Consider the following 72089-nt stretch of genomic DNA (forward strand, 5'->3'; position numbering starts at 1 on the left):
CTTGAAAATTGAAGAGGCCTATGCAAATTTTCTGTAGCATAGCTTTTATATAGGCTCTTGATAGCAAATATTTTTGTAATTCAGACAGGCTAGTTTAAAACTACAGAACTGTAGCATACCTTATTTACTGGAGGAATCTTACATTCCTACATTTTGTAACGTTCAGCTGAGTTCATAATCTGTATGATTCATGCAGGAAGTTATTCAAGTATGGAGGAAAACCAAAAGAATTACAGAGCAAAGTTGAGACTGTAAAACAAAGGAAAAAAAAAGCAAACCACAGGGATGAAAAGAAGGATGTACCTGAGCTTTCTGTAAAAATGGGAATGGATTAAAAAAACATTAAGGGAAGAAAGTAGCCTGAAGAGGACTGTGGGACAGTCAGAGTGACAGAGTGACAAAAATAAGTTACTTGCCAAGAAAACATATTAATTATGTAATTATTTGCCTTAGTATTTCCAAACAGGGCAAAGAACAGATGCCAAAAGCCATTATTAACTCCCAGACAAAGAAGTAGTAAGGAAAATGTAAATACTTTGCCAAGACCTGGGAGGACAGACAGAAATATCCAATGATGAACAAAACTTCCCCAAAACCACCTGAATATTCAAGAAATAGAACACATTTTAAAATAGTTCTAATAAATTTTCCAAACATATCTCCCTGTTCACATACCTTGAAAAGTGGTGTGAAGGCAAACCCATCAGTCCTCTGACATCAGTAGAAGGAGATGCTGTTCTCTGCTTCTGCCTCCCTGCCCCAGCTGAAAAGGGGTAACTACACGGGGTATCGCTGTAACCCTCCCTGCTGTGCTGCTGGTGTGAGAGTCCAGAGGTAACACCCACACTGTACTTTGTGGCATGAGTAAGAGGGAGCAGCAAAGCAAACAGGATGCCTGGGAGCTGAGGTCTGGGCAGAAGTGATGGGAGAAAGGTCTGGAAGGCAGCAAGTGGTGATCATGCAAAAGGTCTGACAAGCAGAGACAGGTTGCTTCCAGCCAGATCTTGCTGGAGACTCCTTGGCTGTATCTCTACAACCTTTGGTGAGCAAGGCCTACTTCAGGTGGGGCCCAAATCCCTGGACTTTAGAGGTGTGAGCTGGTGGTGCCATTCTGCATGTCCTCTTCATTGTGTTTCTATCTTCTTGCTGAAGTTTCCCATCCCAAAGAGCCAGCAGGTTTGTGCCAAACTTGAGCCAGAGCATATGTAGCCAGGTGGACGATTAGGGAATTTAAGCCTGCGTATGAAGTCAGATTCACATGATACTACAGATATACTAATTGTCCCACAGTGTTGTGCCCAGTGTGTTAGTAGCAGAGAAGCAAAGTCAATTGTGCTATTATTGTAAACAGAAGGTTTTGTTCTTCTTTAACAAAAAACTCTATCATCTTTCATTGCCTTAGCCTTCATTTTTGGGACTATTTTGTAGGAAAAGGAATAGAAAAAATACTAGACAAATAATTGGGAAATAATATACTAAACTATCAATTTAAAAAAAATATTTATCATAAAACCTGTGCACTTAATATGTTTTCATGTGATCTCTTTGGTTTAACTATTTTTTTCCTTTATCAGCTCCTCTGACTAACTCTGTTTCTAAAACCTCCTGCCCCTCTGCCCAGCATTTGCGGTCTCCAGAAATTTGTAGGTACTGGGAGACTCTTAGCTTTATATTTGATCAGAAAAACTAAAGAAGGAGTTGTTTAATGTGTTCTCCTGTCTCTTGTTGACCTTTTCTCAAGAACTGAAACCTGAAAGAGGCGCAGCTTTCTCTGAACTGATGAAGGCAGATGTTGACCTGGGGGGGGAAGAAAAAGAAAAAGACCAGACTGCAGAGTTAAAAGAAAAAAGAAAACCCCAGTGAGTTATGCTTTGCTCCTGCTGCAGAAGCCCATGTATTTCAACTTTAATTGCACGCAGCAGCCTAAAGCACCTTTTCATCTCTTCTCTTCCCATTTACCTTTCCCAGTTCTCTTTATTTACATACTGCTGTTGTTGTGCTTCATCAGGCCCAAGTGTCTTTAAAGGCAAGCACCACTAAAAGCACAAGAAGTTTTGTTAAGCTCACTAATGAGTTCAGAATTGAGCCTTGGATAGGTGAGACCAAGTCTTATATGTGTAAAAAGCAACAACATTGGGTTTGAAGAACACAAAAATATTCACCAGCCAAACATTGTTCTGAGAATTACATGAGCTGCTTTTCCCAACTTACTCGGGTCACCAAGTTTTTCTCTTTAACCTGTATTTTGTCCATGCACTAGGAGGACAAAATTACCATTCTATAAGGTGCTTGTAAAGCATCTGTGATTAATAAAGCTCTTGCCTTTTTTCCTTGTCCAGAGGGCAAGAAGTGTTACTTTAATTGGAACCTCTGCATAATTCTGATACTTTGCAGTAATCATAATAAGTATTTTGTAAGACTTAATTAATAGTTGTCCTGATTAGAATCTGTGTTATGCCACAGGAACATAGTAAACTCTTAAAAGAATAGCAAATTCATTCCCCAAATAAATAGCATATTTATTATTTGCATTGGTCCATGTGTTACAGTAGAAGAGGGCTGTGGAAAAATTATTTGATGTCTCTGTCTTTTCTCCAAGAGTCCCAGTCAAAATCTGCCATCTGCTTAAGAAGCAGTCATGTCTTAAGAGTCCACAGGTCAGACACTTGGCATCTACCTGAAGATATCCTCTGGTTCCTAGTGCTATCTCTAGGCTGAAAGTTATTTCACATTGTGCTCTGGAATTGAGTCCCTTATTGTGGGAGATGGAGTTAATTGAAAAGGGATTTAATTAAATCCTAAAGGCATTTGTTAGAGATGACAGCTCACTTCAGGATCTAACCCTTGCTCTATATAAAATATCAGTGATTTGGCTGTGTAAACATCACAGCTCTGTAAACAAAAAATAGTAAGAAAGCCGACTGTGTTGAAGCAGAGTATTGAGTTCAACATTGTTGCTCCAGAGTCCTACAGGAAGTTTTGAGGTTATCAAATAGAAGGTATCTCAGTGTCCATCTGTTCTGTAGATTTCAGAGCAGTTTCTGTGACAGTCTTTCAGTTTTGGGGACATCTCACACTTTTCTAGGACATTGCCATAAGAGCAGGAATCCTTTAAACCCTAGAAGAAGAGAGTGCATTTGGGTTTTAACGGCCATTGTGGGCCCACTGCAGTCAGCAAGGTCCTGTATATATGACTTCTGCTTAGAAATATGAAATACAAAGACACTTTTTTTCACAGTCATAGATTTTAGCTCAGAAGAGGTCCTAATGTTTTCCTCTGTGACTTGAGGTCTATTACACTGATCTTTACTTCTTTTTTCCCATTCTTAGCTTGTATTTTTTATTAGTTTCATAGAGACAATCTGGTGACAGACAGACAACAGCTTTGTTGATTTTAACTTACATTTTTATAAAAGAATTAATTGGTTCATTAATCAATATTAATTGTTCATTAGACCCCCAAGGAAAATGAACCATTAATTATTAATCATTCATTGAATCTTTTAGTGGCTTTGTAATAGTGCATGACTGCATAACATTATTAATTGCTCTATGTTGTTCTCCTGCCCTTTATTACTGATATGCAAAAAGCCCTCAACATATTTAGAAATTCCTACATGGGTACATAGAGGAGTTGAGAAAAATACAGCCAACACTATACTTGCTCCAAAGCTGCTAGAAGTGCTCGCCTGGCTTGAGTTTCAGCAGATGTTATAAATAATGCCTGGTCCATTTTTCATTTCTGGAAAATAAACAGATTCTTTGTTCTTTTTACAAAAATGAAAAATGGACCAGGTATTATTTCTTAACAAAGTACTTGGCTAAAGAGCATGTAGTTCTATATCAGAAATAAAAGCAATTTCACTCTGCTTTAGCATGTGTTTGGCAAGTAAATACAGGGTCATATAAAGGTCAGAAACTTGCAAAAAACTTGTGATTTGCTTTTCATTTAGGAAAAAAAAAGGTGGAAGGGGAGTGAGACCAGGGTTGTTATACACAAATAAACTGTCACTCATACATTGTGGAATCGTCTTCAGTTTAATAGATGTTGACAGGAAAATAAAATTGAAACTGCTTTTTTAATGAGAAATAACTAACCTCATTGTTGCGTATGTCATTGTGTTGGTTTTGGCTGGGGTAGAGTTAATTTTCTTCATAGTAGCTAGTATGGGGCTATGTTTTGGATTTGTGCTGAAAACAGTCTTGATAATAGAGGGATGTTTTCATTATTGCTGAGCAGTGCTTACACAGAGTCAAGGCCTTTTCTGTTTCTCACCCCACCCCACCAGCAAGGAGGCTGGGGGTGCACAAGAAGTTGGGAGGGGACACAGCTGGGACAGCTGACCCCAACTGACCAAAGGGATATTCCATACCATGTGATATCATGCTCAGCATATAAAGCTGGGGGAAGAAGAAGGAAGGGGGGGATGTTCGGAGTGATGGCGTTTTGTCTTTCTAAGTAACTGTTACACGTGATGAAGCCCTGCTTTCCTGGACATGGCTGAACACCTGCCTGCTGATGGGAAGCAGTGAATTAATTCCTTGGTTTGCTTTGCTTGCGTGCACAGCTTTTGCTTTACCTATTAAACTGTCTTTATCTCAACCCACGAGTTTTCTCACTTTTACCCTTCCGATTCTCTCCCCCATCCCACTGTGGGGGGAGTGAGCAAGTGGCTGTGTGGGGCTTAATTGCTGGCTGGGGTTAAACCATGACAGTCTATTTAATCTGCACCACCTAGTCATTTTTATGTTTTCAAGCCTTAGCTAACCCTGTATCTGTTCATAGATTTAAGTGGGTCTCTGTCACTATTCAAACATAATGAATGTACCCCAAATGAGACAGGGGCATATTATACCCCTTGTTAACTCAGCTTTCCAAGAGCAGCAGAGGCATGAGTCAGGCATGTGCCCTTGTGGTGGCCAAGGCTAATTGCCTACTGGGCTGCACCAGCAGAAGCGCGGTCAGCAGGTCAAGGGACATCACTACTCATAGGGACATAGGATAATTCAGGATGGGAGCAGAAGGTGGGCTGTGAGGTCAGATCAGGTTGTTCAGAGGTTTACCCAATCTGGGCTTGTAAACCTCCAAGGATGGAGACTGCGCAGGATCCCTGTGCTCAGATGTTGTGAGGGCTGGACTATAGCCCAATAGCCAGGACATAGTGCCCAGTATTACCCTCTATCTGTAACAAAAGTGACATCAACAAACTGGTGAGAGGCCAGTGGAGGGTCACTAAGATGGTGAAGGGCCTGGAACCTATGACCTATGACCTAACCAGGAGAAGAGAGGGCTTGGAGGATGTTGAATTACAGTTGTCCACTACTAAGAGAAGTTTTAGGGAAGATGAACCTAGACACCTCTCTGAGGAGCACAGTGAAATGACAGAGGCAGCGGACACAGGTTGCTACAAGGGAAATTCCAGTTAGAAACAAGGAAAAAATTATTTACCATTAGAGCAGGGGGTGGTGAAATCTCCATCCTGGAGACTTTCAAACTGCAGCTGGACATGGCGCTGAACAACCTCATCTAGCTGAAGTTAGCCTTGCTTTGAGCAGGGGGGTTGGATTAGGGACTTGCAGAGGTCCCTTCCTACCTAAATTATTATACAATTTTATAATTCAGAGGTTTACTTGAATGAATAGGAAATGCAAGGCAGACTTGATAATTGAACCCAAATTGTTTCATCCCACAAATATTGCTTTCTTCTAAAATAGGTGCTTGGTAAACAATTCCCATCATATTTGACAGACATAGGAAAAAATCTGTGGTCTTTTTTGGATATACTGTAAAGATTCCTTTTTCTGGTTTTGGAAAATTAAATGGTAGATAAAATAACTGTGATGTTTATGTTTTTTGAATTCAGATGATATTTCAATTTCTAGAAGTCCCGAATCAGGTAGTTTAACAGGAATAAAGCTCACAATGACCCCCTTTGGCTGTCACGATCTAAGAAGACAGGATTCAAAAGCTTCTCATTCCTGACTGTTACTTTAGTGAATGTTGGAATTTTAAAAAATAATCATTCATTGTTTGATTTTTAAATAGTTTTGTTAATTAGTCCTTTGAGCTGCTAGTCACATAAGTCACTCACATGAATAAGAAACTACTGTAAATAAAAGTTACCCCAAAACTCAAAATTACTCAGCTTTGTGTTGGTGTACAGCAATCACTCCTACTGAGGCCTTGTTCTATGCTGTGTCAAATCTTTCAGGCCCTCATGGGAAATTATTTTCTTTAAACAACATTTAGACAGGGCAAGCTATTTATTTGAAAAAAAAAAAAAAAAGACTGTGGGTAGATACCAGATCTTTGGGACAGATGAAATTGAGAAACACCTCTTCCCATAGAACTTTTAGGCCAGAGAGGGGACATTGTTGTTTTCTTTCCCAAACTGTTTGAAATGTAATGAAATAAATTATTCATGTATTTGTGACAATTGTTACACAGAAGACTTCCAGGAAACCTTTCAAACTACACAAGACCACAGAAACTGCTCTTACTTTCTTGCGGTATGCCCTTGCCTGGCAGAAATAGGACATGCATAAGGGCTTGTTCTGGTGAAGGTTTTAAGGTAACTTTTGAGGGCAAGGTTGATTTGATTAAACCTTTTAAACAAACTACATGTGGATGTCCAAACAATGGACAATGCTTATCAGTTGGTACTGATAAACTCGGTATCAATGCCCCTGAACAGTGAGGTTTTGGTCCTGCTCTGCCTCTGGTCTGCTGAGTGACATTGTATTTTTATTTTTTATCAGTTCCCCTTCCATGTTTCAACCTCTCCTTGCATGAACAGGAGTTCACTGCTCATGACCTGCCTACAGTCTGAAGCTTGTCCACTGCTCACCATAGCAGGAACTGACAAAGGCGACAAGGGCAGAGCAGATCAGAGCAACAACCCAAGACAATCACAAATCTCATACCGCATGTAGTCTCATACCAGCCCCACATGCTCTGCATCTGTCACTTGCAGGACTGTTTCTTGTAAAAAAAGAAACTCACAGTACTTTAAGCAGTGATTTTATATTTTCTTGCTGACAAAGAAGTAGAGAGCTTGAGCATTGCTATGCTGCCACCATAACATTATTTAAAAGGACAATGACAAGGTAAAAATAACTTCTACTAAAATATGTACCTTTTTTCTGTGATGCAACAGGTCCAATTGTTATAAATGAAGGGATTTTTGAAGCCAAATTATCTCTCACTATTAATGGTGATTTGTTTCTCTTCTATTTCTCTCATCAAGGACAAATAAAACAGATGGGTCGGTGTCACTCATGGGTTATCTGCAAGAGGGTGGCACAAGGCTCTCCACCCACAGTGGCACAACACTGCAATAGTTAGGCTCCAAACACGGCAGGAATATATTTAAATCCTAGACCAGAAGTATTTTAATTGGAAGTAAACAAAAATTTTAGAAACACTTATTAGTGACCTTATCCCTGGTAAATGCATGTCTTCTTACAAAACTAAAACCACAACCTGACAGCATCCCTCTATGCATGGGGATGAGGATTTACATAAAATTTGAACAAGACAGAGCTATAGGTGACAAAAGCGACATTATAGGATTCCATTAATCTAGACCCCAGCACAACACTGACAGATAATTATACTTGTTTAGATAAGAAAGACAATTTTATTGGCTAAACTGTGTTGCCCCAGCAGCCTGGTACACTGCAGCTCCTTTTGTCTCTCTGGTAGTGTCATAGCCTTTAACCCCTGATTCTCTGATGCTTAGCGCTCAACCTCAGCCCAGCCACTATAATATTTCACGTTGCAAAGTGGATCAGACAGTCTAGCTTCAGAGGTGCACTTTCTCACTGTCAGTCAGTGATGAGTGAAATTATTAATGACTTAGAAATGATGAAATCTAGCTTTATAAAATTACCTGTCATCTTTCCGTATTCTGTCTGAAGTCACACAATTCATAGAATTAAGCAGACTGAAACTGGTGAACAGTCTCAAATCCTTTATAATGTAGTCAAACACACTTCTCATTTAAAGCAATGTCACATACAATCTGTCAGTGTATACCTGACACAGTGCATCTTCTGCACAGAAAAGTTCCCAGTGTCCTTCTATGTATGCATGTGCTGTAGTACTTATGAAAGTATTACACATACAGATTTTCTTGATACGAGGACCACATATGTAAGAAACAATGTTCATTCCATGAATGAACACATATGTTCATCCCTTGCTTTGCATATATTTGCTTTATACACAGGATGGATATTCCATTAATTTCATTTCTAATTCTGATCACTATTGTCCACCTCACCTGTATACCATAGCCATTTACTTTTTTTTTGTCAAAAGCGGAAGCGAGTCGAAAAAATGTAGAGATTAAATCTCTCCTCACAGTGACTTTGCTCTCTTTCAGTGTTGTATTCAGACTACTTATTGTTCACAAGTCAACTGATTTCCTGAGGCTAGAAATAAACAGAAGGAGGGGTGTCAGACACTTCCAGTCTTTTTTGCTCAGAAAGTTCCTGCCACAGGCATTTTTTTCAGTGAACAGCTAAAAATTACATGTGAACACTAAGAGGTTCTTGACTGAGTAGACAAATAAGGGAGTTCTTCAGACATGCTTTAAAACTTGAGCAGAAATCATAAAAGCACTAAGTACATGTAGGAGTAAACAAATACATCACTAATACTGCCTCAGGAGAAATGGAGCCCTGTGGAGCAAGGACCTCAGTTCTTCTGAAGTATTTGGTGATAAATCCAGACCTAAAAACTAGACTAAGAGTTTCATAACACTTTGGGTAGGACTCCATAACCTAAATGTGGGCATCTAGCACTATTTTAGATTCCCTAAGGGATCCAAGCCATTGCACATGGTTGGTCGATATAGCATAAAATCTGCGCTGTCCTGTAATGGCAGATAGAGGCCATTACCTACCTTGAGGCAATTCCCTTCTGTGCATTTTGTGTTTGGTTCCTTAAATGCTTTACTTCTGTAATTGTTTCTTCAAACATTTGTAACCAAGGTCTAACTCTTTCTGTTTTAATAGAACATAGGTTGTTGCATTTATTTTAGGCCCATCAAATGTTTAATGCACTTCCACACAACAGTGATGAGCCGTGTGAATTCCCCTTTTTCTAATGAACCCAAGTACATGTAGGTTGCAGACCAGCCCCAAGGCCTTCTTTAACCCAGCACAGCAGTAAAGATCTGAAAGGTCAAGTGCATTTTCAAAGGAGGTTTCAAGATCCTTCTGGGACTCATATCCTCATGTGTTGGGTAAACAGGGAGGCTGCTGCATCTGATGCCTTTCTGGTAGAAGGCAGGCTGTGTAAGGCAGGAATAAATCCTGCAGTGTCACAGGGGTCTCTGGCAAGTAGTGTCTCTAGATTAGGCACTACAGCTCCTCTCTCTGTGTGGCTTTAGGGGATCAGTGGGAGGAAGCCACAGAAAGATGGATAGTAAGAAGTCTGAGCTCTTCCTAGTGACTTCCGATGTAGCACTATTGCAGCTGCAATGGCTAAGAAAGGGCCTGCTGTAAGCAGTTTGAAAACAGCTTTTTGTACTCACTTAGCTTCTGATTGCCCATCTCTGCCCTGCACCAGTTTATACCTTTTTACAGTTTCTATGTGTTATTTACAGCAGTTTACATTTAAGTACGACAAACATAAAGTGCAAAGAACTTTCAATGTAGAGCAGTTTGGGGCACTCCTCTGTATTCAGTCCTGCTGCTTTTGCCTGTCTGCTACCTCTGTTCCTTAACTGCTCTTTGAAATAACAGTGAGTGAGATACTCCCAAAAGATGGGTGATAAGCCAACAAAGCCTCAGCATTTTCAGACTAGCTCCTCAGTTTGGAAGTGCAAGAAATGAGACTTAGTCATCCTGTACAGGGTGGTGGCCCTCAGTCACATAAAGCATTTTAAGACCTCTCCAATGCCTCTCATCAGCTTTAAGTTGAGGTTGAGTTAGCCAGTGGAGTGGGCTAAAATTTCTCAGGTAGCTCTAAATCTCTTAGTCAGCAATTCCTAGCATTATATCTTTTCCTCTAGCCTTATGAAGGATATTTTTTAATGCACATATAAATATATATACAATATAATAATTTATGTACTATAATAACGCACAACACATACAATAGAACAGAGAATATAGAATATTATATATGAGATACATAATACATAATATAAAATACATAATACATTATATATAATCATATATCATTCTATAGAACACGATTTTATAGGTTATTTCACACTATTATACTTCATGTATGTGATACGTTACATGTTCTATATACCATATGTTGTGTGTATGATCTATATAATATAGCAATTAATATATTTTTATGCATATAACATGTATACATTGCATACCTATACCCAGTCTTACATTCTTATAACCACACACATATATAACATATATAAACATATATATAAACATTACACATATTTATGTTTAGCAGTCTTGTACTACAAAACCTTTATGCCTTGTGCTAATTAGCGCATTCCAAATAGCACAGTACTTTCTCACATAAAACTGGAAAAAAGACAGGACCTAGTTTGGGAACTGTTGAACCAAGAACTGGAAAGTATTGACAGCTCCCTTCTGCCAGCCTAAAAGGAATCAGTTACTTATCAAGAAAGACTCAGAATGTGTTCACAACGTACTATTGTTGTGGTTTAACCTGGCAGGCAGCTAAACACCGCACAGCCGTTCGCTCACTCCCCCCGCCCCCAGTGGGATGGGGGAGAGAATCGGAGGGGGGGGGGGGGGAGGAAGTAAAATTCATGGCTTGAGATAAAGGCAGTTTAATAGGACAGAAAAGGAAGGGAAAATAATAATAATACTAATGATAATAATAATAAAAGAATATACAAAATAAGTGATGCACAATGCATTTGCTCACCACCCACCGACTGACACCCAGCTAGTTCCTGAGCAGTGGTCGCCGCCCCCCGGCCAAGTCCCCCCAGTTTATTTACTGAGCATGAGGTCCCATGGTATGGAATATCCCTTTGGCCAGTTTGGGTCAGCTGTCCTGGCTGTGCCCCCTCCCAGCTTCTCGCTGGCAGGGCATGAGAAGCTGAAAAGTCCTTGACTAGTGTAAGCACTACTTAGCAACAACTAAAACCTCGGTGTGTTATCAACATTATTCTCATCCTAAATCCAAAACACAGCACTGTACCAGCTACTAGGAAGAAAATTAACTCTATCCCAGCCGAAACCAGGACAACTATGAACTCAGAAATTCAGAATTTCTGAAGTGAATGCATATCTCCTTAATGGGATTGGACCACATCTCTACCAATAAATTGTATCTCTGTGTCTTTTCTGGGAAGTAAAAAGATAGACGGTGTGAAGTATGACTGCAGCTTATATCCTTTATTTAGGTTTTGCCAGGAGCATAGCAACAAAGACAGACAAGGTTTATACCATGCCCTGAGCTCTGTACTTGCTACCAGGTTCACAACTGCTTATACTCATGGATTGCAATGAAAAAATACTCCCAACAGTTTTCACCTGCTTCTTTAAAACTTAATCCAGAATAAACATTTATGTAAAACAGTTTGGTTTTTTTTTACCCTGAAGCGATATCCATTCCTATGTTAAATGATGCTTTTTAAATATTATTTTCCTAGCAGTCAATATAATTTTTCAAATGTGGTGATTTAAAGGGATATTTTTGGTTTTATTTGATTAGAACTAGTTTAAACACAATTAAAAGCAGTCTTGGTTTTGCTAGCACTGACTACATCCCCAACACAATAGTATCTTTTTTACTATTTTACAAGGTATACAGGAATATATAATTTACATTATGATGTACACTATGCTTATTTCATATTATATGCAATGGTTTTGACACTAACAGAGTCACTAGCTATGATATACTACCAAATAATGTTAGTAGGGAAAGATGGAATGCTTCTTCAATAAAAAAGCTAAACCCACGGAAAAACAGACTGTAAAAAGCCGCAGGTCAGTCCCATAAACAACTCTAATTTTGATTGTTCTCAGGGAAGGGAAATATCACCTTTACAGCTAAGACGTATGATATCAGGCAAGATCCATGTCATTGTGAAGGAACAAATGAGAAACAGCCTTATATAAGAAGGAAGCATGAAGTGTAAGATGATTTATGTATAACTGCACTTGAGGAAGTGGTTTGGAATTTTGGGAGGTCATTGAATTCTCTGCTGTACACATTTTGCAAAAATGAGATAGACAATATGCCCAACTTGTTAATTTGCCAATGATATGCAATTTCTGCCATCTTGAACTTGGGGCACATTACAAAGAAAATGAAAAAAAAAAAAAATTAAGTATGATTTGGAACTCTGAACACTCAAAATTAGAGTTATGTTAATAAATGGAAGTCATTGCTAATCTTTCTAATGCACAGAAGTCATTTACGGAAAGATGATCCTGTTATAGCAGGCACATAGACAACACTTTGAAATAGTATCATCACCAGTACCCAATTGTTTGTAACTCAGCATGGAGTGCAAGCCACCAATGCTGGGAGGCAGCAGAACAAAACAACAATGTGACAGTAGCTGATTAGGCGCCTGTGCCTTATTTTATCTGCACTGCATTGTCTGAGTGATTTTACAGAGATTTAGAGGATGACTACCTGAATATGCCTCACAACTGTGGTCTAGAGCAAAATCCATGATACCCTTTTCCACAAGTGGAGTTGCTGTGTTCAGACTGAATTAGTCTGTAAGATAGTTTGGGTAAGATATACCAAACCTCATAATGGAGAAGTCCAGTGTCTAGCTCCATTGTGGTCACGTACAATAATCAGGTTTAAACTCCAGATCCTCAGGCACATTCACGCTTTGCAAATAAGCAGTCCTTTGAATTCAATTCCACCTGCTGATTGAGCCTTAGAATAAGATAATACACTTATATGAATATTATTTCAGAGAATCAAGCAATGACCAGTAATGTTAGACAGGTTGTTTACAGCTCTGATATGATATTTTTGAAAGTTTTGGCATTTGCCATAATCAGTGGTGGGAATACAGAAAGAAGGACTCTCTGTTTGCATCGATTTATACCACCACTGCTGCATTAGTTTATGTGCCTGTCAATTCAATATTTAACATGTTTTCAGTAGAGTCAAACCTTTCAGAAGTTGAAATATTTTTTTTTTAAAAGAAAAACTAGTACTTTCCTATCCTTTCTCTATCTATTAGGGAAAACTAAGGATGAAAAAGGTGGATGAGTATGTTTGTGAAATAAAACCATTTTTTTACCTACATTCTAAATGAAGCTGACCTCTGCTAGAAAACAAACCCCTGAGGAAGAAGCGTAAAGCAGAAAGGCTGGCTATACTGACCTCTTTTGGAAATTAAGGCCTGAAATGTTGGCTGTTCTGCAGTTAGAAGGTATGATGTGCAACAGACCTTGAAGCCCATTGTCTTCAAAGCTTGGTAGTTGTCAGAGGTGCTATCATAGTGATGTATGTTTTGAAGCAAGTACTCCTTCTGACTGTCTTTGTACAAAAAAGGATTTCTGTGTTTGTTGATAATTATATTTAAGGGTCAGAGGAAAGGTTATTATTGGATTATTTAACACATTTTCACAAAATTAGTAATTTTTTAATAACCCAAGGACAGAATAATATTAATGTATATGACTAAGGGAAATAGTATTTTAAACAAGGTGGAGGTTAGCACGTTGATAGTAGAGGTCAGTGGCATTTTTCTGTGGTAATCTTTCTGCAAAACATAGGTCATCTAATGTAGTTAAGGTCCTTCTGCTTTTTTGGCATGATCCGCCTGATATATATCATCTTCCTTTAAAAGTAATTTTTCTTATGGACAATCAGAGGTAATGGGCACAACCTGAAACACAGGAGGATCCCTCTGAACATCAGGAAATACTTTTTCACTGTGAGGGTGACTGAGTACTCACACAGGTTGCTCAGAGATGTTGCTTAGTCTCCATTCTTGGAGATATTCAAAAGCCATCTGGATACGGTCCTGGGCAACTGGCTGTAGGTGGCCCTCCTTGAGCGTAGGGTTTGAACCAGATGACCTCCAGAGGTCCCTGTCAACCTCAGCCATCCTGAAAATACTTATGCCATCAAATTTGTGTGCAAATCTAATGTTAATCTCTCTCATCTTTTGCAAGTTAACAGTGACTGTGGATTTGTTAATACTAGGTATTAGGAATTTAAGATTCATCTTAGACTTTGTAATATAATTTGACACAATTTTATTTTTCATTTAGAGAACTGTAACCTTACAGTAACTTCTAGAATTGATTAGCTCCATTCTCTGAAACCCTGAAGTAAAAAATGAAATTGCATCAGATGAAAAAGATTACATTTTAGATAGTAGCTGCTGAACTAATATCTGAGCATCATGGGGTTTTTTTCTAAGATGTACCAGCATTGCTGCTGCTGTCACACTGTGCAAGCCATTCCATTCCCAAAATATATGCCAATTGTAGCTTTTTCTTTAATCAATAAGTTTTGGAAATTGAAGTCAAACTGAATTCTGTTGTTTGCCCAAGCTGCAGGTTCAGCATTTTTAACATGTTTATGATTAAGCTTTGTTAAAGACTAGCAGACCTATTCTCTTTCAAACTCTCTTCTCATTTTATGGGAGTAAATATTATATAGTAACTGCAGTTACTACTACTGCAGTTTGACCAGTTTTATTGCAGCAGTATTAACATCAGATTTGAAGTTCACTTTGATTTTTTTCACATAAGATGAAGAGGTTCTAGATAAATAGCAATGTCAGAACATATTTAAATCATGGCCACTACTACTTTGGGGTCCCTTCCAATGAGAAAAAAATGATCTACACTAATCTGGTAACAGATGTACACTGGTGAGAACCATGTCTTAATTTGAAGCATATGCACAGCTATGATATAACATAGCTTTTCTAAATACTTAGTGATCTAGAATCTTTTGCTTAGGCAACTATTTTGACAAATGTCTTTATTGAAAATATATAACTCATTAAAAAATGCTCAAACAAAAACTTCCCCTTCTTCCACCAAAAAGGAAAAGCTGTGAAAGGCAAGGAAAAAAATCAGGTAAGTCCTGCATGCATTCTTTCTGTGGGACAAATGACACTGGAGACTTTGGCTTTAATTTGATCTACCTGTCATGGCTGCCTTTTTATTACTAGATTTCATGGGAATAATAATGCCTCATATGTGTCACTTAAATACTAAATAACTAGTATTTGTTATTCTTTGGGCACTCTCAAGTGCTGCAAAGGGAGGACATTTCATATAAATGGTGTGTTAATTATAATGAAAGTGCCTTCCTTCCAGTTTAGAAACAATGACCAGAGTTGTGAAGGATGGGTAACTCACTTATGAATTATGGCCACAGGTATGGCATGGACACGTTAGACCACTGAGATGGGTCCTTGATGCATTTGTTAGTTTGATTCAGTAACAGAGCTGCTAAGGAAATGAAAGGAAGGTAACCCAGTGGTGCCTCTAAGTAAACAGGAAAGAGTTCATTAAGAGATAATGGCCTGACCTGCCTGCTGGGAGACTGCCATTTTCAAATATTGACTAAATTACAATAATTATTTAGCTAGGGATAGGAATCAGAGGATCACTCATGAGCATGCTAAACAAATGTATTTTTCAGAGAGCTATTTGCAGAAAAGCAGCTGTCAGAGGCTGCATCTATAATGCCAAAGAGAGCAGGATGGGGGCACAGCCCATGATCTGTTAACTGTTAATCACGCTCCAGTCTCCAGTTGTGCCAGCCAGTGCCAGACCACAAAAAGGCACAGCTTGAGGAGAGCACACCACAGGTCAACTTACCACTAGGCAGTTTGGATGCAACCACCAGTTTGGGGGGAGAAGAGAATTTAGCCATAGGAGAATTTAGATTGTGGGTGAAAGGGTGATGAACAGTCCAAAGAAGAAAGATGGAAAGAAAGTCTATAAATAGTATGGGCAGAGTATTGGGAACTCATTCAGAAGGTTCATCAGGCAGTCACCCAGCTCTTAGTGCTCTTATACAAAGCTATAACAACAGGTATTTTTCTGAAAACTTATTTCTCTTCTCTACCATTTCACAAGGGTCACTTGTCCTGAAGCAAGTACTCAATTTATACTCATTGTTTTTAATATTTTGCTGTATCTTTTATATGGTGTTTTCACAGGAGCTGTTATAACATAGATAATGGAAGAAAAAAATAACAAGAACTCCTACACTTTTTCTCAAACTGGTGAAGCTAGGACAGACTGTATTTTATTCTTATGAAATACCTGCCCATGTTAGAAGTCAAAGTACACTGTTAGTCTAGAGCACCTGCATGTAGATTAGGAGTTTTTCAAGCATTCAGAGCCCCGTATATTAGGTTTTTTGTAGGACGTTCCAGAAATAAAGTGCTTTTGAATTGGAAAATGTTCACATGAGGAAGTCTGTTCAGCAAGGAAGCCTACTTAAGCTCAAGAAATGTACACACATACACATAAATCTGGAGGGATCCTAATTAAAAGTGAAGGGATCTGACAATAAAAATATGTTGAAACAAAAAGTAAAATTTGGCATTAACCAATTTTCTTCCTTTATCTTCCTTTACATTATTTATATGATACTCAGATTTCAGTTCAGATGTTGATCAATGTCAGATGTTATTTCAAGTCTAAAACATGACAGGCAATGAAGGAAAAATATCCCAGGAAAAGATATTCCAGCACTTTAAATGAAAAGTCATATCATGATTACATGATTAAATGTAATTCCTATCTACTTCTGCATTTTCTTTGTGAGGAGGAGCTTTCTTCAGTGAGCTTTGCTGGAGTGAGAAATCAAATTTTTCATTGAAGTAATTTCCAGGTATTGGGATAAATAATTTTCTGAGAAAACTAAACAGAAGAGCTTGAGGAAAGAAATCAACCTGCCAATCTGAAAGAAAAGTATAAAAGATATATGCAAGACCAATCATACTTATATTGATAATCTCTTTTCAGTACTGGACATTTACATAAGGACAATGTTACTCGTCATACATCCTTACGTAATGCAAATGGATGTACACATTCCACAGAATTTATTTGCTAGTTTTGATGAACTCTGCATTTCATCCCTTGTGTTTTTTCCCACCAGGGTAGCCATGGGGTTTATGATCCTTTTTGGGGAATTTTAATTCATTAATTCATTCGAGGCCACACCTCGAATACTGTTCAGTTTTGGGCCCCTCACTACAAGAAGGACGTTGAGGTGCTGGAGCATGTCCAGAGAAGGGCAACGAGGCTGGTGAGGGGTCTGGAGAACAAGTCTTGTGAGGAGCGGCTGAGGGAACTGGGGTTGTTTAGCCTGGAGAAAAGGAGGCTGAGGGGAGACCTCATCGCTCTCTGCAACTACCTGAAAGGAGGTTGTAGCGAGGTGGGTGTCGGTCTCTTCTCCCAAGTAACTAGCGATAGGACGAGAGGAAATGGCCTCAATTTGCGCCAGGGGAGGCTTAGATTGGACGTGAGGAAAAATGTCTTTACTGAAAGCGTGGTTAAACATTGGAAGAGGCTGCCCAGGGAAGTGGTTGAGTCCCCATCCCTGGAGGTATTTAAAAGACGTGTAGATGCGGCGCTTAGGGACATGGTTTAGTGGGCATGGTGGTGTTGGGTTGACGGTTGGACTCGATGATCTTAGAGGTCTTTTCCAACCTTAATGCTTCTATTGTTCTATGGTTCTATGATTCTATGATTACAGTCAGTGAGGTCAAGGTTGCACAACTAACCAAATGTTTAAAGACTACACACCACTGTTGTGCGGTGCTTTAGTTTATCTTTCTTTGCACTCAGAAATTGTGGTGTAAGATGTCCAGAGTGCCCCAATAATTTCTGACTCAGAAAACAAACTGTCATTTAAATGTCTCAGAACTTGTGTTGGCAGGGAAGTTTCTCTCTGTCTCTGAAGTAAGTCAAGAAGTGCATTACAGCAGGCAGAGTAACCTCCCAGGTAAATATTCAGCCTGCTATAATATGTGGATGGGATAAATGTGTAATACCAGCATGCAGTAAATTTGTAGCCTCAGTTATTGTGTGCAGTGTATGGATCTGGAATGTTGTCTGTTTGAAAGTGTCATATTAGAAATTAATAAAATGAGCATGACTGATGTACATGCTTCATAGAGTGCTTAGTGAAAGTGATATTGATTATGATGATGTCAGATATCATATCATGTTTGAAATTGCAATGGAAACACATATTGTAATGACACTGACATCAATAAGTTCCTGGGGAACTTGCTTGGTGATCATAAGCAACAAAATGCAGATAGAAGAGTTCACTTCAACTTAGAAGTATAGAAAGTAATGAAACTCAGTAAAAGAACAGGTCATATTCTTCTCCCGTGTTCAAAACACAGGGCTAATTCACAGTAGAGAAATACTTTCCCTAAAACTAGGAGTTTCTCTTTCCTGTTTCCTGGAGACTTATTTTTCATATACCCACATATACACACAAATAAGAGACAAATAAATAAGCAGGGAACAGTAGAGATAAAAACACATAGAAAGACTGATCCTTCATAGCATATCAATGATCTGTTCTATATCAGGGAACTAATGGGTTGTGGTAAACTCAAGTTCACGCTCATAAACCGATGGAAATATGGTGCATAATTGTTACCTTGAATAATATCTGATATGAATCAGGGTCTTATACCTTCAATATAAATGCCCTGAATCATGAAAGTACTAGCTAAGGTCTCTTCTAAATCAGAGAATCTCTGCTGGACTTTCTCATAGATCCTTTGAAATTCTGTTTTTCATTAATTGGTGTTCTCGCATGCAAACCAATTTTCAATAGCACTTAGAAAGATACCTAGTGATTGTCATATGGATTTTTTTATGATAGCCATATGAGGAGAAAAATGGGCAAGGGGTGGGGGGAATAGCTTGTTTACATTTACTGCAGATTTGCTTACTGTAGAATATGTGTAAATCTGAGGGACATTTTTTATAATCTAGGCACCAATATATGATAAACCATAATGATAAACACTCAAATCAGATTTCTGTCACAGTCTCCACAGATAATTCATTGTTCTTTGTCTTCCAACTCTTGCAGTATAGTAGATTTTCTATTAAAAGAAAAGAAAAAAGTCAGTGAACCGAAGTCTTTTGGCTTCCTGGCATTTTATCTGTTTTCATGAAGTATTAGTCATATACTAACAGAGTGTTAGAGAGAATGACCTTCTGAAGGAAGGGAAAAGATGACTATACATACATACTCTACACGGAAGAAGGGGCCTATATTCCTTCAACATGTTCCATGAATTAGAGCATGAAAAAATGATTGGCCTTGATCTATTCCTTTCCCCTGTTGAAATGGATATTTCTTTCAATACATAGCTAAAGCTAATGGGACAACGATATTCCCTCTTATATCTATCATGGGTAGTCAAGTAGTACAGACTTACTTTCAGAATGGGCTGAAGTCAAGTCATATTAGGTTATTTACCACTGATTTGGAAAGGCAGCCAGCAGACAGGTATCTAGATATTCCTCCTATACTGGCTTTTTTTTCAGGAAGTTATTTCCAGCTACACTGGACTTGACCATGGACCCAGACTGTGACAGTCACAGTGGGAATAGATACCAAATCCAGGAGCAGACAATGTGAAGAAGATTTTAGTACACTTCCCACAAGCTTTAGAGAGTGTTCAGAAATTCCTGGATTGTTTCATTGATGCCTTATCAGTTTTCAGTTCACTCTTAAGCAAACTGTCTTGATTGCTAATAGTAGTAACAATAAAAATCAGAAAACCAATTCACCTCTAACTTTAGTTTAAAGACTAGGAAACTGATATAGAAATAATTCCTTTCAAAACACAGAAATTTATTTCTCCCACTCTTTTATTAATTTTCTCATTGCCAGAATTGTCCATAGGCTATTTTACATACATACTTTGGAAACACTGAGAGAAAAAAAGACCTGGTAAGGAAAGGGTTCTATAAATAATTCTAGAACTGTAGAGTGATCCAGAGAAATTTGCTATAAGTAACTATTTAAAAGTAAGTGGTCTTGATTATGCACAATGGTCTACATGGATCATTTGTTTCTCCTTTCTGTCAGCTAACTGGATGACCATATGATTTAGTAAATTGAATTTTCAGACTTGTGAGATAAGGTTAGATTTCTGTGAATATTTCTTAAAACATGTTTGAAATTAACATTTTGCTAACAGTCCTGCCAGGAAACTTATTTTCTAGAATACTGAAAGAAAGTAAAAAATAATAATAAAAAGAATCATGAATATGCCCGAAGCAGAAATCTTATTTTGCAGGAGCAATTGATTAATTCAGTTGGGTTTAGGCACATGCATTGATTTGGCCAGTGTTCTACATTATTGGTGCTTGATGGTGTGCTGCTGATGGTTTATTAGTAGCAAGCCATATTTTTATATCTATTTGCATAAGCTTTGCATCCATTTTAACTATATAAAGACCCCCTGATGAAACAGTTAAGGAAGTCCAGAGACCTTTTTTTTTAGAGAAAATTTCAGGATAAAGAATTAAAGAAAATTCAGTTTTCTACATGGTTCTGTACATCTGCATGTGGCAGTGTTGTGGTTTAACCTCAGTCAGCAACTAAGCACCACACAGCTGCTCACTCACTCCTCCCCCCCACCCCCGGTGGGACAGAGGAGAGCATTGGAAGAGTAGAAGTGAGAAAAACTCATGGGTTGAGATAAAAACAGTTTAATAATTAAAAGAAAATAATAATAGCAATAATAATAATAATAATAATAATAATAATAATAATAATAATAATACACAAAGCAAGTGATGCACAGTGCAATTGCTCACCACCCGCCGACCGATGCCCAGCCAGTCCCCGAGCAGCGCCCCCCCCCCAGCCAGCTTTCCCCAGTTTATGTACTGAGCATGACATCACTTGGTATAGAATGTCTCTTTGGCCAGTTTGGCTGTGCCCCCTCCCAGCTTCTTGTGCACCTCCAGCCTTCTCAGTTGGTAGAGCATGGGAAGCTGAAAAGTCCTGGACTAGTGTAAGCATTACCTAGCAACAACTGAAACATCGGTGTGTTATCATCAACTTTGTTTTCCTCCTAAATCCAAAACACAGCATTGTACCAGCTACTAGGAAGGAAATTAACTCTATCCCTGCTGAAACCAGGACAAGTAGTCAACAATCACAGCATGCTAAACAATAACAAGAATGGATTCCCTGGCAACCCAACTGCTATCAGGTATGCAGTCATCTCCAGTACTATTTATTTGTTTTAAAGTAATACCTAGTTCCTCAATTCAGATAAGGATCCCCCTAAAAGAGTAACAGCAATAAAGTAGTCTGATTTTAAACTTAGAGAGAGATCCATTTCATTTCCAGATAGGGGACAATTTTTTGGTTTTTTTTTTTCTGTACTTTTTTCCCAGAAAATGTCTGGAAGAAAATGTGTTTCCTTTTCTATCTTAATTATTAGAAGGCTTGTACAGAATCAATTCTTTCAGCTGGTTTGAGGGATTCAGATTTATAAACCCCTACTTCCCCAAACTGCCATCTATCAATTATCACGCTGTACTATTTCCTATGAGTAATTCCCATTTTTGTTTTTCTTGTCAGCCTTTTTTTTAGGTAAGCTTAACATTCACTGTTCAAACTCTCCCAAGTCACATACTTGCAAAGGCTTGCTTTATGTACCAGACTCAGTGAAACCACAGGGCACTGAAATTTTGAACATCCTGAACTTTCATTAGGAATACTGTTTTCTAAGAAGAACAAAGAACTACAGCTTGTTTCTGGGGTTGAGAATAGTCTCTGGTATCGCCATGCAGATCTGATGCACATTTGCTAGTGTGCAAAATATTCTTGTTTGTACATAAGCCTCTCAGGAATAAGCATCTACATTTATGTGTTGCATTTGCAAATACTCATTTAACTACAGAACTGATGGCCTTTACATCTTAAAAACTATGCTTTTGAATGCCATCAGGCCTCATTACACTTTGTACTCATTTGAGCCTTGTACATCAAACTGAAGAACTGCTGACATAATCAGCTACCATAGGACTAAGACTATGAAGGAATATGAGAAGTGGACATGAACGTACAGATAAAGGGGTAAAGGAAACTAAATAAATAGTAAAGAAGGGAGAGACTAAAAAAATCCATCTGATTATAACTCAGGAGTTGTATTCATTGAAAAAACAGTATTTTGGCCTTAGAGGTAATGCAGACCTTGGTAAAATTACTGCACGTTCTATATCTTATCCTTGTGACCCTTCTTTTGCTCTCAGAATATGAAGCTGTTAATTAAATAGCCAGAGACTGTACAGCGTAAGTTGATTTACAACATTAGGAGGTACATGAATTCCTTACTTAGCTCAGCTCAGCCAATTTCAAAGTGGTTTCCTTTAATCTTCATTTACTGGAATTTCACTCTAGCTCTTGCTAATATTTATGGCAAGCTGCCTACTGCAGTGATGGGTTGCCGCACCTTTTGAAAGATGTAATATGGACTTGGCGTTCTTGATTTCTAGAGCAGAGATGTCAGCTCAGGGAATTTAGACAATATACATGGCCATGAAATGAATAGCTGTCCTATATTAAAATACAGATATGATATTAGTTAGAAATTATGTAGCGTATTAGTATTTTATTCATCATTCAACAGTTTATATAAACTATTAATATTTTATTTTAAAAATTATGTATGTAAAAAGATACGACATCCACATACACTAGAAAAAACAGTACAGTTCATTCTTTTGTTTTCAGCCTATTAGGTGTTTATTGAAATAATTTATTAAAACTTTTAATGGCTCTCCTATTGCTACAGATTACTTAGAACTATGCGTCTCCAAAGTCCATGCTTAGTTTTTCAGTGAAAAGTCCTTATCTTCTGTACTGCACATATTTTAACAGATTATTTCCCCCTTAAAATAATAATAAAAAAGCTGTCTTGCTATTTGCCAATGATGTTGAAGTAAATCTATCTACTTCTATAAAAATACTTGTGTGTAGGCAAATTTGATTAATTACATTATGTTTCTTATTCGAATTGTTTGAATGCCTCAACAGAGGTACTCTGAGTCAGCATATTTAGGAGAATCAGCTTTACATAATTAGTCAAACACTTCTGTACTTGGAAGCAAAAAAGATGTTTCCTTTCCCGATTAGAGTGTCTGATAAGTCCTCCACTAAACTCCTGTATTACATTCACATTGAATTCTTTTTCCAACGAATTTCCAACAGGTGTGTAACTACCTATTCATTATAAATATTCAAGACTATTTAAAAGTACATGAAGCAATACATTTCAACATTCTTTTGTTTCTTAAAGAGTTGCAATAGTCAGAATCTCTCTCTCTCTGTGTGCTTTGGTTTATAACCACAGCAAGGTCATTTAGTTACTTTAGTGTTTATTGCACCTGTATTTAATACTGAAATTGTCTCTGAATGGCCAAACAACACAATAGTTTGTGAAGGTTAACTGTGAAAACCGATAGAATTTGCTACAGTGATTTTTTAACACCAAAGCTTAGAATAAAGAAACAACAGTCCCAGCTCATTACTTACAATTGTGCATTCATTCCATTTCCTCCCATATTTATTGTGATGAGACATAGAAATAAAAAGGAGGAAAAGAAAGCTTAATGGCTTGGGATGGAGGAAAGGAGCTACTGTATTTGATACTAGACTAAATTCAGTGAGCTGATGCAGTGCCACATTGCTGTGTTATATAACTGACCAAGGTCACCTCGCCAATAGCAGTTCACAAATGGAAATGTTAATGGGCATGCACATTTATAAAAGAAACTAGACGTGACTAGACTTTACACTGAATGTCGGCTGATATCTACTACACAGACACCTAAAGTATAGATGCTTCGTATGTGTTTAAATGGGTAGCATAGTTAGGCTATTATTTCAATATTTTGAAATAAATATATGTATTTATTTAGAATCATTTTTAATTTAGGCAGCATCTCCAAAACGTTTCAAACTGATATGTACCATTAACGTTAAATTACATTATGGAGAACACCAAGCTTGCACTGATCACGCAAGCTCCAGAACTGAAAGCAACATAGCCATGTCAATACAACTAAGTAGCACAGGCATGGATGCACAGTGTCCTGGGTATGTCACTTAGAAGCCCTGAGCTCCTACCTGTGCACAAGGATTCACTGGACTATGGTAATGCACCAGCTACTTTAGGCTTTCTGCCCTGTGCTACATGGAAAAAGGGACTTGGGCCCTTAAGCTTCAAAATTAATGCAGCTGTACAGAGGCCGGTGAGATTGTGGAGCAGTGGAGACATGGGTTATTGTCAGGAAACACGATTACCTCATGTTTTGTTTCAGTGGGAAACAATAGCTAAGGCCATGGTCCCTTTGGATTCTTTCAGCCGTGCGTCTGTGCTTCTCTAAATCATCTGGGTGTTTCTAGGTGTTGACGGCAATTTGCCAGAATTTCTAAAACCATATCAGCCTTGGTAAAATCCAAATCAAATTAAAACAAAAAATTCACAATATATCAGCATATTTAGCACATTTGCAAAGAAAGCCAAGCTCTTTCCTAAGCCACCACATCAGAAATAAACCTGGTTGTTAGTTTCTCAAAATAATCCCCTCATCTTTTATTCAAAAGTTTTTCGTAGGCTTAAGATGTTAGCATTAACATAATTTCCTATGAGGCTAATAAGACTTCAAAGCTCAGTCTTTCATGATCAAATTTTGCAAAGCTCTATGTTTGTAACTGGGACCAGATTGTCAAAAGAGCTGGGCATCTTGATCTCAACCAAGGGCAATGAGTTATTTCAAAAAAGATAACTGTGGATACCCTATAAGTTTTAGATTTTAAAATATTTATAATTTTATTATAACATATTTATTTTAAACTAAATCATATAGGACCATATGAGCCATCTGATACAGGAGCTAGGAAAGCCGGACATTGACCTCACTGGTCTGAGCTGACCTTGACATTTGTTAATTTCTTTGGATTGCCTGCTTCCTTCCTTTCTTTTCTTCCTTTCTTTTCTTCCTTCCATTTGTACCTTCTTTCCTTCCACATTGTGGGAATCAGGAAGAAGACAGAATATTTGTGAGAGTGACCTGCTTGCTTATCTTTGTCAACTATAGTTTTGGGCTGGAAGGTCATGGAGTGGTGAGTGGAGGGTGATTGTAAAGTAAGCCGTGTTATAGAATAGGAATTCTTCAGTCCAACAGCTAAGTTAAAAAAAATCATTTCCATTTTACAAAAAAAAAGCAGTATGTGAGATATCAAATCTCAAAATAATGCTTAACATAGCCCAATAACAAAGCAAATTTCTAGTATTTTAATAAGATTTCATCAGAACAGGAATGAATTATTTTGCCAAAACATGGGAAGCTGGAAAAAAAGGGATACTTGCCAAACACAAGGATCAATGATACAGAAAGTCACTTTCAAAACAGATATTTTAGAGTTGAAACTCTCTGCTAAATTTAAAGGAGCTGTGCTGGAATGACACATTAGAAAAAAACCTTGTAAGGTATTTTAGGTATGACATTGAAGAGAATTCACAGTATCCAGGAAATCACTCAAAATCACCAGGAAAGATCAATATCTGATGCTTCATTATGTTTACTTTAGAATGAATAGAAATAGAAATATTGCCATGTTAACTGTTTTTGAAGAGCTATAATTCAATATAGAATTTTCTGATGGTTATGTATTCATAGTTGTTATTGTTTTCATAGTAAATTTGTACTTCTAGTTCCACCGTCATGCTGAATGTGTGAATGGATAATAAAAACTGACAACTAAAAATAATGGAAAATATGTTTCAAAGCTGTGTGTGATGTATCTTTCCAAATAATTAAAAATAAAATGTAAAAATATGTACAAAAAATAGATTGAAAGGAAAAATACACCAATTCTGAGTAGTCCAAAGGATGTGTCTGTTATCCTTATTCCCCTTTCATATAGTTCTTCTCTGGCAAACTATAAGCAAAGTCTAAAAAGCTTAGTCCTACAAGAATTCCTAAATTTCTATGATAAAAGTACTTTAGCTGTCACTTAACAAAATCAGTCATATAAATTGTTCATTCCAATGAGTATAATATTTGTTATATACCTATTTCATATATACTCATTTTTGACCAGCAGCAAGTAATCATTTCAGACACACATAACGTGGCTTTGTTCTGGCAAAGATACTACATAAAGCATTCACAATGAAAACATTTTGGTTTTCCATTAATAAGCTCAATTTTTTATTTTTGCAAACCTTAATTCTGTGAGGTGCTGACTACACTCAGCTCGCACGTAAGGGTCTGATCCTAAGTCCACTGCAGGCAACTAAAAGACTCTCATTTATTTGAATCAGTTTTTTGATGCAGACCTGAATCAGTAGGAATTGACAGATCTCAGTGTTACAGATTCATAATCATAGGATATCTTCAGTGACTTGGATTATTTTCTTATGCTAAAAAAGAGGGCTCAGATTAATACAGTGTTAAGTGGAGGGGAGCATGACAGAAAACGTACTCTGGCTCTAATTTTTAATATTCAAAAAAATGTAATCTGCCTTTACAATATAGCCCATGATCACACCTTGAGTGTGATCAAAACCATAAAAACGTGCTAACGTTTATCTGAATATTAAAGCAATGAATTATAATCCTAGTTGCTGGTATGTCAGAAATGGAGTCTTCCTTGCAAAGTTTGGCATATAATAGGAGACACATGCAAATTAGGCTTCTAAAATTGTTGTTTTTATAAGAATATCAATTCAGTGAAGTTTTCTTCATTAAGGTCTTGGTTATATTTTTAAAAAAGCTGATTTTTTTCTAATGCCTATGCAGGAAAAGATCTGGTTTAGGGATCCAGGAAATTAAAGCTTTTGCTGAATTGTGTCCTGTGAGAAAACAAATCTGTTACAGTGACTGATCCAATCAGTTTCTCAGAACAAAGTGTATCACTGAGGACACAATAGCAGTATTTTCATTTCAGAACTTTATGGTCATTAATTTTGAAATGTCTATTGAATTTAACTGGGGGAATTATTTTGCCTTATTTTGACGTTGGAAAAGTGTCAGTGAATCAAAAATTAGACTTCAGCAGAACAGCCCTAGTTGTTCTGGAGGGGGTCACTGGTACCTCTGTGGCTCATTTCATTTTCATCAGTTCTAGACTCCAGGACTCCAGAAAGATTCCTGTTTCCCTTTTTCCCCAGATTTGATGACTGGTGTTATCTCTTTTCCTAAAGTACTTTGAGCTCAGGTTAGACACATCTGGTATCAGCTATTTGTGGCTATAGTAATATTATGCTTTCAGTGGAAATGGTCAGTATATGTATATGTATGTAGTGAATACATACTCCCAACTTTCAAGCAGATATGCAAAGGTAAAGCAGGCCTGCAACAGATTCAGTATATTTCTTAAATGTATAAGATGTGTCCTATGCTTTAGCTGATTGCTTGCTTTGAGACAAGTTGACTGTATTTTAGGTGCATTTTATTTGCGGTATGAAAGCTAAATCAACTGTACGTAAATGGAATATCAGACAGAATAATTTACCAGTCTCAATAAACATAATCTTTTCTTACAGATAATCTAGTTCTGGTGCGTCATAGGTACAGCACCTTGGACTGCACATGCAAACTTTGAGGTACTATATTATCAGAGGCTAATCTGATAATTAGAACACAGAGTCCTGTCCTACTTGCAGTAAAGGCTGCACGTAAGAAATAATACAGTTGACTTCAATACTGCACAAAGGTAGAGAGTATACAGGAAAAGAAAAAAAATCTACTTCTCAGCATTATTACTTCTGGGATAGAGAAAAAACTATTAGATTTCCATGCTCAATTTCCTTTGTGATTCTTTCAAGAGGGGGACTTTTGGTTTGTGGCAAGCCTAAAGAGCATGCTAGCACAGTACGATTATGTTACAAGACAGACTGAAAAAGAGTTCTGCAAAGTAATTACAGCCGGCACGTATGAGGTAGCAAAACAAAGTCGGCTTTATTAATCAAAAAATAGAGATTGCTGAAGACCTTTGTGTGTCCTCTCAGCAAAGTTTGTTACCCAGCTGTCTCCAACCACAATTTTGGTTTGGCCTCTTTCAGGTTAACTACTCTAGCAATGAGTCATTTTCATTTTCTTCTAGAGAACAAGAAGAAAGCGAGACAGTTAATTAGCCAAATCACCCTTCTTTTGATGCAGCAGTAAGCCTCGAAGCCAATTAAAAAGGTATCATAGGACTATTGTTTGGCAGAGAGTGGGTGCTGAGAGAGGAGCCTGGGGTGGACAGCCCACACTTTCTCTCCAACAAGTCAATCTGATAGCACAAACCACTCTCCTCTGTGAAAAAGCGTGATAATGTTCAGGATAGTGAAGTGCCTGCTGTTCTACTACCCTGAGTGTAAGTTAGCCGGTGGCTCACTTTTCAAGGGATCAAGTTTTCTTCTGAGGGGAAAGTTTCATTTAAGTCACCCAAGAAAGCAACCTGTGCAGATCACCTCTGCAAGAGGAGACCGCCTGATATGGAAAGCAGTTCATGAAAGGACTGTTGCAAGGTGTCATTTTATAACCGTAACTCTGAAAAATAAATATATATGGTAGCGTGAGTGAAGCCTTAACAAGTCAGATATGCCCATGTCTCTGATAGGACATCTCTAGACTTTCCAATCAACAATTCTGAGAAAAAAACACTGAATAACGTAAGAGATGGCTTTCATTACCATCATATAAGTGAACCTGAAGAATTCCTGCAGAAACCTGAAGCTCAGAGAATTTTAGGTCTGGAATTGTGCATCCCAACCTGAACTACCTAGTGATAATACGTAACATGGGAAGTATCACTGAAGCCTGATTTTATTTCTTAAATAAAATCTTATAATGCCACGTGAAGGCCAAAATACCGAGTGCTAAGAAAACGATGATGGGGGGGTGTGTGTTAAATTGTGTGTATTTGGACTTGTCAGTCAAAAATTGATTTCTGATTCTGCATATCCAAATGAAGTTAACATATTTAAGGTTGAATATCCATAGACAGATAGCTCATATCAGAGACTCCTTTTTTGAACTTCTGGACTAGGTTTCATGTTGTTTTCTGACTTTCATCCAAACTCTCTAGTTGAATGTTTATTTACCCAGTATATCTGAGAACTGGATTTTCACACTCTTTGTGTGAAGTGGCACCTACAATTGACAATTCCTATATCATATGCACAATGTGATGCTAAATTCCTTGTGAATATTCTTTAAGGCTTATATCATCTGTTACTTCATTTTCTGAAGTCCCTTCCAATCATCTTTTGCCTTGTATTTTGATTCCTGCACAGTCAATTCTGGTTTCTGTTTTACGTTTTTCTTTTTGTGACTGATTGTTTCAACAATTACAGTTCAACAGTTTAATTTAAATATGAAGCATCTTTGCCTCTGATCCTCAAATCTAATTCTAATTCAAGATGTGGTTGAAAATGAAAGCTATAATACCCCAAGTGTAAAGCAGATAAAGAAATATGAACACTGAAGTAATTTGGGTTAAACAATCTTTATATAAGCACTTTGCTGTGGCTTGAGTTGTGCCATTGTGCATATCCTTTGTGATGCTCTAAGGACTGTGCTGTGAGACCATAATGGATTTACCCAATAACTAAAATATCACATGCCAAAGAAAAGGCATAAGAAGACTTTAAAAAGAGAAAAGGTACTTTTTAAGCCATTGTGAGAAACAGCAGTGCTGTCAATGCATTAAGGGTCCTGCAGTAGAGGTAAATTATTTTGAAGTACTGCATGTATTTCTGTGCCAACTTCATTTACAAAGTGTGCCTGATGAAAGGAAGAAGATCATTAGATTTCTGCTCCATGGCCCATGGAAATTCTGCAGTGTTTCCTGAATATGCAGCCTATTCTATACACACTCATCCCACACATTAATGTCCTAGTGGTATATTTACTCAAGATTTGTAATGCTAGCTGAGATACAGCAAACCATTAATCAAAGATGTCTTTCACGCTTAGAGTAATGCAGATCTGTCTGGAGCTTTAATCTGTTAAATTTCACCCAGACTTCACATTTTTCCCTCTAAACTTTGTGAAAGAGAAAAAGTTTAGTAGGTTTTTAAAAGCACAATAGGAAATTATCATAGCTGTAGGTGTACATGCAGCTAAAATGGAGTAAATTTGTGTGAGTTATCCTTCTGTTCTACAATGCTATAAACAGTCAGACACTCTAGGAGGTAAACTCCCAGTGTGAATTTATTCTTGCATAACTTTTTTTTGCCATAAGAGAAACAATTTATCTCTCTCATTCCATCTCTCTTCCATACTCTCAATACAGTGTGATAGATAGATAGATAGATAGATAGATAGATAGATAGATAAAAAGAAAAAAACATATGGTTTTCTGTTACACATGAACATATACTGACTTTGATATGATTTCTGTCAAGGATATCCATAGAGGGGGAAAAAAGAAAAAGAAAAGAAAAAGAAAGTCAGAACTGATCAGATGGATTTGAAATTAAGCAACTAATGAGCATTTTAATTTTACATGCAAATGCAGCTGGAATGCTTGGAGCTCTGCCTGGGAACGGACAATGAACCATTTGAGAGTTTATGGGTCAGAATTATCAGGCAGACCACCATGGGTGATGTTGTGATGTCTCTTACAGACTGCCTGATCAAGAAAATGAAGTTCATGAGGTCTTCAGTTAACTTGAAGAAACCTTATATTTGCAGGCCCTGGTTATTAGGGGTGTCTTTTACCACCCTGGTATGTCTGGAGGGACAACACAGCAGGGCACAAGTGATCCAGAAGATTTCTGGAGTACATTGATGACAACACAACACAGGTGACCAAGGAGCTGACAAGGGCAGATGCTCTGCTTGACCTCACACTTACAAAACAAGGAAGAACTGATTTTAGGATGCATGAGGCTGAGGGAGCTGGCTGTTGTCATTGCAAGGCCACTCTCAGTTAACTCTGAAAGGTCATGGCAATCTGGGAAGGTTCCCGAGGTCCAGAAGAAAACAAACGTCACTTCTATTTTCAAGAAGGTCAAAAACAAGGTTCTGGAGAACTATAAACTGGTCACCCTCACCTCAATCCCTTCAAAAGTGGTGGAGCAAGTAATCCTGAAAACCATTTCCGAACATATGAAGGACAAGAAGGTGATTGGGAAGAGTTATCATGGATTTATGAAGGGGAAATTATGTTTAACAAACCGGATTGCTCTCTGTGATGAGATGACTGGCTTAATGAATGATGGAAGAGCAGCTGATATTATTTATCTCAACTTTAGAAGGATTTTGTTGCAGTGTCTCATAAAATCTTCATAGAAAAACTGCTAGATAAGTGGACAGACAGTGAGATTGACTGAAAACTGGACTGAACTGGTTGTGACTCGTAGCATGAAGTCCAGCTGCTGGAAGTTACTAGTTACCACTAGTAACTGGAAGGCAGTTAGTAGTGCTGTACCCAAGGTGTCAGTACTGGGTCCTATACTGTTTAACATCTTCATTAATGACCTGGATGATAGGACAGAGTCCACCCTCATCAAGTTTGCTGGTAATAGAAAACTGGGAGGAGTGGCTGATGTGTCAGAGGGTTATGCTGCCATTCAGACGATTCTCTCAACAGGCTGGACAAATGGACCAACAGGAATCTCATGAAGTTCAATGAAGAGAAATGTGCAGTCCTGCACCTGAGGAGGAAAAACCCTATACACCAGTGCAAGCTGGGGGCCAGCTGGCTGGAAAGCAGCCTTGCACAAAATGACCTGAGGGTCCTGGTGGACAAGTTGAACACGAGCCAGTGTTATGTCCTCACAGAAAAAAAGCGAGCAGCACCCTGGGCTGCATTAGGAAGAGAGTTGCCTGCAGATTGAGGAAGGTGATTCTTCCTCTCTGCTCGGCACTGGTGAGACACACCTGGAGTGCTGTGCCCAGCCCTGGGCTCCCCAGTACAAGAGAGAGATGAACATACTGGAGCAAGTCCAGCAAAGGGCCATGAAGATGATTAAGGGCTTGGAGCATCTGACATAACAAGGAGAGACTGAGAGATCTGGGAATGTTTAGCCCAGAGAAGGCCCAGGGGGGATCTTAAAAATGCTTTAAATAGCTGTAATTAATTTCTGTTATATCCTTCAACAGAAACAACTAATATGTAACATCTCAGACTCCTGTATAGGCTGATATTTCAAACATAAAGAAGATGAGGTATAGGTTCAAATCATACCACAGTGCACATGGATTTGAACCTGTGTTTTCTACAAATTAAGAGTATGAAGAGCCCAGGAGTAGAAAGGAGGAGATAGCTAGATGTTTTCTGTGAAATGAATGCTGGCTGGTTCTGTTGCCAGGGCTGGTGAAGGTGAGTGTGGAGAGTTGTCTGAGAATGCCTGCTTTTACGTGGCTGTAAACTTTGTGGTCCAAGCCTGGGTGGGTGTACGGTGGTAGAATTACTCACCAAGTTCAAGACAGGTGGCTTGCTCCTGAGACTCAACAGTAGGAGGGAGCTCAGTGGAATCAGGTTTCTTACAGCTGTTTTTGGACCTGTTTGCACATTTCATAGAATCACAGAATCATTAAGGTTGGAAAAGACCTTTAAGATCATCGAGTCCAACCATCAACCCAACACCACCATGCTCACTAAACCATGTCCCTAAGTGCCGCATCTACATGTCTTTTAAATACCTCCAGGGATGGGGACTCAACCACTTCCCTGGGCAGCCTCGTCCAATGTTTAACCACTCTTTCAGTAAAGAAATTTTTCCTCACGTCCAATCTAAACCTCCCCTGGCACAAATTGAGGCCATTTCCTCTCGTCCTATCGCTAGTTACTTGGGAGAAGAGACCGACACCCACCTCGCTACAACCTCCTTTCAGGTAGTTGTAGAGAGCGATGAGGTCTCCCCTCAGCCTCCTTTTCTCCAGGCTAAACAACCCCAGTTCCCTCAGCCGCTCCTCATAAGACTTGTTCTCCAGACCCCTCACCAGCCTCGTTGCCCTCCTCTGGACATGCTCCAGCACCTCAACGTCCTTCTTGTAGTGAGGGGCCCAAAACTGAACACAGTATTCGAGGTGCGGCCTCACCAGGGCCGAGTACAGGGGCACGATCACTTCCCTACTCCTGCTGGCCACACTAGTTCTGATACAGGCCAGGATGCCATTGGCCTTCTTGGCCGCCTGGGCACACTGCCGGCTCACGTTCAGCCGGCTGTCAACCAACACCCCCAGGTCCTTTTCCAACAGGCAGCTTTCCAGCCACTCTTCCCCAAGCCTGTAGCGCTGCATGGGGTTGTTGTGGCCGAAGTGCAGGACCCGGCACTTGGCCTTGTTGAACCTCATACAGTTGGCCTGGGCCCATCGATCCAGCCTGTCCAGGTCCCTCTGCAGAGCCTTCCTACCCTCGAGCAGATCAACACTTCCGCCCAACTTGGTGTCGCCTGCAAACTTACTGAGGGTGCACTCGATCCCCTCCTCCAGATCATTGATAAAGATATTGAACAAGACCGGCCCCAACACTGAGCCCTGGGGAACACCGCTCGTGACCGGCCGCCAACTGGATGTAACTCCATTCACCACAACTCTCTGGGCCCGGCCGTCCAGCCAGTTTTTGACCCAGCGCAGAGTACACCTGTCTAAGCCGTGAGCCGCCAGCTTCTCTATGAGAATGCTGTGGGAGACGGTGTCAAAGGCCTTACTGAAGTCCAGGTAGACCACATCCACAGCCTTTCCCTCATCCACTAGGCGGGTCACCTGGTCATAGAAGGAGATCAGGTTGGTCAAGCAGGACCTGCCTGTCATGAACCCATGCTGGCTGGGCCTGATCCCCTGGTTGTCCCGCACGTGCCTTGTGAGCACCCTGAAGATGAACCACTCCATAATCTTTCCCGGCCCCGAGGTCAGGTTGACAGGACAGGCCTGTAGTTCCCCGGATCCTCCTTCTGGCCCTTCCTGTAGATGGGCATCACATTGGCAAGCCTGTAGCATATCTGACTGAGACTGAAATAGTTCAACACAACTCCAAAACTGTGTTTGTGGATCCTGACAGGTCCATAGGTTTTGACTTGGTGCTAAATTGCTTAGCCCTGTTAGAAATGCTAATGCTTCTAGACAGGGGCAGAAGACCTGTGGGTACTTCAGCAATGTTAGTGCTGCAAAGTGAGTGTCTGTCATTTAAATATCACTACTTAGCACATACTGAGGCTGGACTTATGTGCCTTAGTGATAGCTGGACATCTACATCCTTTCTATGTCTTTTTGAAGCTATAACCTATGATGTCTCAGGTATATGAGTGGTTAAATATACGCACTCATTTTAATGTTTATTTGTACTTGGTTCTATGGCACTATTTTTCTCTTCCACCTGAACCAGTATAAAGTTCTGCTTCTAATGTTCATGCCTCTTCAGTTATTTTCATCATAGCCTTCACGCTCAGCAATGTCTTGATCAAATAAATCCCTCTGGAAAAAATATTATTTCTCCTTGTGACACTGCTGCAGTGTGTTCCTCATTTGGTGATTGTGAGGAGCTACCATCTAAATCTCCTTCCCTCTCCTCACTGGAAAGCAACCCTCCCCTGCTGTTTGGGAATGTGTATTCCGTGTAATCAGACCCTCCATCACTAACAGGCCTGCCAAACAGTTTGTGTGTGATCTCCCCGCAGGCTGGCAGCAAGGAAAATAACAAGGAGAACTTCATATTGTAAGATGTAATTTTATTAAATGTGTTATTTTCAAGTAGCATGTATTAGTTATATTGAAAAAAAAAAAACAAGAAGAAATGTATTTACAATTTTTAGTGATAACACTCTGTTTTGTAAGATTACTATCCCATTCTTAATTAGCCTGAGCCCTGAATATAACAGCTAATTTCTATGTTGCTGATAAATTTATTTCCAGTCAATTTTCCCTGGTAGCCTTGAAGAGATACTGCTTTCTTTGGTTTGACCACCACATTCTTTCTTTTATAATCTCTCTGTACAGTCCTCTCTAAAAATCTCCTTTTTGCTCACTAAAATCCTTCAGTCTTTTGTTTTTGTCACTAAACTCTTGACCATTAGAGCTCTTTCCACCTGACCAGGTTGCACAGCCTTCCCTCTCCTGCACTGAAATGCCTAATGCATCTTGATTTTCCAGGTCAACACTCATTCTTTTGCTGCTATAGTCTAAATCCTCTTCCAAAGACAATTATTCAACTGTTTGCTGAGCTTTACTGCCAAACCTTTTGCTGTTTTTTTCCAAAACTGTCACATACTTTGATTTTATTCTTCTTTCACTTGTCCTGGGAGAAAAAAAAAAAAAGAAATAAAAAAGAGAAAAAAAAGAGAGGACCTTTATGGTTTAAGCTTTTAAGAGTTTCTCAGTGGGGCAGAGAAAAGGAGCAAGGAGTGAGAGATGAAAAAGCCTGAAAGAGTCAGCTACTCAGTACTGCCCCATGAAACAGAAATGGTATCACTCCATGCCGCAGTGATGGGGCTTGAATCAGGACCACCTCCAAACCTGTGGTTCTTCACTTAGGAAGCCACCTGGCACATGGCAGTGTGTCAGTACATAAGCAGGGTGGAGGACTGAAGAAACAGGGCTCAGATTTGAATCTGAGAGGGAGCCGAAATGACAGATTAACGCTATTTATACAAATTTAACTATCATTGAAAGTGTGCGCAAGTTCAGAGTACCCCCCCAACATTAGTTTCTTTTAAATCTACTTATTTTCTTTCACTAATGATCCTAGTGAATTTTTCTCCTTTTTTTAAAGCATAATTTCAATAAATATTTAATGTTCCAGCTATTTCCTATACAGCATGTGTGCAAATGCAGAAACAAAATATGCTTTATTTACCATCTCTACATTTCAGTGTTTTTCTCCCTTTCCCTCTCTCTCATACATATCTACTTTTTTAACTTGCTCAGTGTTTTTCTTCAAGGCATTTTCTAGGTTACTAGCTAGGTCTATCATGGGTTTTGTATTGAGATAAACATCTCACAGTACATTTTGCATTACTTTGCTCCTACTTAAGTTGAACAGCACCAGAAATTACTTTGCTCAGAGAGGGATTGGACCTTTTAGTTATCAGACAAGTCTTCACCAGTTCCTGACTAGGCATATATTCATTTTCTAAAGCCAATTTTCAGTCACAGAGCTCACTCATTTCCATAGATATAGCAGTTCTCAGTCATTAAGACAGGGTGAAATTTTCTCCTGTGTATGCTCCAGGACAATTACAGCATCTTAGGAGTTTCCTGAACCGCAGATACTTTTCTGCCTGAATCATCAGGCACTCCTGGTGTGAAGCTTCTCTTCGGTCTCAAGACTGACCTGTCTTTTCTCCTTGCCCTTTCCATGTGTCAGCGACTGTTGGCTGTACTGCATTTTCTAAATTGCTCAGTGCTGCAGGCTTTCTTCCTTTAAACTTTTTTTTACTCTTTTGTTTCAGCTTACTTTCTGCAGCATTACATATTGTCCTGTGCTTGAACTTCGGAACTCTGTTGACTGTTGCTGTTGTTATAATTTGGCACTGCAGCATACAAACAGCATTTTACACACTTTGGTCATGTTCATTGACCTAAAGAGTTCACAGCTTAATTAAAACAAGGCAGAAGGAAGAGGATATTTAATAAGACTTGAGGAGAAACTCCTTTGAGAAAGAGACTTAAGGAGAGATGCAAATGAAGACAGGATTTTTTGACAAGAAAAAATGGACAACATGAAAAAATAATGAAATCAGCAATAGAATGAGGAGGAGAAGGGAATAAGGAAGATCAGCTGAGGACATGAGAATGCAGCTATAGACAGACAGTGTAATGGAGTGAGAGCATTGTGGTTGCATGTTGCAGGTCTGTCAGCAATGATGGGCATTTTGGACAAATGAGCAAAAGGTGTGAAAATCAGAATAGCCAGGGTGCAGTCAGATGTTGATAGGGCTGTCGATAGATATGTGGATAATGTAAGCATGGAGATAATGTAGGTGGCTCATCATCAGCCACTCTCTTGTCCCTTCTGCTTCCCTGAAGGTTACCACCCCACTTAGATTTGCTGGTATAACTACACATGTAGCTGTCCCCAGCCTGATTCTGTCAAAAGAATTTGGTTTTTAAAACCTACTAAAACACTTCTCTATGAGGGTTTTACAAATCAAATCATTCTGACAGAACTAGGTTAAGGAGCAGTTGTGCTTGTATGTCTGGGAGAGCAGTTATCTTGTGGAAGGGAGACAGGGCAAAATTTAGTGCCTGTGCACTAAATAGGATAATATCTGTTAATAGGATAACAATATGATAATATCTGATTAATGGAGGAGGTAAATATAAACTCCCACAAATTTCTTAGTAAAAAAGAAAAGAAAATAGAAGAGGAACTTTGTGAGGAACAAGTCATAGATGCAGAGGATTTAATAAGAAGAGAGCAGAGCACTAACAATGGCATAAAATCTGGGAGATTTGAAGGAGGAGAAGGGAGATATAGAGCACAGCTTTTGGGGATTTATGCATAGCATATCTCTTCCTTTGTGAGACAATCAATGTGATTGTATATAACGAAAGGCCTCCTTGCAGCAAATATGTACAAGTGGCTACTGTTAAGGTTAGACAGGCAACCTTAACCGTGCCATACCTGACATGTTGGGTTTCCATTTCTGCCATGCTGTTGCTTTCTCAGTTGGTTTCAAAGGCTTGCTTTAGAAAGTCTTTATGAAAGAAAAATGGATGAAGCAATGTGTCCTGTTTCATCTACTGGCTGGATAACAGCCCTGCACTACATATCATGCAATATGTGCAATCAATCAGGCATGACCCTGTCTTGTTTATCCACCTCCCACAGTGTTCACCTTTGCAATCTTCATCTATTCCATACAGAAAACAAGGCATCTTATAAAATGCTGATTCTGAAGATCTCTCAAGTGTCCTTTGGGAAACTGCATATCTTCCTTACAACATGTTAAGCTCTCACATGTACTCTCACTGAAGATGAAGAAGGAAATTACAACTTCATCCTAGTTTACATTATGCTAGGAAAGCACTTCTGAGACCTCCATCCTCCTTAATGTGCCCTCTTCTTTCTTGTGCATCAAGACACATCAGTCTCAGTTTGTATATCCACTGGTGCCATCACTAATGGAACAACAGAAGAAGCCAATTTTATTGTCTAATGTACTCCACGGCCCATGTACAAAGTGCTTTATATATTGTATAACTCAGTTAAATCACATCCAATTCTTCTGGGGCTAATAAAAACACAAATCTGACCTGGAGTTTTACTCCTTGCCAAGCTTATGCTTCTCTTTTCTTCCCTGAGGTGCTGTAGCTGCTTAATAAAAAGGTCACAAACAATATTTCCTAGCAACAATGAATATTTTCCTTAAAACGGCTAAATAATTTTCAGTGAAACTGTTACAAAGAAGAACAGCTCCCCTGACTCTGATCAAGCATTTCAGAAAGTCAGCCAAGAAACGAAAATACTAGGAACTTGCTTTAGCAATCAACTTCAACATGAGACTTAAAGTTAGGTACTTACTTAAATACCTTGCTGAATTGGGATCTAAGAAAATCATAAGCTACAGAAAAAGGTCCTTTTTGATATCTACTTAAGATAGAAATTTCATAATCACTTTAAGCCAACCTAAATGGAATGACACAAGCAATCCTACCCTCTGTCCCATCTCCAGCCATGTACTTCTGTTGGACTTAAGAAGTAAGTGACCCGGTTCAGGGAGATAATCCATATGAAAAGAAATTGTCTATTTGTGCCTCACAGCCTCCCTCCATCCCCCAGGCTGGCTTTCAGCCTGATTAGTTTCTTGGTCCGGCCTAGCATGCAGTGTGGATGCAAAATGGTGGCAGCAATGTGTGGTTCAGATTTGCGGAGAGAGGAAGCTCGTCCATGTAAAGGGCAAATCTCACTTATGCTGGAGTAAAGCAATTGTGAAATTCCAGCTACAGAGATCTAAACCTGGATGTCCATATCTGACTAGTAAAATTTTTTGTTTATTTTAAATCAAGACCATCAACACAGTTATCATATCCTCAAGAGAAAAGAAAATGTTCAGGATTTTTGGTATAAACATTGCACAAAACTTTAAGCAGAGAAGAAATATATATCAATTACTGCAACAAATAGGAGTCTACTGGGAATTTATTATGTACTTTCTGAAGCTGCTTTGTACGTATCCAGTAGACTATAATAGCTTCTTCTAAGAAGCTAATTAGCTGCCTCTCAAGAGGTGGTAATGTCCACGTGGAAGGTTGTCTCTATAAGGCACTGATTATGTCACATCTGGATAAAAGACTGGCTAACCCTTCCACTTCACGGTATGAGAGGTGTAAGAAAAAGCCAATTACACAGATAGTAGTTAAACATTTACTTTTCCAATTGCAGAAGCTTACAAGATAGCTAGGAGTCAGCCATACATATGCAATATTGAAACAGGAGGTTGTTGCATTTAAATTAAGATTACTTTGATAAGATTTCAAGAGAATTCAAGATGCTTACTTTTTTCTCACTGGGTTGGTAGGTGCAGGAGGCATGAACAATGTATTTTCAGACAAAGACTGAATAACTGAGGTGATTGACTTAATTTTTTCAGACTTCAAAGCATAAGTAACCATTAAAGTGAATGTCAATATAAAGACAACTGTAGTAGCTGACATGCTTAGCTCAGCTACAATAGCTGACATCTAAGCATTCATATTAAAGATATGGCTGAAGAAGTTTTTATTTGTTAGTGTCTGAGCATGCCCATGAGTAAGAGAGAAAACATGGATTATGTAGATAAGAAATCTCTAGTGATCTTGGGGAAGAAAAGGTAAGCAAGTGCCATGTGAAGACATCAGCCCTGACCTACAGTAACTGCACTTTTCTAACTCTCATTGTCTTTTGCCTCCCAGCTGTGCCAAGCTTGCAGCCAACAGAATTATGTGGGTAAGCATTCATCAGGGATCAGACCGAGCCTATCACTTTCATTGTCCACTGCTGCTGCAAGAAGCCAGTAGAAATGAAGATAGCACATTAAGCCATCGAACATTTTAACCCTCTGATCTGTAGTTACTCTAGCCAGGAAATAAATGACTGTGCAAATGTACAACCTGTGTGTGTGTGTGTAAATAAAAAAAGTAAGCCATGATTTAAAATCTGCCTCAGTGTCAGAAAAGATTGATTCCTTCAGGCACCTTCTAAGGGTCTGTATGTGCTCACTAGGGCTTTGGTCCAGCAAAGCACTTGCACTGAAGTACAGACATTAAATTAAATAAGTACCTAAAAGTCTGCTGAATCAAGGCTGGAAGTGGTGCTATGCATGGTATTTGTATTCTGTGTTTTGTAAAGTCTAGTGAAAATTCAACTTTTTCATCCCTGTATTTCAAACCAAGTAACTCTGTTCAATTGACTGAACCACCTGATTTTTCAAAAGGCAATTTGAAATACAGTGTCAGCAATGTCTTTGGTCCCGGACACTGATCATACTGGATCTTCTCTGTTCCAAGCAGCATATCAGCTTCCTAGCATTGCCAGAATCATTAAGGAGTTAACTAAATCTGAGAAAAATCATACTTTTCCTGGGATGGAGATCTGCCAGACTGTGATGCTCTGTCGCAGCTGGGCTTGGTTTCCTGGCAGGTGGTAATCACAAGGGAAGCTGGAGTTTTCCCTGGACTGCTTGGGTTGTTTGAATTTGTTCCAAATGGACATCAGACACCACCACTCAGGGTGAATCCCAGCTCTCTATTAGATCTCACAGTGTCATGAATAATGTCAACAGAGAAAACACACACATGAAATAAAAACCAAACAAACAGGATCAAGAGTTCAAAACAAATGGCTTCGCTCTTACTGTAAGGAGGTGAAGTCATGTACTATTTAATATTCATGGTGTATTTTAATAAAACAATGGCAGGTTAAGACTCCAAATGCTAAAGAATAAGATTTTATCTTAATTAAGTCAATGTGTACTTTTTACCAGCTAAAAAACAAGGGAGGCAGTGGGTCACACATTCATTTTTTATTATCACCTTCAGGCTTCTCTTTGTTCTTTCTCTCCCTTTTATCCTATCCCATGTTCTAACCCCCATGTAAACTCTGATAGATTATGTCAGCGCATAATAGAGGGCTGCTGACAGGTTGCTATCTGCATTCATCCTATGTTGCTCTGCTTCTTTCATTATCAGAATAGAGCTTAAGGGCCAATGAACATGAAGGAATGCACATTCGCAAAGCTTGGCAGTGTTAAGGATTCAGGTACAGCTAAAATTTGATATTATCAGACCAGAGCATAAATCCGGGGAAAAAAAGAACGAAAAGAAAAGAAAACAAAAAAGAAAACAAACCCCCCCAAACCAAAAACAAGCCAGGGATATAAGCAAGCTAAGTCTGTATATGGCATGTTTGTAAAATATCTCTCTCTCTTTTTTTCATTTATGTCACCAATAATATTGTGTGATTAATGGCATACATCAGGAGTTCAACTCTGCTTATTGGCTGGGATAAGCATGCTGCTTCTGCTGTGGAGAACCTTATGGTTTAGGTTCCTTTTATTATTACGGATGGCAAAATAAAGATCTCCATGACCATCTCAAGGGTTTTACCTGCAAGCCTGAACCATACATCATTTTTCTTTCTCAGTTTTCTGCAGTTAACAAACTGAACACACTCTTACTCTCAGGGTACACCTAAAATATTTCTAGGTATTGGCATCTTACCACCAACTCCCACCTGATGTTCTTCTGTAAGAAAAAGAACATTTTACAGCTGTGGGAGAGACGTGGTATGATTCCTGAGAGTGCTGGTTTGGCCAAAGTAAAGGAAACTTAATCCAGTGTTTGCATATCAAATAAAAGATGGCAAAGGGGCTCTTGCATGCTGGCCAAGACTTATGGTTTCATTGTGTTACGTGCATTCCATCTGAATTAAATAGTCAAACATTTTTCTGTGCTGCACAATACTTAGTGCGTGTAACATTTTCATTTCCAAAGTGTGCCTTATAAACATTAACCAAGTAAGCCATGTAATATGCTTGTGGGATAGTTAATTGCATATTATTATCTTATTTTGCTAATACCTAAATTGAAGGCTAGCTACCGAGGCAACTTGCCCCAGACTGTGCATTAGCAATATTAGAAACCATTCTCACAATCAATCACATGTGGGCTGAATACACTCTCTGGGATATTCAAATACTGAATGCAACTCACAGAGCTGTGATGAAGCACCAAAAGCACAGAAAGTGTGCTGAAAAGGAACATAGTTAGGAGCAGGCAGTTCTGACACAGCTTGGTTCATAACTAAACCCACTCAGGATTAAAAAAAACAATGAATTCTCTGTGCATTCTCCAAAGAGATTCAATCCTAGTTGCATACTTTGAAACATTAATCATATACCCACTGCAGTAGACGCCACAAAAAATGAGTTGGCAGTGGCTTTTTCCTGCTGTTGCTTCCCTTTCTATACAACACTCCAATGACTCATATACTTAGGAAGGTTGTGCAAAGCCAGGTGTCAAGTGAGAGTCCCAGATACGATGCCCTCCTTCACCTAACATGATTGAAACCTACATTTTCTGGGAGACTGTCTCAGCCAAAGGTAACTGGCAGTCCTGGGAGAGGAAGGACTACATGTCTTTCTGGATCTTCAGTAAAATTAAAGAAGAAATACTGTCTTTGTGTATGAACCAATAAAAGACAATCTTTCTTCAGCAGTGGAAGATCCTATGAAAAATTAACTTAAAGGTGACCAAAGCTGATGTTTAGATCAATGCTGTTGCTTCTAAAAGGCATATTTCTCCTCTACCATGGTGGTGGAAAGAAAAGGTAAAAATCTTTCTAAAATGGAATGTTAGTTCTCATCACTGCCCTGTCTGCTGATACAATATTTCTACTCAGTCACACAGCTTGGAGACAAAGAAGACCTCCTGCACAGCATCACCCAGTGCTGTCTTCCAGTCCAGCATTGCTGCTGAAATAGGATATCAGCCAGACATCCTCATCACTGCTAGTTTAGTGTTTGCAAAAGTGTTGTCAAGGGATTAACTTTAAATTGCTTTTGTAATAATTTTCCATAGGATATTGAAATCCTGTTGACATTAAGGATTGTAACAACTTATTCTGCTAGCCTGTTTTTAAATAAGTACTTTTGGAGAGCAGGCATTCTGGGAGAAGAGAGAAGAATAATGGGTCTGGGTGTAAGATGATTAATGTTCATTATTAAACCTGTTACAATACCACCTTTGTAATTGAACTGGTGCACATTTGGCTGTGTAGAATGCCTGACTTCTGAATAGGTTCTTTCTAAGAAACTAAGTTAAAAATTCCTTCCTCTAATCAGACCTTATTTAAGATTACTTATTTATTAGTTGTTAAGTTATTCATGATAAACCAGAGTTCCTCAATTCCTAAATGAATTGTCTTTTCCACAGCTGTAATCTGTTTTAGTTATCTGTGACATACTGAGGCAGGACTCACTGCTGCATTGGCAATGAAGTGCTGTATCAAATCCTCCCAGGAAATTCATTTCAGAGGTGCCAGATCTTGCTGCTGTCTGTACACAGAGCCGAAGTGCTTCAGCAGAGTCTCAGTCTCCCACTCTGCACATGCAACTAGCCTGAACACCTCCTCCTACTCAGGATTCACAGCACAGAGCCCTCATCTGAAGAGGGGTTGTGGAAGAACAGCTTTTTGCACTGTTAGCTTGGAGCCCAAGGGAGCGGCAGTTCAGGGTTTTATGTGGGTACTCATAAGAAGACATATGTCTGCTGGTGCCTGCTTCCTCTTACTTGGATATGGCATGGCAGTAGGTCTGTCTCTGAGCGAGCGCAGAGCTTCTTCACCAAGGCAGACAGATTATCCAGCCATGTAGGAAGAATTCACTATCTGAGCAGCTACACTTCGTATCTGTCAATGAAAAAGCAGAGCACAAGAGTGCCATAGGCCAGATCCAGCCAATGGGCCATGAATTGGATTATGCATGCCCTGATAAGCAAAACTCTAAGCAAGAAATTGGGGGATATGTATTCTCAGCTTGAGGAGCAGAGCACCTTAGCTGCAAGGTTATTCTGTAACCCATAGGGAAGCCAGTCTCCACCTTTCCTTCTCCCCCTTGAACCCAAGTTCTGCACAGAATTTATGGAGCCTGAGAAACAGAAAGAGGGACCCTAATTCTGCAGCTTGTTAATGGAACATTCCTGGCACTGAAGGTGAGCAAATTCATTCCCTGCTCCAGGAACTACATATACATTTTGCCTTGGATCAGGTACATGAAGAGCAGAGGGAGGAGAGATTACCCAATCCATTAGCTGTTGAGCTACTTAGCAGAACACTAAAATTTCTATTCTGAGATTACTACTTTCAGGTGTATCAGAGATGCAAGTTTGGCAGTTTTCTCTCACTTTCAGCTTTATTATGCTGACTTCATCACACCGAAATAACTATCCCCAGAATTACTGTATATTCATGTCTTATCTGTAGAAAATGTAGGACTGAGCAGCAGTACATGGTATATGTGTATGCAAATGCAAGGGTAAATGTACTGGAGAGGCTTTTTAAAATAACTGCAACCACTGTAAGAGAGAGAATTATCCCTCCTTCCCACACTCTGAGAGAGCTGCAGCTGTGGGAGCAGGAGGCTGAGGACAACTTAGAATCACAGAATCATAGAATAGAATAGTTTGGGTTGGAAGGGATCTTTAAAGGTCATCTAGTCCAAACCCCCTGCCGTGGGCAGGGACATCTTCAACTAGGTCAGCTTGCTCAGAGCCCTGTCCAACCTGTCCTTGAATGTTTCCAGGGATGGGGCATCCACCACCTCTCCAGGCAACCTGTGCCAGTGTTTCACCACCCTCAGCGTAAAAAATTTCTTCCTTATATCTAAGGTAGATATATACCTTCCTTATATATAAGGTAGTCTATATCTACCCCCTTTAGTTTAAAGCCATTCCCCCTTGTCCTGTCACAACAGGCCCTGCTAAAAAAGTTTGCCCCCATCTTTTTTATAAGCGCCCTTGAAGTACTGATAGGCTGCAATAAGGTCTCCCCGAAGCCTTCTCTTCTCTAGGCTGAACAACCCCAACTCTCTCAGCCTTTCTTCATAGGAGAGGTGTTCCATCCTCCTGATCATTTTCGTGGCCCTCTTCTGTACCCGCTCCAACAGGTCTGTGTCTTTCTTATGCTGTGGGCTCCAGAGCTAGATGCAGTACTTATGTGTATGTGTGTGTGAGTGTGAACATAACACTGTTGTCCAAAGCTTGATTTTTATGAACTTTCTGTCTTCTCCATGTCCTGGGAGAGGGACTCCAGCCCTTCATTTTTTCTAGCCTCCTTTAACCACCCCTTTGCTTTCTCAGCAGCCACGCTTAGTAGTTTCCATTTCCTTTGTGCTGCTTCTTTCTCCCCTCCTCTTGTCCTTGGATCTCTGTCCATGCCTCTACTTCCATGGCAATGGGACTGAAAGGAGCAAAGATGTAAAGAAAGGGGCAAGAAGAGTGACTTCTAGGGAAGGGCCTGTCTTCATAGTCTCCCCAGCTCATACATCATTTGCTGCTCTAAGCTCTCATACTAACTCAGATTTTATTTAAGGATGCAGGTTATCTGTTTACTTGTTTGTAGATTATAATATTTTTATTAAGTAAGTTATGTGAGATGCACCTCTGCATATGTGATTGTGATAGTTTTCTTATGGGGCTGAAAAAGTTAAAGCCTATAAAATGATGAGAGATATAGTTAGGTGGCTATATGGTGAAAGTCGAGGAATAGCTTATAAAATTCTCTGAGTTCTCATCTTGGCTCCAGCACAGATATTCTTTGTGCTCCAGAAAATGACCTATTTTCTCTCTGCTATCTTTACAATGACAGTAATATTTCCTTACTTTACAAAGCGACCATTGAGGGTCAAATCATTAACATTTAGTGGCCCTTGTATATGCACTGTCAAGCCATAATGAACCGTTGTGACATGGTCCTTATGCATTTAGTATTATTGGAATCTTTATTATTATCATTAAATGAATTACTGTCAAAAGAGTTTCTTATTACATGTTCCATTAATGATAATGTAATAACAAATAAAAACAGTAATGGAAATGAATGATTTGGGAATCAATACTTCATTGTTCTGCACATCTGGTATTTGATGTCTGATTCTGATGTTGACAATGTTTTGTTTCTGCACATCTAAGTCTAGAAAGTCTAGAGTCTCACTTATATGTATTTTTTCCCTTGGGCAAGAAGAGATGAATTGTAACATGATAAAGCAAATTAGGATGCATTATACAGTACATTTAAGAAGCTAATTTGAATAATCACATCGCTTGATCAAAAGTTTATTAAAATCAGTGGGAGTCTTAAATGGATTAACTTATATGGGTTTTTAAATCAGGTCCTTAGTATCTTTTCTACTAGATATTTGAACTGCACTTCCTGTGTGCAGTCAAGAGGTAGCAGGCACTTAAGAACTGTGAGTCAAAAAGAAGGAGAAATTCAAAGGAAAAAGACTTGTTGACTGAAGACTCAGAAGCAACTCAAGAGGGGACTAAATTATTTTCTGCACCTGAGGAGAGGAAATGCTAAGATGATTTAGTGTTTCACCTCCATCCTCAAAGATTGCTCAGATGTGTGAGGTGAAATATGGTTTACAGAGCAATAAAAGAATGATTTACAATTGAGCTATGAGAGGTGCTTGGTGCTGACCACTCCCCAAAGACCTAAATGGACTGGATTGCCACACTTGAAGTTAAATTATCACAGGTATGAGCCTTCCATGGACTGATTATGGCTTTCATTCTAGAAGATGAAGGAAGCTGAACATTTGAGCTTTCCTGCTTTCAGTTCTTTTTTCATATACTCCCCCTTTTCTCTTAGGACCATGATGCATATTCTGCATTATTTCAGAATCATTCCCCTCTTTTGCAGCTCTGGAATAGAATAAAAAATCTGGAGTAGAAAAATGTGTTGTCAGCAACTAGAGTCTTTTCTCAGAATTAATTCCATGATCTTTTAACCAAGCAGGATTCAGGTCACAGTGTGCTGCTGTGTACATGAGATTCCTTTCATCTTGAAACAACAGGCTGAGGAACCCAACAAACAGGAGCTGGCTACACAAAAGTAAGAAAAGAAATTTGAAAAGGATGTTCTATGAATGCCTGAGGAACAAATCTACACCACATAAAACTTCCTTTCTGCATTTTGCTTCATTAGCATATTACTGAGTTCAGCCTACACCTGCTTTTCCCCCCTCCTTGATTTCAGTTATAATGTGCTCCTTTGTGTTGCACCATTTATTACTAAATGAATCTAGTTCTAAGGATGTGCATGCCGCCAATTTATTCATTAGATCTATTGTAGTGGAACTGAATAAAAGGTTTTATTATCAATCTCCTTAATTTCCAGATAGGATTTAGTGGAAATCAATATTAGAGAATGCATAATTGTTAAATCTTCTTAAATTAATAGACTCATTCATTAAGCCCCCCAAAAATACTTAGCTGGTATTTCTTGTGACTTTCTCTAATTAATTAACAAGTAGAAAATGATAGTGAGCAGAACAGCTTTTGGCAATCATATGGTGGAATCTGAAGACCAATCTTGAGGAAGAATTAATATGGATATGTATATATGGTATTTCACCCATAAATTGATTATAGGAGAATGCACTGCATAAGAAGACAAATGGTAGTTGTATGCTGATGGTCGGCAAAAAATCCAGTACCCAGCAGGTGGTTTTAAGCAGTTCAAGCTGGGATGCGTACCAATGTGTAGTCACTAATGAATAGCAGTCAGTTTTAAAAGCTTTGGAATTAAATATAGTGCAATCTATCTGTATAAAACTGCATGGCATGTATGCAGTATTTGTCAGATTTTCATTTGTGCCTAACCAGACAAGTTTTCTGGGCCAGAAACGAAGAAACAAAGTCCTAAAAGATGCTGGAAGAGAAAAGCAAGTGATGAAAGGCTTTGCAGTCAGTTTCTGTGTTGTCTGTGTATGAATATGTGCTCTCTATCTTCATATGTAGGAGCTGTAGGTTTTAATTTGTCCCAGAATTTAAGTTTTGGAGAAAAGGAATACACACTGATGAGTGCAGATGCTGGTTTATTGTCAGCCACTATTGACTCTGCTGTGGGCTTCAGCAGTGACTGGTCACCTCCTCCAGAGAACCTGTTGGTGACAACTCAGTGGAATTTAGACTGAGTCTGGAACTTCCAATGTCACAGCATGAGTTGATAAGAGAAAGCCTTGCTGCTACCAAACATGTAAGTTACACTACTTTTAGCTTTAAGCTACCTAAAGAAAGGAAAGAAGTTTACAATGAACTCCCAAGAAAAGGCCTGCTGAAGGTGGCTTTCTGATCTCTGTCTCTGTCTCAAGTCAGGAGCATTCCTTCCTTTTGCATTCCCAGCATGGTTCCATACTTTGTACTTTTAGCATGTGTAAGTTATGCTTACTGTGTCTAATGACTGAGGAACAGACCATGCATATATGTACTCATAGGTGGTAGAATGAAATGAGTCTATGTCCTTCACACTTGCCAGACAAGTGGGAAAAGGGGAGAAGAATAGGCACTCCCGTCTGACAAAGTATCTCATGTATCTCATAAAAGACAGTCTGAGTATGGCCCCAAGTGTATTAGGGACCAGTACTAATGCCAGAGCAGAAGATGGTCTCTGCTTCAAAGTATTTTTAAGTAAGCTATTGCATAAAAGCTAAAAAATAGAAGTAGATACACTGGATAGAAGTTGAAGCAGCAAAACCAGTGAGTCTGTCCTCGTCAATGTGATAAACATTGCTCCGGTCCACCAGTGGTCTAACACCAGAAATACTGACAAATTGTCTAAATTTCAGGAGAAAACCTCCATTTAGTAGAAGTATTAGATTAGTTATGAATTCAAAGGAATAAATAGGATTAGGTTTAACTACAACAGTTGTTGTAGACCCCTCCAGCAAATTCTCAAGTCAGAAAGACTTTTCTTTAGGTTAGCTGTGCCATGGGGATGGGTAGCCACCTTCTCTTTGGTCTACTGAAGCCTTAGAAGAGTGGTTGCATTGCAAGCCAATTTCTTCTTGCAATGCAGAAAGGAAGAACGTCCAATAGACCATCCTGAATGAATACTTGTGCTGTAAAGTGCCAGGTCATGAAGTTTTTGGAAAATCCCTTGGAATTCATTGACTCTACTGTTATAAAATACATTTTTTAAAGATCAAGTATTCAATCATGATATTGTGATAATTTTTGGTTTTCATCACAAAGTATGTGTGCTGTTATCACAGAACTGGATAATTTTGGTTAAGCTTTAGGGTTTGTTGTGGTTTTTGGGTTTTTTTTAGCTTTTCCCACTGAAAAGCATGTATGGAGGAGAATTTGACTGCACATTTTTTTCAGATGGGAGATGCATATCTTGGCCATCAAATAAACATGTCTTCTAACACTGTAAAACACGTTGCAATTTTTTTCTTTCTAATGAGTTTTTAACCTGTCATTACAAAAATGCAGTTATTAACTGATATGATCTTCTGTTTTGTTTTTACTTAAAAAATCTAGCTTGCAATTTGAGAAATTAAAATAGCAAAACATGGATTATTTTACAACAGGATTATAGGAGAAAAAGAAAAGTTATGCCTTTCAACAAAACTACTAATTTTGGTTTCTTTTTAGTAAATGCAATGTGATTTTAAGATTCATTATATTTTTAATAGAAAAGAAAATAATAGCACATTTAAATGTATTTTTTCCTTCAGCCCAGACAAATCGTTCCATATGCTGGATCTGTTTTGTTGTTTTCAGAACATATAACCACCTCATATTCTTTCAAGTGAGTACAGAACCGGAAGATGCAATTGCTAACTTTCATTATTTTAAAACAATAAATATACTGTGTCTGCTCACTGAAATTGAAATTCCCATCAGTTGCCCATTTCTGTTATTTGTAGAGTTAAACTTGACAAGAACAGTGATCTCACTAAGCAGTAGCCTGGGATCACGTGGTTTGTGGCTCTGGTTAAAGCCTGGCTCCATGGTAGATCAACTGAGACCACTGGTATGGCTAAGTGCACCCATACTATTGATGCGGGGACTCCAGCACCTTGACCCTGGGAGAACCTGGACAGGCTGGTCTGCCCTGAGCTACGGAGTTGGAAACCTCTGCATCCTGGCCTTGAAGCAGTCTATATGGAGGTCTGTCTGAAAAACACCAGAGTAATGAGGGGAGAGAAGGGACATCAAGATCTCCAGGTCTCTAACCTGAATACAGACAGCTCACCAGCTCTACTGGTAGCTGTGGCTACCAGAAGATGGCTTAAAAATAGGCAAACTGGAAGTACCATGCCTTTATCTCAGTGCAGTGCTTTCCTGGCAGATCTGTCTCAAAAGCTGGGATACTGAGGCAGCCCAGGAATCTGTGGGAAAACTGCCTTGCCCTGTGTCAACTTTTGTCAAACCCAAGATATTTCTGACAAAACGTGCTGGACTCAGTAACATTTTCCCATGAAATTAGTTTAATCAGAAAACAGCTAACCAGCTGTAGTAGTTACTTATATCAAAAAAGACCATTTATGGAATGGAAAAGCACCAAGGGCTAGTTAACAAAAAATGCGTGTTGCGTTGATGAACACTGCAATTCTCAACACTTAGGGTAACAACTTTGAAATTCTGCAGTTGTGTGAATATTTAATTCTTATCTAAATAGGTCAAAATTTTGAGCCAAAATCTGGTCTTGAAAGTCCAGATACCTAGGAGTTTACCTAGAGTTTACCACTTGTGGAAGAAGGGGCAGACTACTCAAGAAGAGTACAGGGATCTCATTAGGTCGTGCAGAGAGGAAATGAGAAAGGCAAAAGCCCAGCTAGAACGCAATCTGGCCGCTGTCGTTAAAGACAACAAAAAAAGTTTTACAAATATATTAATGACAAGAAGAGAGCCAAGGAGAATCTCCATCCTTTATTGGATGCCGGGGGGCAACATTGTCACCGAGGATGAGGAAAAGGCTGAGGTACTCAATGCCTTCTTTGCCTCAGTCTTTAACAGGCAGACCAGTTATCCTCAGGGTACTCAGCCCCTGAGCTGGAAGACAGGGACGGAGAGCAGGATGAACCCCCATAATCCAGGAGGAAGCAGTCAACGACCTGGTACGCCACCTGGACACTCACAAGTCTATGGGGCCAGATGGGATCCACCCGAGAGTGCTGAGGGAGCTGGCGGAGGTGCTCGCCAAGCCACTCTCCATCATTTATCAGCAGTCCTGGTTAATGGGGGAGGTCCCGGACGACTGGAGGCTTGCCAATGTGACGCCCATCTACAAGAAGGGCCGGAAGGAGGATCCGGGGAACTACAGGCCTGTCAGCCTGACCTTGGTGCCGGGGAAGATTATGGAGCGGTTCATCTTGAGGGCGCTCACAAGGCATGTGCGGGACAACCAGGGGATCAGGCGCAGCCAGCATGGGTTCATGACAGGCAGGTCCTGCTTGACTAACCTGATCTCCTTCTATGACCAGGTGACCCGCCTAGTGGATGAGGGAAAGGCTGTGGATGTGGTCTACCTGGACTTCAGTAAGGCCTTTGACACCGTCTCCCACAGCATTCTCATAGAGAAGCTGGCGGCTCACGGCTTAGACAGGTGTACTCTGCGCTGGGTCAAAAACTGGATGGATGGCCGGGCCCAGAGAGTTGTGGTGAATGGAGTTACATCCAGTTGGCGGCCGGTCACGAGCGGTGTTCCCCAGGGCTCAGTTTTGGGGCCGGTCTTGTTCAATATCTTTATCAATGATCTGGAAGAGGGGATCGAGTGCACCCTCAGTAAGTTTGCAGGCGACACCAAGTTGGGCAGGAGTGTTGATCTGCTTAAGGGTAGGAAGGCTCTGCAGAGGGACCTGGACAGGCTGGATCGATGGGCCCAGGCCAACTGTATGAGGTTCAACAAGGCCAAGTGCCGGGGCCTGCACTTGGGCCACAACAACCCCATGCAGCACTACAGGCTTGGGGAAGAGTGGCTGGAAAGCTGCCTGTGGGAAAAGGACCTGGGGGTGTTGGTCGACAGCCGGCTGAACATGAGCCGGCAGTGTGCCCAGGTGGCCCAGAAGGCCAATGGCATCCTGGCCTGTATCAGAACTAGTGTGGCCAGTAGGAGTAGGGAAGTGATCGTGCCCCTGTACTCGGCACTGGTGAGGCCGCACCTCGAATACTGTGTTCAGTTTTGGGCCCCTCACTACAAGAAGGACGTTGAGGTGCTGGAGCGTGTCCAGAGAGGGGCAACGAGGCTGGTGAGGGGTCTGGAGAACAAGTCTTCTGAGGAGCGGCTGAGGGAACTGGGGTTGTTTAGCCTGGAGAAAAGGAGGCTGAGGGGAGACCTCATCGCTCACTACAACTCCCTGAAAGGAGGTTGTAGCGAGGTGGGTGTCGGTCTCTTCTCCCAAGTAACTAGCGATAGGACGAGAGGAAATGGCCTCAAGTTGTGCCAGGGGAGGTTGAGATTGGATATTAGGAAAACTTTCTTTACTGAAAGAGTGGTTAAACATTGGAAGAGGCTGCTCAGGGAAGTGGTTGAGTCCCCATCCCTGGAGGTATTTAAAAGACGTGTAGATGAGGTGCTTAGGGACATGGTTTAGTGGGCATGGTGGTGTTGGGTTGACGGTTGGACTCAATGATCTTAGAGGTCTTTTCCAACCTTAATGATTCTATGATTCTATGATTCTATGACTCAGTGGTTCTGCTGTGAATGCATAAGTTTGTAAACAATAGGGACAACTTGCAGCTTAAATATGCTTTAAAAATGCCAGAACACTGAGCCACTCAGGTTTATCAGTCAAAAATGAGGAAGAGGTGTGTGTACCCCAGGTCCAGTTTCTCCCAGAGAATTAGGAACTAAATCAGCCCACAGAAAGAGATTTGACTTTCCTTAACAACTACAGCCCTAAATACTTTCCTGGAGCTGGCTATACCAGCCAAAATAAGAGCTGGTAAAAAGACCTTCTAGGATCTCACTGACAGAGGATTGACTCAGTCTGTGTGAGATTTGGCTTCAATTCCTTCCTTTCCAATTTGAATTTCATCACTAATTTCCTAGGTGACTTCTGAGATATGGTTTTGGTTTCGTCAGCATCTCCTGGTAAAACTGACAGAATGAGCAAGGGAGCACAGCTCTCCAGCTGGGTGGTGTGAGTAGACACGGACAAGATGGGACACCTGGATTACAGTCGACATAGAATAAAACATTGGCAGTTGTAAGACCATCCACCTGAGTAACAGGAAATTTAGGAATCAGGAGTGGAACCTGTCTTCTGTGCCTTGTAGCAATGATATAACCACTGAATGCTTGATAAAATTAGGGGAAGGAGAAATACCACCTTTTTCCAGCCTTTTGGAGAGGTTGCTCTTCAGTATTTGTGGTCTGGCAACACCTATTACATCGGGTTCTGCAGGTGAGATGAGTATGAATCCTAGCAATTTTTTTAGTATCCTGGCAGGTGTTAGGAGGTTTGGGCTACCCGCTCAGTAGTGTAAGGAATTAGGAAGTTCTAGGTGTATCCAGAATTATGCCTAGAAGACCTAGAGGAGTTTACCAGTGAAAACTTGTGTCCACCTAGCCTTTAGATTTTAGAAATTTCTGAGCAGCAGCTGATGGTCTCCTGAACTTGCATGTTTACATTATGGCTTTGTGTCATTGTTTGAGATGGACTTTGCCTACACAGTTGCTACACAGCTAGTACAGCAAGGAATGGCTGAGTCCTGTGGTTTGGTTCAAATATATATTTTTCTGTGATGAAGATGCTATATCATCTGGGCTAGTTATCACAGTGACTGATTGCAAAGTGTCCAAGCAAATGATGTCTGCATCCAAAAATGAGTTAAACTGCCAGCAAACTTAACTCTGCATTGAATCTGTTGTGGAGATACAACAGTTGCAAAATCTCACAAGCTATTATTTAAAGAATTTGGCCCTCAAGATAAGCTACTTCCAGCCACTGAATCTACAGGTTCTTTTGCTCAGTGACACTTTGTTTAGCTGGAACAGAATAGGGAATGCTTAAACTTCAAGTGCTTTCATAGCTGACCCCAAGATGTGCCCCATTATTTATTTCAGTGTGTTGGGAAAGGGCCCATAGCCTCAGGAGGTCAGAAAGAAATCAGAGAAGAAAAAAGCTTAAAAGGGAAAAAATAATTTGCTAAATATTCTGTTGTTTAGTCATGTTTTTGTAGCCACAAATGTTCCTAGAAAACTAAACAGTGGCTGGCAATACTGCAAGTGATAGCTAAGGCTGGTTAGGGCTCCAGTGTGTGTGTGTGTGTCTTATGTGACCTAGAGAAATTCACACAGTTTAGTGCTAAGATGCTCATCACATCTGACCATTTTGATTAAGGCATGAGTGCGGTAATAGTTTACATAAACACTGTGCTTCCCGTTACTTTCCTTGACCGCATTCAGCTGGCTGTGGTGCTCCAACACAGCCACCATGAGAGCTAGCTGAATGTCTGAGATGGGATCAACCTCACTGGAGCAAAAACAATTGTCTTCCCGCTTGCTTTCTTTCAGTAGCATGGCTGATGGCTATGGGGGGGTGTCCAACCCTTTGGGCTGTCCTCTGGCTTTCTACAGGGCTATGAGTTTGTTTTCTGAAAGCATTATATCCCTACCCTAGAAAATGTGAATACCCATCTCTTTTGTGAACCACAAAATTGACTTGTTTCTTTAGAGGAGCAAAAGTGGGGCTTTTTAGCAATCCTGAATGAGTTCTAGCACTATTTCCTTGAAAACAGACTTGTGATTGAGAGCAACAAAACCATATTGAAGACATGCTCATTTTCTGCATGTGCCCCTGGAGTCCATTGCCCAAGTACAATGAACAGTAATGTGTTTCTAAAAGCTTGTAAAATATGCATGTTTAATGTAATATTAATAGAATAGTTACAGCCTCCTAAAAAATTAAAAAATTACAATATACATGTAGGGTGGTGAATGCAAGAGCAATGTGAAAACTATGCAGTTCACAATCATTAAATTTTCATGACAAAGAATCTAATTAAGATTTAGTATAAAGTGAAATTCTTACAATAAAGGGAGACTTAGATTTACCATTAAAACTGAAGTTTAAGATCCTAAACCACAATATAGTAATGTATCTATGTACATTCAGAAAAACTCTTTGTGTGGAAATTTGGCTACATTCACATATTTACATGTGCATTTTCAAAAAGCTGCTAATAGTTGATTGAAATTATTACTATACGAAAAGTAGACACCCATTTCCAGTGGATCTAAAAACTGAAAACTTTGGGAATATTTAAAATCTGCCTACACAATAGAATTCCCTGGTGGGAATCTAAAAAAATTAGTTTGTTTTTTTCCCTAATATTCCCAACTAAAATGAGAAGCATGTGCAAGTTGGAAAAGCATACTGAACTTGATAACAATATGGAGTGCACATTTTGTGTTTGAGCGACTGTATTTTTATACTGGAAAAGTGCATGACAGATTGATGGTAAGAAATTTAACAGTTTTGAACTGAAACATATACCTCTTGTTTGTTTTTCCTTTCAAGAGACTCGGGGCTGTGGGGCCACAGAATGTACTCAAGCTCTCTACAGAACAAGAAAAGCTCTGAAAGGAGGGATCCAGAGACACCTATCCTTGATGTTTTCATTAGTATCTTGGAAGACAGAATGGAAAAAATTCTTAAGAAATCTGCCCTTGACCCTGATCTGAGACAGATATGAGAATGCTGCAGAACTAGAAATCAGAATAGCTCAACAACCAGAAAAATGACATAGGGAAAAAGAAATGTAATTCAATTCAGAGAAAACAAGGTCCAAATTCTTAGGAAAAGTCAATGACAATATCAGGAATGAGAACAATAAAGCAAGTAAATGATGTTCAGGAAAAGGATCTAAAGATCCTTGCAAATCTAGTCTCTTCCAGAACAGACCGACCACTGGTTAGCAGAATCATGTTGCTATCAAGGCAGTAAAGAAATGAGGTAGGACTCAAAGCATGTTAAATAGACTCAATATACAATGTAAGCTTGCTCTGCCCAGCACTGTTAGACCTCTGCTAAAGCTCTGTGTCCAGATGCATGTCAACTGAGAGTCCAGCACAGAGCATCAATGATATGCTGAGATCTAACAAACACCACCTGTGAGAAGGAACTGAAGGGACTGGGGCTGTTTAGTCTAGACAAAATAAGATTAAGCAGAAAAATGATACTGGTTTTCAATTTTTTAAAATATCAGCTGCAAAGAACTGATTTGTTCACAATACCCAGTGCCGAATAGGACAAGATATAATGGTTACTAGTCTAGCTTAAGTAATATGAAAAAATTTATAACAGCAAGATCAGTGAAGACCTGGCTGGCTGAGAAGGGGAGTATGGGGAATATTCCTCATTGTCTAGTTTTAAGAACTTCCATCAGGAGTGTTGCAGGCATAGCTGGTCCTGTCTTGAAGTAGAAGGATGGACTCTCTTGGGGTCAATTCCAGTTCCACTTTTGCAAATATCTGAAACTGTTAGGAATAATGACTATCACACAGGCTTAGCTTAGAACTCAAGCTAAAAATAATCCATCCTAGGTTCTTTGAAGTCTGTGGTGTTTGAGACTTGCATTTTTATATTTCCCTGTTCAGTCTGAAATTCTCAAGTGATTACAGATCCCCTGAAAATGGAGGGCTACCATGGGAAAAATATTGTATGACTTGTGATAAATTCCTAAGTACTGGTCAACCTGCACTAGGTGGAAAAGTGGTGCACACACTGTAGCTTTAGAAGCAGGATTCCTTTCACATTCATCCAGTTGATTCAGTTTAAGCAATAACCTAATTTTTCAAGGAAAGCTCTAGTTAGAAGGAATGTCTGAAAAAAATAAGGGAAAAATTAAATCTAGTTTCTCTCCCTTAAAGTCATTTCTAAACACATACAAAAGTAACTGTTTAGCCATATTCCTTATGCATACAAAGAGAATGATTCCTCCCTGATGCCTTTAGTTCCGTATTGGAGAAATTTCCACCACCTTACTTTCTCTAACGCAGATGGTTAAGGTTGTGGGTGGGTTATTTCCCCTCCATATACAGAATTAATGGAGAAAAAGTCTCACAGAACAACTCTACCCAGCAAAAGAATCTCTGCAGTCTCTACAAAGAAAGAGGTGCTTTCCTTGCAACTACAACTTACAAGATTTGGGAGGTTAAAAAAAATACAATCTACTCCAGTATTTCAGGTGTCTGGTATATGCAGTTCTCTGAATAAATAGATCCTGCAAAAAAAGGGATTAATGCTGTGCATATATAAAGTCACCCTCCTTTTAACATGAAATGAGTAGATCAACCTGCAGGGAACGAGCCCTGTAGACATGGATGAATTAACTCTGAACAGGTCTGAATCGACATACCATCACAGGTTAGACATATACAAAGTGTTTCAGTGAGGTGTGGTATATATGTACCAATAAAACCCGTGTTGTGGTTTTAAGCAAAAAAATACCACTGCACTTCTGAACATCAATGTTACTTTCTGGTGATTTTTTAAAAACTAATTTAGATAATAGTCTCTATTTTTACAGTTCTGGCTTCATGGGGAAAGAAGGTAACGAGTTTGATAAGGAAAATTATTTTTGAACTCTACAGGAGTACTCTATCTATCCATCTACAGAATACCTGTCTTAATTAGCTGATTCATTTTATTCATGATTTTCCAAATCCTTACCTACTAAAAGGGCCCTTAACATTTCACTGCTACTTAGAAATTTTATCCTGGCATCACCCATTCTGATACGGGGAGATTTATTCCCGATTTATGAAGGATGAATGCTGACAGAAGTGATGAATTTAGTAGAGTAGGTAATTTGTCCAAGAAAACACAGTCTGTAGCAAAACACTGTACAGTAATATACACGATACCAATTTATTTTAATTAGAACCCAAAGAGTCTACACATGAACATGAGCAAAAATATTTCTAACAATGTGAATGGAAGGTATGCTAACTAATTCAATTGAATTCTGACCTATGCAGCAATTAATGCAAATTAGAATGAATAATTTGTTATAGGTTGTGAGCATTTTCCTAATGCAAGAAGGGGGAATCAATGAAATTCAAAGGAGAAGCAGATTAAAATTGGTCAAATGTATTATTTAACATGCTTGATATCTAATCAGAGTAACGTCACTGCTGCAAGAAATAAAGACCAAGAAATGAGCAGGATTTAAAAACTAATTATGTGGATAATGAAAGACTAACACTTGCTCAACATGTGTAATGTAAAGCATAAGTAAATAAACTCCCTATTGACAGAATATTGGGAAATCCCGTATCTATACCCCAAGGGATAGTCTGTTTGCAGTTGTCTGAAACTTGGACTAGCTTTTGAAACATGCTGACTAGTGGATGCCACAGTCTGAAACATTAGAGAATGAGATGGACCTCTGATGTGAACCAACACAGCTCTTACTTCCACTTGGTGGCAGTGCTCCCACCTTATAATCTACACCTAACTTTTGCTGTTACTAAAGTCACCTTTTGCATCCTTGTCTAGCCTCATATCACAGTCACTTTTTAAAAAAATAAGATTATAGACATCTCTTTTTCTAAATTGTTATAGAAATCATAATAAGATACCATCTCTTGATATATTTGGTACCTAGTATAAAGGCGTTCTTTCATTTTCTATTATTGAAGATGCGTGATAAATAAGGATTACTATGAGAGTATTTGAACTGCAAACAGTTTTAGTTTAAGTCCTAATACATTCAAAATTTTATGTGGCTTGGCTTTATTGTTTGATTCCCAATAATACATTTCAGATTGGCGTTTCAGATTGATGGCTGTTGAAAACAAGGAACAAATTGACAAGGCAATATTTATATCTTTTCTTCCTTAATTTCAGGCTTTTTATATGTATTTGTCACATTTGTCAATACTCTGTTTTCTTGTATTTTAAATACTGAGCAAGTCCTGGGAATTTAACAACACCATTGTTATTGAATATAAAAAGTGCATTTGCTGTTGCGTAATTGTCAGTGTTGGCTATGACAAGGAAGAGAGATTTAAATGTTAGTTTGCTGTGAATATCCATCTACCTTGTAGGCAGCAAGAAAAAACCTTTCAAATTATGTCTACAAAAGAAAGAAAGTGGAGGCTGAGTCAACAGTTTGAACTGAAAGCTCATGAGATATAAGAAATAATTAGAAACCATGTCCCCCATGTTTGTGAGTCAATGTAATTACTTGCAGGAGGCTGTGATGGATGCACTCGACCCCTTAACCAAAGTAGAGGTAGTTTGGTACAGGCTCCAAAGGAGGTAAAAACCTGAGCCATAGCTGGGCCAAGAACTCCTCTAGTTCCAATCTGTTCTCTGAAAACCCACAAAGGAGCATAGTGACACAGTGAGCATGGATACATATGAGCTTGGAACACCGATCATGCAATCAACACATGAATAGCAGGTGGCTTTTCCAATACTCATTTACAGAATCATAGAATCATAGAATAGTTTGGGTTGGAAGGGATCTTTAAAGGTCATCTAGTCCAAACCCCCTGCCATGGGCAGGGACATCTTCAACTAGGTCAGCTTGCTCAGAGCCCCGTCCAACCTGACCTTGAATGTTTCCAGGGATGGGGCATCCACCACCTCTCCAGGCAACCTGTGCCAGTGTTTCACCACCCTCAGTGTAAAAATTTTCTTCCTTATATCTAGTCTATATCTACCCCCCTTTAGTTTAAAGCCATTCCCCCTTGTCCTGTCGCAACAGGCCCTGCTAAAAAGTTTGCCGCCATCTTTTTTATAAGCGCCCTTGAAGTACTGATAGGCTGCAATAAGGTCTCCCCGAAGCCTTCTCTTCTCTAGGCTGAACAACCCCAACTCTCTCAGCCTTTCTTCACAGGAAAGGTGTTCCATCCTCCTGATCATTTTAGTGACCCTCCTCTGGACCCACTCCAACAGGTCTGTGTCTTTCTTATGCTGAGGGCTCCAGAGCTGGACGCAGTACTCCAGGTGGGGTCTCGCCAGAGCAGAGCAGAGGGGCAGAATCACCTCCCTTGACCTGCTGGCCATGCTGCTTTTGATGCAGCCCAGGACACGACTGGCCTTCTGGGCTGCGAGCGCACATTGCTGGCTCATATCCAGCTTTTCATCCACCAGTACCCCCAAGTCCTTCTCGGCAGGGCTGCTCTCAATCCTTTCATCCCCCACCCCGTATTGATACCAGGGCTTGCCCCGACCCAGGTGCAGGACCTTGTGCTTGGCCTTGTTGAATCTCATGAGGTTCACACGGGCCCACTTCTCGAGCTTGTCCAGGTCCCTCTGGATGGCATCCCGTCCCTCAGGCGTGTCAACCGCACCACTCAGCTTGGTGTCATCTGCAAACTTGCTGAGGGTGCAGTCGATTCCACTGTCTATGATGTCATTGATGAAGATATTAAACAGTATCGGTCCCAATACGGACCCCTGTGGGATGCCACTTGTCACCAATCTCCATCTGGACATTGAGCCGTTGACCACTACCTTCTGGATGCAACTATCTAACCAATTCCTCACCCACTGGACAGTCCACCCATCAAATCCATACCTTTCCAGTTTAGAGAGAAGGATGTTGTGGGGGACCATGTCAAAGGCCTTACAGAGGTCCAGATAGACAACATCTGTAGCCCTTCCCATGTCCACTGATGTAGTCACTCCATCATAGAAGGCCAGTGAACAAAGAATGTTGTGAGTACAAGGAGTCTCATGCATACCTTTTCCATCACATGTAATTTGACTACGAGCCAACCACTTTGACCCATAAATATGACAGCCTAGGTGAGCCTTCCTTGAGCTCTCCCTACTAGGTAGCATGGCTGCACGGTGGTGATCTCCCCTTGAGCTGGGACACTTCTCAAGGTTGCTCCTCGAGGCAGAGAGACCTTTTATCAATGAAAGACCTTTGGTAAGCAACCAATATCGCGCATAACCTTATAGTATGGTAACTTTGATTTTGCCTTGGTAATTTTGATTGCATGTTGAATTGATGATAATGAAACATTGCATATACAATCCCTTAGATATAAACTGTTGACCAAGCCTGAGACTAGGTTTGGACCTAGCTACACCTACACTCCTCTCTGAGAAGGAGTTTAGAAAGCAAGGGGGTCCACTCTGAACCTTGTGACTCAAGGGGAGGGTCTTCCTTACCTTTTGTGTCTCTGGTTTCTCTGTGAATCATTCTAACTCTAGTGTAACTCAGTTTTCCTTTGTATGTTTCTTCCATGCAGTAATTAATAGCATAAACCTTGCCATCTAACTTTAATTCGCACTTTTACAACATCATATTAAAACCACTTTTGCTAATACCTTTGATGGTGGTTCTTTAAGCGATCTAAATCACTCATTTTCATGACAGAGGCTCCAGGCTATAGTTTCTGCCCACTTCCACCCTCAGGTCCACCGTCTCACGCAGTGCCACTCATCCCAGCATATTCCATTATTCTCCTATCATATAGGCCAATTTCTGCTTAGTTTTCAACTGAAGAGGTTTAATGAATGACCCACTTTATGATATTCCTCTGTAAAAATTCCTTTGTGGATATCTTCCTCAATACCTCCCAGATGGTTTAGTATCAGAACATGGTAGAAGCCGATGGGAGCAGATGTGACCTAGAAAACTTCCAAATCAAGTAAGTGAAGAAATACATTTACTCATGTTATGTATTTCTTCTCCTGTTGACTTAGAAAAACAAAACAAAATAGCAGTAGTTGCAAGGTTTGCTTTGTGGCTGATGGAGTTGGCAAAAGATTGTCTGGAACAGGAAAACGCTGGTTAGGAGAGAACACAGATTTCAGAACTCTTCAGCATCTTCCCCTTTAATGTTTTACTGCTCAGAGACTGAATATCTGCACCCTCAGGAGATGCAGACAATGAAAATCTCATGATTAATGTGAATGCCTTTGCCACCATGGGCATTTTGCATCATTTGATATGCAAAAATCATTTCCATACTCCAAGTTTTTTGTGGTGCTTAGCCTCTACCTTGCTCATGAGTGCACTGGAGACTTTACATTGACCCAGGTGGGAGCAACTGGGCGTCTCATAAATAACGTTCAAGTTGTATGTTTTACTGCTAGAACAGTACAACTTTGTGTCATTAGAACATGGACAGGTGCGTGTCCTACAGGCGAAGTGAGTCTCCCACCTAACATCAGTGGTGTAAAGGCTGGTCACTGCTAATCGTTTGGCACCGGCTGTAGCTAACTGCATTGTGCAGTAAAAGGAGTGACTTGCCCCCCAGAATTACAGAGAAAAGGCTCCATTAACCTAGTCTCTGAATTTTTAGACAGCTGCATTTAAAGAAATCCTGCTGTTAGCTTTCATGGCCATTAACTTTCAATACAAATTTTTCCTTTTTGACGGCATGGACATTTTCTAGCAAATATATAAAGCTGTTTCTGATCTGCATGTTGTGGGTTGTTATTAAAAAGAAATGGCATTCCTCAAAATATTTTTTTTTTAATTCAAGAGCTGAAATTACTAGTTTTAGAGATTAAGACTAAGGTCTTTGTCTTTGCTTAGTGTGATTTTTCAAAAAAATCAATAAAACAACTAGTGGCTCTGCAATGTTTTAACAGCAAATGCTATGAAGAAATCTTTAGCACAGCAAAAGTCTGCATTATATTGGTGACAGTTTTAATTTCATGATTAGATTGCTAGGAACTTTAGCTGTTGGAGAAACTCAATTCTGGCTTCAACAATTTGGTAGCAAATGTGTCTTAACTGCAAGTGGCAAACTGAAATACTTTCTCAGAAAAATAAACAACTTGAAGCATTGTGTGACTCACAGGAGCACAAGAAGGATTTAGAACTTTTCACCTGTATAGTGGTGTTATGATCCAAAAGAGCAGCTGAAAACTGTTTGGTGAAAATGATTTTGGACATCTTGATAGAGCTTTTACAATTGTTTGAAGTAATTTAAAATGGCTGTGTTGTTGTTGCTGACAACATTAGGGAAAAAAAGGATGCTATTTTGGCAGTTCCCCAACTTGAAGAATAAAAGCCATTGCAGTACCCTTTCCTTTTGAGCTGATTCTGAATAGAAGCCTTCATTGATTGGGTCCACTCACATTGTCTTTACATTCTCTTCCCCAAAGAAGTGTGCTCCTGGCTTTATAGCACTTGATAAGCTTTATTTTTATCACACTAGTATAAATACTGTCCTGTCCAACTTGTCAACATGTTTTAATGTGATATTTATAAGCACTTCAGGGAAGGAACCATCTTTACACCTTTCATAAAAAACTATCTTGCAAGTTCCTACCAATATCCAATGTTTCTGAGTATTCTGCCATGAGAAATAGATACTCGCAAAAAAATCTAATAATCAATCCAAGATTTAAGCATTTGTGGCCTTTTGTTTTAAGATTACTAGTAGGTATAGACAGCTATTGAAAGACAGGTAACTTATTTTCTCCCTATTTCTACCTGAATTACCCCTAAACTCAAGATATACAAGCTGAAACAAATTGCCCAACATGGAAGAGGCATCACTGCAACCACTATAGCACAGATTCTGGAAAAAAAGTGATGATCAAAGCTTTGGTCAGACTTTGAGGGAGAGGGGTAAAACAAAAAGTCTCAGATGATGCGTTCCTATGTACCTGATATGCCGAAAAATTCTTTAAGATCTGGAAAAGTCAGTTTCCACTTTTAGTTCCTTGCTTAATGCTAAGCTATGCTGTGCTGTTTGTAGTTAAGGGGTGGGGGCTTTTTTTTCAATAAGCTAGGTCTTTTGAGAGGTGTCCATTGTCTTCACATCACTTTGAGGCCATCAGGAATGCTCTATGCTATCTGCACTCTTGCACTGTGGGGTCCCCGAGATGGTAGCATGTGAATCACCAGTTCTACCCATAACATCATCCAAGCCACTACTAATAAGCAGGGCTGAGAATGTAGATTTATTTCCCTTTTATATCACCAGTAACAGAATGAACTGAGGCAGACAGATTTTTTTTTCAAGAAAGGAAACTATTCTGTAGTTTCAGTTGGTGGCAATCTCCAAGGACTGAGAACAAATTATTTGCATTCCACTGAAAAGTCTCAAGATTTGCTCAGCAAACCACAACTTGATTCCTCTACTTCTACTAATCTTGCAAGAAGACATAAGTGAAGCAGCTTGTTTCAGAAGAGATATCTCAACGTAAGATGGGTTGACAGATAATTCTGCTAAATATAAAGATGTATGAATGTGTGACTTAGAAGTACCACCTGGTTATTGCATCAAGACCTGTGTCGTGGTTTAACCCCAGCCAGCAACTAAGCACCACACAACCTCTCGCCCACTGCCCCCTGGTGGGATGGGGGAGAGAATCGGAAGGGTAAAAGTGAGTAAACTCATGGGTTGAGACAAAGACAGTTTAATATGAAAGCAAAAGCCGCGCACACAAGTAAAGCAAAACAAGGAATTAATTCACTGCTTCCCATTGGCAGGCAGGTGTTCAGCCATCTCCAGGAAAGCAGGGCTCCATCATGCGTAACATAGAATCATAGAATCATTGAATCATTGAGGTTGGAAAAGACCTCTAAGTTCATCGAGTCCAACCGTCAACCCAACACCACCATGCCCACTAAACCATGTCCCTAAGTGCCTCATCTACACGTCTTTGAAATACCTCCAGGGATGGGGACTCAACCACTTCCCTGAGCAGCCTCTTCCAATGTTTAACCACTCTTTCAGTAAAGAAAGTTTTCCTAATATCCAATCTCAACCTCCCCTGGCACAACTTGAGGCCATTTCCTCTCGTCCTATCGCTAGTTACTTGGGAGAAGACACCAACACCCACCTCGCTACAGCCTCCTTTCAGGTAGTTGTAGTGAGCGATGAGGTCTCCCCTCAGCCTCCTTTTCTCCAGGCTAAACAACCCCAGTTCCCTCAGCCACTCCTCATAAGACTTGTTCTCCAGACCCTTCACCAGCCTCATTGCCCTCCTCTGGACATGCTCCAGCACCTCAACGTCCTTCTTGTAGTGAGGGGCCCAAAACTGAACACAGTATTCAAGGTGCGGCCTCACCAGTGCCGAGTACAGGGGCACGATCACTTCCCTACTCCTGCTGGCCACACTAGTTCTGATACAGGCCAGGATGCCATTGGCCTTCTGGGCCACCTGGGCACACTGCCGGCTCATGTTCAGCCAGCTGTCAACCAACACCCCCAGGTCCTTTTCCGCCAGGCAGCTTTCCAGCCACTCTTCCCCAAGCCTGTAGCGCTGCATGGGGTTGTTGTGGCCCAAGTGCAGGCCCCGGCACTTGGCCTTGTTGAACCTCATACAGTTGGCCTGGGCCCATCGATCCAGCCTGTCCAGGTCCCTCTGCAGAGCCTTCCTACCCTCGAGCAGATCAACACTTCCGCCCAACTTGGTGTCGCCTGCAAACTTACTGAGGGTGCACTTGATCCCCTCATCCAGATCATTGATAAAGATATTGAACAAGACCGGCCCCAACACAGCCCTGGGGAACACCGCTCGTGACCGTCCGCCAGTTACTTGGAAAGAAAAAAAGCCGTAACTCCAAACGTCCCCCCCTTCCTTCTTCTTCCCGCAGCTTTATATGCTGAGCATGACGTCATATGCTCAGGGTATGGAATATCCCTTTGGTCAGCTGGGGTCAGCTGTCCAGCTGTGTCCCCTCCCAACTTCTTGTGCACCCCCAGCCTCCTTGCTGGTGGGGTGGGGTGAGAAACAGAAAAAGCCTTGACTCTGTGTAAGCACTGCTCAGCAATAAAGAAAGCATCCCTCTATTATCAAGACTGTTTTCAGCACAAATCCAAAACATAGCCCCATACTAGCTACTATGAAGAAAATTAACTCTGTCCCAGCCAAAACCAGCACAACTTGTAAAACCATATACAGTGATAACATAGGTATCTATGCAGCTTTCACAGAATTCCTACTCCAAATACTACCACTAAATAACACTGATCAGCACCCTGCAACAAATTCAGCACCTGCATTGAAGGACTTAAGAGTAACAAATACAATGTGCGGAAGGAAGAGAGCAGGAGAAATCAAAGGAAGGTACCACATTGCCAGATGATCTTAGAAAGTGACCATGGTCAGACTAATGAGAAAAAGAAATCCGTTTATGACCCTTGATAATTTGACTCAGAAAAAAGCCCTCACCTGACCCTAAGTCCACAGTTTGGCTTAATTCTGGAAATCACAACAGGACACGTACATTGTAGCTACTGAATGAATGTAATGCATTAGCAGTGTCGGCACACCCTGTCTACACTGTGTAGCTGTGGCCAACCTCCAGATCTTCCGAGAAAGAGAAAACTACTTTACGGAAACTGAACTATACACTAAAACCAGAGAGGAGCAAATCCTTCCTAGCCACTGAAGACCAACATTAACCTTGCAGCATGGGGTATAACATAAACATAAGACAGACAAAAAGTCTTCCTTTAATCCTACTTGGCTGTATTAGTGCTACCAAGATCCAAGGATTCAGTGTGGCTATCACTAACCAGCTACACACAGCACCACATGTGACAGAACTCCTCTCAGAAGCTATCTGTCCATCACTAATGTTATGCTGGCATATATACTGCATTGCTCACGGAGATAATAGCTCGAGCCCCAGGTGCCATATAGCTGCATTAGAGCAGTGGTGGTGGGCAGGCCTCATTACCCCGGGAAGCGCACTACCCTGACCCCGTACAATGCTTCCACCTCTACAGCTCCTTGGACATGGCAACACCCAGGGGTCTGCTACTCTCATGGGGAATTAAAACAAGGATTCAGCGGTACCTGGGAACATTGCACAGCAACATAAATCAAGTCCCCTTGCCAGGAGTAGTGCTTAATTGGAAATTTGTGGATGTTTCTTTGTAACCAGTGAGACTTAAGCACAGGATTAAAGGTTTTTCCTGAAATGAGGTGGATATAATGATGTGCCAATTTTTTTAAGGGTTAAGAAGAGAAATACGTAACATATATAAATGAAATGACAGGGGGCTCTAAATGGGTACAACTTTTGAAGAAGTTGTTTTACTGTGTTGCTAATGCCCATTTTTTTCCTCAAATTGTATTGGCTTTTTTTCTGAAATGGTCAATCTTATAAATGACTGCACTCTCTTGCTACTTGTTATTTTCACTCCCCCCCTCTTCTTATTGAATCTCACAGGCACAGATCCATAGTGAACTTCAGTGCAGTCTTTCTTACATGCTTCCTTCAGTGTCAGGTTTGGTTCCCAGTACTACGTTCTGAGCTGAGCCATGTAGCCCAACTGCTCTTATGGTGAACATTAGGCCACGGTCTTCTTCTGCCAGGCAGGCTAATTGAACCAACCCAGCTGGACTTAGCACCTGTTATCTATTTTCCTCCAGGAACTGAGCACTGGCCTGATTAGACTCGCTTGAAAAGGCAATATTGTCAAAACACCAGCCATGTTAATTGCCATCAGAAAGATTGCCTCGGGGGAAAATAGTTTAATGCAACAAATACCCCTAACCACGTATCTAGCCATGTGTTTCCCTACATTAGTTCAACATTTCATTTTATCCGCTTCAGTTTATTTTCACTTGAGGGCTGGAGAATTAAGCCTGCTTGCTGCTATCCCAGTATGTGTGCTTGTTGTGTATCAGACTCTGCTGACAGCACACTTGCGCACTCCTTTTTTCCTTCTTGAGGCTAGCATGCTTAATACTAAACAGTGCATCATAAAAACACATACAATAATTCCAGACTTCCATGGATGAATTCCAGCTGGTTATTTCCATTGGTCTTCTTATGGTTTTAGAGTCAAGTCTAGGTTTGCTCCCAGATGTAGCTAAAACAGCCAGTTGCTTTCGGCAAGAAATTGCTGGCAAAGAAGGAGAGAGGGGAGAGAGATCAGTAAAAACACTGCAGCCAAAGTTCTCTCTAGCTAATGTCACCAATGCCAGCTGGTGAACCACGCTACTCTGAATATTGAAATTCAGAATCTCCTAAGCAATGGGCCAGCCACTATTATCTTAACTCTTTTGAAGGAGTTTATTACAGATGTCTTATCTTTAGTTCTGTTTTATTTCTTGATGATTCTTTCTTTTCCAGTATCCTTTAACTCTGCTGCATATATTCTAATATGGAGTACTAAACAGAGGTATGCACTGTTACATGAACTTTCAAATCTTCTTGATAAGCATCTAGAAGGTTGAGGAAGTGGCTGCAAATAAATGACATATATATATATAGATTATATATGTTTATGTGTTATATTTGTGTTAGCTATGATTATGCACCAGCAGCATAGTGTCCTCCAAGCTTAATCTGGAACATATTAATCTGGAATGGGGAATTATTTTTTAGAGAGAAAAAAACCATTACTGAATGACAGCCTAATTGCTTTCTGAAGCACCTAGACATTCATTAGAAATCCCCACTCCAAATGTCAGTTAAGCAAAACTCTGGTTAGCCAAAGAAACCTGAAATGAGCTCACTTCTAAATCATCATGTTACAGTTTAATTCAAATGTACATTAAAGCCCTGATACAGCAAAGCATTTAAGCATATGTTGAAGTCAATAGGATTACTCATACATTAAAATTTAAGCATATGTTTAAATACTCTGGTGCACTAGATTAGCCTATATTCAGTTTTCTCTCCTGTTGGTCAAAACTTTGCCTTTACTCTCTACCTTTCATTTCCGATCCCTTCCTATTTCCTCTCACTGGAGATTAGTAGCTTTCAATTAACCCAGTCTGAATTTTTCTCTAGGGTAGGTATATTTCATCATATCAAAACCTCCAGTTTCTCTACTGGCCTTGCTGCTGTGTGTCTGACATCAGCGTTCATTGAGCTAGTGATCAGCATTGTTAGCTAGCTCCTCATACTGTTTGTGTTGTAAGTGCCTTCCCTGTCTGTGCTTGCGCTGCTGCGTGCTGCTGTGGCAGCTCAACTCCGTACTGCTCTGGCCACTACCCCCCTAGTAGTAGGGGCCACTACCCCTTTTTTTGAGGGTAGCTATTGAGGGCTTTCAGCACTGCTCTTGCTGCTGTCAGTTGTTCTGCTGTCTTTTCTGTTCCTTGCTGGTACTTTTCTTTTTAACAAAGGAGAAAAGGTTTTAAGTATTTAAGGGTCAGACCCCATGTAAGGGGTGAGGGCTACTTCTGTGATAACCAGCTATCCATGGTGAGGAATTTTAGTTTATGACCAAACTGCATGAAGACTTTTATAAACTTCCATAACTGCCCTAGGAATGTCTGGATCGCTGCCATTTTATAAATGCCCTACTGCTTCATATGTTCATTTCCTCATCATGTTTTTGAATATTTCCATCTCATTTCCATTTTTTCACAAGACACACAGACTTTCTGTTACAAGATACCAAAATCAGGCAAAAGAGCAAACCATGCAAATGAAGCTTCTAGAAATCCTGGAAAATTTTTTTTGAGGTCCTCAGATTTATTTCTGTGTGTACGTAGAAAAAATAGTATCAGTGTGTGCCTTGAAAATCAAATTCTCTGAAGCCAGTGAACCACCTTAGTAAATACATTAAATTTGCATCACAAAGTCAGAAAAGATAAAGTTTAATAAGACGCATTAGGTCTGCCAGTGAAAAGCTGACCTCTACAATATTTATGAAAAAATGTCCAGTGACTCCAGCCCGAGAAAAAGGGTTCCACAGTTGCCTTTGGGAGACAACCACATCAACTTAATACATGGTACTGAGGTGATGAAGGAGGACATGGGCAGAAAAGTGTGGAGAATCATGAGATTACCACCTTGGTGGCTTGGTACCTTCTGTAGGTCATTTATGGTATCTGACACATGAGAGCTGTCTGCCAGAAGGAAACATGAAGTACAAAAACGAAGGAACAGTGACTGTTCAAATCAAGCTACTGGAGTTCATGACCCACATACTATTTTTGAAAAAGTAGTTATGCTAAATGAAGGAGTTGCATTTCACACTGTTTCAAGGACAGGCAGGCAAGGGAGATAATATCACAGCTTATACTAAGGTTGCCTTCAGCTTACATTGCCTTCAGCACAGGACATCAACCTAGGAAAGTCCAGCACCAATCCTGCCATGAGTTTCCCCTTGATTAAAAAGCTTTTTATTGTTAAGGGAAAAAAAGGAGCAAGTCTGAGAGTGGCATTTGTCACAGCTAACTTTAAGGGCTACAACACAGGTTTCTACATCTGAGCTGGTTGTGTAGGCTTCCATCACAGTCAACAAAACTTTTGTTAGTATAGTCAGTGGAGTTTAGGGTATGATTCATGTGCCAAAACGTAGGTGTCTACTTTAGGCTGAGATAAATCGTACCCTGTTGGATGGAAATTCTGGGAAGCCTGAGAGCAAGTGGCTCAGATGTAAACACCTGTGTTGCAAACACTCACATCCAGTCAGATGTAAGCCATCGCAGCTGACATTGAGAGAATCTGGGAGCTTTCAAAAAAGAATACTGGGTAACTGTGTAATATGCTGTCAAAACCTGGTAGGAAAAAAAACAAAAGAGGGGACAGAGAAGAAAATGTCGTATTTCACCAGGGAATGAAAGATGACAAAGATCCATCACAGACTGGAGGCATAAGTAAGGATGTGGAGGAAGATTCCTTGACCAAGAACAGAGCCAGTTCAAAGCAAAAAAAAACAAAAAAAAAAAGACAAAAAAAAAAGACAAAGTTGCAAGAAAACAGCATGCCAAGGTTTCTTCTAATCATATTCAACAGACAGCATCATTATCAATAATTGCGGGACTAAGGGAAAGGTGGAGCAAAGCAGTGCTTGATGGAAGAGAGAATAGTCCTAGAATGCATGAACAGAAAAAATCTCAGTTAGGGAAGAGGAATTACAAAAGGAAGAGCAGAGACAGCCAGAAAGGCTGCTGGCATGAATAACATAGGAGGTGGATTCTTTGGGGATAAGAGAGAGTTTACAAATATCCTCCATCATCCTACTCTGCAGCTTTGCGCTTACTCTATACTCTTATTTTGGCTTCACCATGAGAGATGGTACCTTTTCTGTCACACACTGCAAATGGAATCTATGGCAGATTTATGACTATGCCCTTCAGTACCTTCCATTCCTTTGCTAAGGAAAATATCAAAGGAGATGCATGAAATATTGTCCATGTTTGAAGCAAACATATTTGATTAGTTTAGGAGTGCTGTTCCACACAGACAAGAAGTTGTCTCAGCATGCCCATTTACATAGGATAAAAGGCTACTACTATACAGATTGTATGATTTGGAGAAATGGAATGAGTAGTGACCAGCTCCTTTGAGTGGCACTTCTAGTTTTCTACCACTAGGAAATTAAATGACATTTCAACTTCAGAGAGCTAGGAAGGAGAGGGATGTGGTACAATGCCATCCTTATGTAGAAATAAGACTCACAGCACAAGTTTGATTAGCCTTAAAGACTCTTCTAGTTGTATCTGGCAGAAAGATATGTTTCAGAGGCTGCGGATCAAAGGAGTGCAACAACTGCCAGGCTTTTGCCTTGCTTTCAAGGTGCTTCAGCTGGGGAAACAGAATGAAAAAGAAGGAGCTGATTCAGATCTATCTAGTCCCTCCACCTTTCCCTTTGGTAATTTCCTTTCATTAGAGGGATCCCCGAGTAACAGGCTACACCAACCTTCTGTCTGCAATGTGTTGTCATTATGCCTGTAAGCAGTGGGAGGAACCACAAGAGATATGACCTTCCAATATTTTAATTAAGTTAATATCCTACTCCACAGAAGGAACATATAAAGTGGACTGTAGGGGTTTCCATTGTACTTCATTTCCTGTGGCACCAGGAGCAGAAGGCAAGGTCTTAAGCAAGAGTAGTCCAACTGTGAGGAAAAGTTGAGGTTAATAAGAAGGGAGAATAGTGGCTTATGGTATTGACCGCTGCAGTTGTATTAATAATGATTTTTAATTATAACTTTTAATAATAAAACTGTTGCAGATAACACCTCTAATTGTATTTTTAAATGAAGCTTTAAAAAAAGCTTCAGAAACACTTCTTATTCCCATTTTGCAGGACTCAGTCATCAGATATAACAGATAAAAGTTGCGGTTTTTTGCTTTAAAGAAGGGCTTTTTGTGAATTCCTGTAGCTTTTCCCTTCCTGTTTTCAAAGATACTTTCAAAAGATGTGTGAGAAATTAGTCTTCTCTGAGTACAATTTGTCTTACATTTCTGCTTAATACGTGTGTGTCAGGACAAAACTGGCAACCCAAGAGGAAAGGCCTGCATGCCCCAAACAGAAT

The sequence above is a fragment of the Aptenodytes patagonicus genome, chromosome 2, assembly GCF_965638725.1.
Source record: "Aptenodytes patagonicus chromosome 2, bAptPat1.pri.cur, whole genome shotgun sequence".
Classification (NCBI taxonomy): domain Eukaryota; kingdom Metazoa; phylum Chordata; class Aves; order Sphenisciformes; family Spheniscidae; genus Aptenodytes; species Aptenodytes patagonicus.